Source organism: Heterodontus francisci, unplaced genomic scaffold (genome assembly GCF_036365525.1).
Source record: "Heterodontus francisci isolate sHetFra1 unplaced genomic scaffold, sHetFra1.hap1 HAP1_SCAFFOLD_157, whole genome shotgun sequence".
Lineage (NCBI taxonomy): Eukaryota > Metazoa > Chordata > Chondrichthyes > Heterodontiformes > Heterodontidae > Heterodontus > Heterodontus francisci.
In genome coordinates, this window is record NW_027140118.1 from 407,054 (window position 1) to 479,142 (window position 72,089).

General features: G+C 43.2%; 1 protein-coding gene and 1 long non-coding RNA gene across 2 annotated transcripts; both read left to right on the forward strand.

Annotated features, from left to right (window-relative positions):
* Positions 1–25,084: 25,084 nt before the first annotated feature.
* LOC137358845 (scavenger receptor cysteine-rich type 1 protein M130-like) lies at positions 25,085–46,413 on the forward strand (the record flags this gene model as incomplete). Its single annotated transcript, XM_068025062.1, has 5 exons — positions 25,085–25,385; positions 32,425–32,739; positions 40,354–40,668; positions 42,998–43,312; positions 46,337–46,413. Coding segments are annotated over 5 exons (1,302 nt in total), but the record flags the coding sequence as incomplete, so codon positions are not given.
* Positions 46,414–50,192: 3,779 nt separating this feature from the next.
* LOC137358841 (uncharacterized) lies at positions 50,193–51,153 on the forward strand. The gene is made up of 3 exons (XR_010971338.1): positions 50,193–50,485; positions 50,632–50,673; positions 51,070–51,153. It is a non-coding gene; the product is annotated as an uncharacterized lncRNA (long non-coding RNA).
* Positions 51,154–72,089: the final 20,936 nt, after the last annotated feature.

A 72,089-nucleotide genomic window follows, 5' to 3' on the forward strand; every position in this document is an offset into this window, starting at 1 on the left:
ATATTTCGAGCGCTGAAAACAGTGGAGGCCATAGAGGAGAATAGAAACAGAGAAAATAGGAGCAGGAGTCGGCTATTCTGCCCCTCGAGCCTGTAGAATGTGTAGGGGGGGGGATGGGGGGTACTGAAAACATGTAATTAAGAGAGCGAAGATGGGACATAAAAAACACTGGTGGGCAAGATAAAGGAAAGCCCCAAGGCGTTTTATAAGTATATTAAGGGCGAGAGGATAACTGGGGAAAGAGTAGGGCCAATTGAGACCATAGTGTCAATCTGTGTGGAGAGCCGGAGGACATAGGCATGGTATTAAATGATTACTTTTCATCTGCTTTGAGTTTGGAGAAGGAGGATGCAGGCATAGAGATCAGGGAGGGGGATTGTGATATACTTGTACAAATTAGCATTGAAACGGAGGAAGTATTAGCTGTTTTTGTGGGATTTAACGTGGATAAATCCCCAGGCCAAGACAAGATGCATCCCAGGCTGTTATATAAGCCAAGGGAGGAGATAGCAGGGGCCCTGACTCAAATTTTAAAATTCTCTCTGGAAACAGGAGAGTTACCAGAGGACTGGAGGCCACTGAATGTGGTACCATTATTCAAGAAGGTGAGCAGGGATCTAACAGATAATTACATCAGTGGTATGGAAACTATTGGGAAAAAAATTCTGAGGGGCAGGACTAATCTTCACTTGGAGAGGCAGTGACTAATCAGCGATAATCGGCATGGCTTTGTCAGGGGAAGATCCTGTCTAACAAACTTCATTGACATTTTTCGAGGAGGTGACTAGATGTGTAGATGAGGGAAAAGTGGATTATGTAGTCTACATGAACTTCAGTAAGGCTTTTGCTAAGGCCCCGCATGGGAGATTGGTTAAGAACGTAAGAGCAAATGGGATCCAGGGTAATTTGGTAAATTGGATCCAAATTTGGCTTAGTGCCAGGAGGTAAAAGCTGATGGCCGAGGGTTGTTTTTGGGAGTGCAGACGTGTGACCAGTGTTTTGACGCAGGGATCGGTGCTGGGACCCTTGCTGTTTGTAGTGTGCATTAATGATTCAGACTTGAATATAGGAAGTATGATTAGTCAGCTTGCAAATGGCACTAAATTTGATGATATTGTAAATAGTGAAATAGGAAAGCCTTAGATTACAGGCCGATATAGATGTGCTGGTGAGATGGAGCAGTGGCAAATGGAGTTTAATCCTGAAAAGGTGATGCATAGGATGGCTAACAAGGCATGGAAATATAAAATGGATGGTAGGACCCTAGGAAATAGAGGGTCAGAGGGACCTTGGTGTACTTGTCCATAGATCATTGAAGGCAGCAGCAAAGGTGGTTTAGGAAGGCACATGGGATCCTTGCCCTTTTTAGCCGAAGCATAGATTATAAGAGCAGGGAGGTTATGATGGAGCTGTATAAAATGTAAGTTAGGCCACAGTTAGAGTGCTGTATACCGTTCTAGTCTCCACACGACAGGAAGGATGTGATAGTACTGGAGAGATTGCAGAGGGGATTTCGAGATAAGGAGGCCCAAAAGGATACCGTTCTAGTCTCCACACGACAGGAAGGATGTGATAGTACTGGAGAGATTGCAGAGGGGATTCACCAGTATGTGGCCTGTGCTGGAGCATTTCAGATATGAAGAGAGACTGAAAAGGCTCGGGTTGTTTTCCAAAGAGCAGAGAAGGCTGAGGTGGGACTTGATTGAGGTATACAATATTATGAGAGCATTAATAGGTTAGATAGGAAGAAACTTATTACTTCAGCTGAGGGATCAATAACCAGGGGGCATAGATTTAAAGTAAGGGGCAGGGAGTTTCGAGGGGATTTGAGGAAAGGAATTTGAACCCAGAGGGTCGTTGGAGTCTGGAACGCACTGCCTGAAGATGTGCTAGAGGCAGAAACCCTCACGACATTTAAGAATTATGTAGATGAGCATTTGAAACGCCATAGCATACAATAGTCCGGGCCAAGTAATGGAAAATGGAATTAAAATAGTTAGGTGCTTGATGGCCAGCACTGAAACGTTGGGCCAAAGGGCCTGTTTCTGTGCTGTATTACTCTATGGCTCTCAGATTGACCACCGCACAGTCCCTCTGGAGCCAAAGTCCTGTCTTTACATTTTGGTATACTCACCATTGTGCTGTGTGGCACTGCCACCATGCTAAATGGCATAGATTGCAAACAGATCTAGCAACTCTAAACTGGGTAACCACGAGACGCTTTGAGCCAAAGGCAACAGAAGCAAAAGCAGTATTATATTCAGCCACAATGTGTAACTTCATGGCACGGCATATCCCTCACTCTGTCATTAGCATCAAGCCGTGGGATCAACCCAGGTTCAATGAGAGTGTAGGAAGGCTTCCCAGGAGCAGCACCAAACATACCTAAAAATGAGGTGTCAGCCTGGCGAAGTTACAACACAGGACTACTTGCATACCCAACAGTGGAAGCAACATGTGATAGACAGAGTTAAACAATTCCACAACACACAGATCAGCTCCCAACTTGATGTATTCCCCACCAGCATTGCCAGCCGTCCTGACTCCCAGACCATCTCCAAAAGGCTTGAAAAATTCAGCCTGTTGAATCAGGCAAGGCTTCCAGACACATGACATACCAGATAAAATAACTTGCAGCAAAAACAAGTAAGTCTTTTGGTCGATGAACTCCATTTTCCCACAGTTCATATAAAACTCCTCCTCTCCCGTCCCACAAGCTTTGTGGACTCTCTTAAACTCAGAAGCTCACAGTTGAAAAATCTTTCTTCATACTGTCCCCACTCACTTGCCTGGATGAGTGCAGGTCCAATAACACTGAAACAGATCTGCAGCCTGCCGCATGCAGTCACGAATGGTGGTGGACAAATGATCAACTAACAGGAGGAAGAAGTTGCACAAATATCCACATCCTGACTAATAGTGGAGCCCAGCACATCAGTGCAAAAGACAAGGCTGCAATATTTACATCCATCTTCAGCCAGAAGTGCAGAGTGGATGATCCATCTCGGCCTCCTGCTGAGGTCCCCAGCATCACAGATGTCAGTCTTCAGCCAATCTTATTCATTCCACGAAATATCAAGAAATGGTGAAGGCACCGGATACTGCAAATGCTCTGGGCCCTGACAGTATTCCGGCAATTGTACTGATAACTTGTGTTCCAGAGCTAACCATACGCTGAGCCAGGCTGCTCCAGTACGGCTAGAACATTGGCATCTACCTGGAAATGTGTGATACTGCACAGGTATGGCCTGTCCACAAAGAACAGGACAAATCCAACTTGGCCAATTACTGCCTTATCAGTCTACTGTCGATCATCAGCAACGTGATGGGAGGGATGATCAACCCTGCTTTCAAGCAGCTCTTGTTCAGCAATAACCTGCTCACTGGCACTCAGCTCTTGACCTCATGACAGCTTTGGTCCAAACATGGGCATAAGAGCACAACGCTGGAGGGAAAGGAAGCGTGACTACTCTTGACATCATGGCAACATTTGACTGAGCATGGCATTAAGAGGCCCGAGAAAAACTGGAATCAAAGGGCATCAGAGGGAAAGCTCTCCACTTGTTAGAGTAGTAACTAGCACAAAGGAAGTTGGTTGTGGTTGTTGGAGGTCAATTATCTCAGCCATAGAACATCAAGGCAATGTGCTCGTCACAACCATATTCAGCTGCTTCATCAATAACCTTCACTCCATTATAAGGTCGGAAGTGGGATGCGCGCTGCTGATTGCACAATGTTCAACACCATTTGTGAATCAGAATATACTAAAGCAGCCTGTGTTCATTTGCAGCAAGACATGCAGAACATCAAGCCTTGTGCGAATACGTTGCAAGTAACATTCACACCAGACAAGTGCCAGTCAGTGACCATCTTAAACAAGAGGTAATCTAACCATCTCCCCTTGACGTTCACTGGTATTAGAATTGTTGAATCCCCCACTATCATTATCCAGTGGGTGATCGTTGACCAGAAACTGAACTGGACCAGCCAGGTAAACACTGTCTACAAGCGCAGGTCAGATGTTAGGAATTCTGCCTCTAGTAACACATACCCTGTCTCCCCAGTGCCTGTCCATCATCTACAAGGCACATGTCAGGAGTATGATGGAATACTCTGCACTTACCTGGATGGGTGCTGTTCCAGCAAAACACACAAGAAGCTCGACACCATCCAGGAAAGCAGCCCGTTTGATTGGCACCCCATTCATAACCTTTAACATTCACTCCCTTTACCACCGACGCACAATGGAAGCAGCGTGTATCAAGAACAAGGTACACTGCGGCAACACACCAAGCACATACCGAAGACGCTACCCCTACGACCTAGAAGAACAATGGCAGCAGATTCAGATGAACACCAGCACCTTAAAATTCCCCTCCAAGCCACTCACCATCCTGACTAAGAACAATACCGTCGTTCCTTCATTGTCGCTGGATTGAAATTCTGGCACACAAATCCTGACAGCACTATTGGTGTACCTACACCCCATGCCCTGCAGCAGTTAAAGAAGGTAGCTCACACCATCTCAAATACAATCAACGACAGTCAATAAATGCTGGTGTAACCAGGGACGCCCACTCCCCATAAATGAATAATAATAAAAAAATCTCATTTGCCCTCTGTTCGATCACACATAATAATTGTATTTCCTCTTGCCGCCTTCTTTCCACTTTGAAAAAAAACTATTACATTTTTAACCTTTTCCACTTCTAACAAAAGGTCACAGACCGGAACTGCTAACTCTGTCTCCACAGATGCTGTCAGATCTGCTGAGCATTTCCAGCACTTTCTGATTTAAGGTCAGTGTTTATTGGGCTGCCTGAGTGTTACATTATTAACAGGGATCCCAGAAAATGACATTGTTGGCACAGAGATCCTCACATTTCTGCTTTCATACTGCATTCTCTTAAGTATTTGAGAAATTCTGAGGAGATCTTGCATGTGTAACATAATTTATATAGGTTCTTTGCTGAGTATCAGTGCTGACTGCAATTTCCTTGGTTAGTGTGACCATTTTCAGCATGTTAATGTGCAAGTGCCACTGTATGCAGGATTGATCAGCTCCTCACAGATACAAGAGATTGACCCAAATATCTTCAATCTCCATCATTCTGTGCGTTTGCTTCAGGTTTCTCTGACAGCCGGTTGCTGTCAACATCCATGTCTCATTCTGAAATTGTCAGTCTGTGATCTCTGTAAAACGCACCTCAGGGGGACAAGTCTATCAGATTGGGAAAGACTGGATACAGCTGCAGAAACCGAAGAGTGTGTGGCAGTGTGATGGGGCGCATTACCTGGTTTCAAATCATTTCTGTCTGGATTGATAATACAGTTTGTGGAATTCTTTTATTCAATGTCCATTTCGGGAGAGTCTTTGTTTCATTCTTTGTGCAATCCAGGGAATTAATCATTTGAAGGTTTTCTACCTGTTATAACTTTACAGTGGCAGCTCAGCTGCGTTCATTTATTGATCTGTTTTCGTTCTTCAGACTTTTTTCATTGCCCAGATCTACTTTCACTCCCAGAGAAATCAGGCTGGCATTACATTTTATTTATTGGGGTGCAGTGGACAGTTTATTTTGAAGCAACTTTCAATCTTCAGATCCCCTCTTTGAATTGAATCACAGCAAATTAACTACTGACATTGACACAGGCTGCATTTCCAGTGATCGGATCACAGAGAGTTAACGCTTTACATTAAAACAGGCTCAATCCTCCTGATTGTATTTGATTATTAACAGTAGTCCTGCTTCATTAACCTATACAGGAAACAGCCTTAACATCTCATGGCATCTTCTATTTTAAATTAAAACCACAGCGAGAATTGATGCGTTGGTGTATCTGACTTTACTGATTGAATTGGACTCAGAGTGATTTATCGTGACCTGTTGATATTGTGTGTTATTCATTCGGAAATTGTACACAGATTAAAGCAATTATGTACTCTTTGTGATAAGAGATACGTTTATTTGCAGACACTCAGCTGTCAAATATTTCCAGTGAATTAATGATATTGCCCAGACATCCCCCGATACATTGTCCTTCTGGATTTTAGCAACGTAAGTTCAAATTCCAAGCTGAAACATCCTGCTGCAGTATTGATATTACAGAGCAGCAGGCAAGAAAAACAGAAGCACTGAAATCACCACAACGCCAGGTGCTTCCTCTCAGTAGAACTGAAAAACACACAGTGACTGTTCTGAGGCTCTGCAGACTGTGAGCTGCTTTTCACATATTTCGGTATTGGAAAGCCTTTCTTGACTCCAAGTGACCACCTTCCAGAAAACAGACTCCTTTTTTGAGGGAACACATCACATCCCTCCCTGTATAGTTCAACGATGGTGAAAATTCACAACTTATGATGACCAGTCAGTGTCTCTGTGTGATCTGCGTTTTTCACAGTCTTAATGAGTGAACACATTTCCTCAAATATTTGGCAGGTTTCCCGATAAAGCTGCACAGTCCTTATATGGAGTGCAGCAGTTTTGAGAGGAATGGCTCAGATACACTCTGCTGTTCTGCAGTGGGCAAATACAGCAAGAGTGATTGTTGTATTGCTGGTAAGAGTGGTAATAGTAATCGAGGTGACTGCCCTCGGTATCAAGGCAATATTGGACCAAGAGTGTGCCTAAGGAGATTACTTTCCTGATCCTATCATATTCTCTTTTCTCAGCCTCTCCAAAGTTATTGATCTATTGTGTGTATGTTTTTACATTCAATTGCAACCTCACCCCATTTCCCCATGATATCATCTTCCTTAAAAAGTCAAAATACTGAGGATGCTGAAAATCTAAAATATGAACAGAAGATGTTGGAAATACTTAGTCGGCATTTTGAGAAAGGGACCGAGACTTAACCTTCCCCGCTGGAGAATTTTCTTCAGAACTGGAAAATGTTGTGCTGCAACAGTGTTTCAGTGAGCACAGAGACTGGGAAAAGGGGAATGGAGGAAGGAGATAAAGAGAGAAACTGTGATGGGGTGGAAGGCATCAGTGATTAAATGAAGAGCTGAATCATTCCCAGAACCTGCTGTCAAAAATAAATGGGGGCAGTAGTTCCCACGTGATTTTATTTTTGAAGTTGATGCTGAGTCAGGAAAATTGAAACAGTGTAGGAGGCTGAGTACAGAGGGGCCAGCTGGGAGTGGGACAGGGAATTATAATGGCAAGTGAACGGAAGCTAAGGGACTTAATGACTGCTCAGCAAAGCCATTGCAGAATGTATGCTTCATCACCACGGTTTCGAGGACAATTGTTAAGAATTAATACATTGATGAAATAAAGTAAAGTACAAGTAAATCGCTGTTTGTGGGCCTGACGGTTGAAAGAGAGGAGGTGAAAGGGCAGGTAATGCATCTCCAACATTTGCATGGGAAGGTGACATTGGAAGAGTAGTGGGTGTTTCGAGTGATGGAAGAGTGAGTCAAGCTGTACCTTCAGAATGCTGAAAATGGAGAGGAGGATGCCTGGTGGTAGCATTGTGGTGAAGTTGGCAGAAGTGATGGAGGATATTTCATTGAATGTGGAATTGGTGGAGTGAAAGTTGAGGGTAAGGGCAACTTCATTGTGGTTCAAGAAGGATGGAAGGAATGATAGTGTAACTGGAATGGAAAGGTTCAAAGGCCCTTTCAGCCACGGTGGCAAGGAGCTAAAACACATTTCTAAATGGAGAAGAATAATTCTGTTTGCTTTATAATGCCCGATACATTTCAAGTAAGATGTCCTTCTGATACAGGCCTGGGCTGATATTTGGTCAGTCACATTCGCACCACACACATGCCAGTCAATTACCTTGTTCAACAGGACAGATTCCAACCACCTCTTCTCGAAATAAAACGACGTTACCATCGTCGAATACCACAACATGATCATCCTGGGGTTTACAATTGACCAGACACTTGACAAGACCAGGTATTTAAATACTGTGGCTACAGGAGTAGGTCAAATGCTCGGACCACTACAGACAACAACTCATCTACTGGCTCCATATACACCATATACAAAGCACAAGTCAGGAGCTGGTAGAATACTTCCCACTTGCCTGCAGAGTGCAGCTTCAACTATTTATAACAATTAGTTGCAGTTCCATGGAAAACATGCGGTGACTGCACTGCTCTCGGTCCGCTCACTAATATCAAGCTGCACCTTTCAGTCTCACCAGAAACAGATAGAATTCTGCTCATCGAATATCAATTCCAGTATTTATGAGGAATGAAGGACTATTTCATTGTTACATATAGTTACCACAATCGTTTATATTTTAAATAAACTGCTGTTCTAATGTGTGAACTGACATGTTGCCACTCCAGATCTATCCAAATGCAATTGTCCATCCAGCTGAGGCGTAGCTGGAATAGATCACTAGAGGGATGGGGACGGACTCGCATCAGGAATCGACTGTCTGGAGTGGTTATGGATCTCACATTCTCCTTTCTGCCTCGGAGAAGTCAATTTAAAATGTAAGCGTCGCTCCACGATGAACCATTACTGGGAAAGGCGTTAACTGGGATTAACTGCAGGCAATGGGAGTCAGAGGGAAAAATCTCCACTTGTGGGAATCATACCTCGCACAAAGGAAGAGGGTTGTGGGTGTTGGAGGTCAATCATCTCAGTCTCAAGGCATCTGTTCAGGGGTTCCTCAGGGTAGTGTCGTTGGCTCAACCATCTTTAGCTGTTTCATCAATGACCTTCCCTCCATAAGGTCAGAAGTCGGTATGTTTGCAACAGAAAAACTATATATTGGGGGATTCGACACGTGAATCATCTATTCACTAATCCATTCAGAAAATGAGGTGTTAAATAGTTTAGTGTTTATTATACACCCCCAAAAGTGAGCACTAGATTATGGAGTTATTCTGTCAGGGAAGTTAAGAAAAACATAAAAATGGTTACACCTTCAATTACAATAATATAGTCTGGGACAGACCATAGTAATGGAGAAGGTGTAAAACAAGATCTACAATTTCTTCTTTATGTAGTGCCCTTACATAGTTAAAATATCCAAGTCATATTATCAAACACAATCTGATAGCGAGCAGCATTGACAGATATGATGGCAGATGACCAAATGACTGGTCAAGGTGGTAAGTTTAAAGCAGCGTCTTAAAGAAGGAAAAAGATATAGTGAGGCAGAGGTTTATGGAGGGAATTCCAGAATTTAGGATCTTGGTAGATGAAAACAAGAACACCAGCGGTGGAGCGTTCACATTTGGGAATGCTCAAGATTCCGGAATTCAAGGAGCACAAATATCTCATAGGGCTGAAAGAGATTACAGAGATAGGGTGGGAAGAGGTCATGGTGAGATTAGAAAATAAGCGTGAGAATTTCAATATTGTTCAGGTGAATAACCAGAAGCTAATGGGAGTGCAACGGTGATGGGTGAACGGGACCTGGAGTGAGTTGTGCGTTAGCCGCAGAGGTTTGGATGTCCTCAGGTTAACTGAGGATGCAAAGATGGAGGCTGGCCAGGACGAGCATTGGAATAGTCAAGTCAAGAGGTGAAGATGGGGAATTAAATGCTGCACTCTCTGGATGAAAAATGAATTGTCACTTAAGGGAAAAGAGAAAGAAGAAATTCATTACAAATTCCATTTCAAGAATATAATCTAAAACCAGATAGAAAGCATAGTGTACAGGGAGAATTGGAAAAGAATACAAGAAGGACAAAGGGAGAGCATAGAAAAGATTAGCAGCTACAAATCTTGTAAAACATGTAAAAGTAAAAGGCATAGTAAAAGGAACGGTGGGGCGGATTATGGAGAAACAAGTAAATATTCCTGTCGAGGCAGAGGGCATGACTGTGGTACTGAATAAGTAATTTGCAACTGCCTTCACAAAAGTAGAGGCTGAAATTAATGTCGCAATCGAGTAGAGGGAAGCAGAGATATTGCATAGGATAAAATAGATGGGAAGGCGTTGCTAAACAGTTTATCACTAAATGTCGACAGCAGCCCTGTTCCAGATGGGAAGCATCCTAGGTGGATAAAGGAAGCTGGGTTAGAGATAAGATCAGCTCTGACCACAATATTTCAATCCTCCTTGTTTATCGCACTGGGGCCAGAGGACTTGAATTTGGTAAATAATAGACTCCTTTTCAAAACGAGAGGAGAGGGTAAGCCTTGTGACTACAAGCTGATCTATCTGACGATAGTGAAGGTTGAGAGATCGACTAGAGGCCCCCATCAAGGACAAAATTAATTCTCACTTGCAGAAGCATGGGGTAAGATGAGAAAACCATCTCGGATTTGTTGAAGGCCAATTGCGTGCAACTAACCTGAATGAGTTGTTTTATCAAATAAGAGACTGAAGTGGGCCTTGTGTATGTGGGCATTCAATGTTGACGAAGTACCTCATAACAGACTTATTCAGACAATAGAAATGCATATTATTAAAGGGACGATGTCAGCTCGAGCAGTCGATTGGCGAAGAGATAGGAGGCAGAGAACAGTGGTGAATGGATGCTCTTCTGACAGCCGAGCGTGGCGGTTGCTCGGGGGTTGGTTTTAAGACTACTGTTTTTTCTTTCGACATGCAAATTACTTAGACTTGGGGTTAGAATGAATAATTTTGACATTTGTGGATGGTGAAAAACATGGCTCTGTAGTAAATCGTGAATATTATAATAGCATACTTCAGAGTAGACAGTCTGCTGAAATGGGCAAATCAACGGTAGATGCAACTTATTGTGGTCAAGTCAGAAGTGAAGTTCATTGGGAAAATATCATGTCAGTATAGTATAAATGGTACCATTTTCAGGGGATGCTGGAACAGAGGGACCCGGGAAATGCAAGTCCATACATCTTTGAGGATTGCAGGGCAAGTGGAGAAGCTGATTCAGAAAGTGTATGGGATACTTGATTTGAAAATGGGGTAATTGAATTCAAACATAAAGGGCATCAAACTAATCCTTTACTAATCAATTGTTATGACTCAGCTGGCGTCCTGTGTGCAATTCTGGGCACGAATATCTTGGATGAATTTCAAGGCCCTGGAAAGGGTACAGAGGAGGATTAGCAAGAAGTAACCACTGGTGAGGGAATTCATTTACATGGATAGAATGCAGGAGTTTGTTTTTTTCTTATTGGCGCAGAGAAAGTTCAGTGGGATAGAAACATGGAAAATAGGAGCAGCAGTAGCCCATTCGGCCCTTCGAAACTGCTGTACCATTCATTCTGATCATGGCTGATCATTCAACTCAGTAACCTGCTGTCGCTTTCACCCCATATCCTTTGATCCCTTTAGACCCAAGAGCTGTATCTAACTCCTTCTTGAAAACATGCAATGTTTTGGCCTCAACTGCTTTCTGTGGTCTCGAATTTCACAGGCTCACCACTTTCTGGGTGAAGATATTTCTCCCTATCTCGGTCCAGAAAGGTTTATCCTGTATCCTTAGAGAATGACCCCTGATTCTGGACTCCCCCACCATCGGGACCATCCTTCCTGCATCTACCCTGTCAAGTCCTGTTTGAATTTAGTAGGCTTCTATGAGAACGCCCACCCCCCCGGCTCACTCTTCCGAACTCCAGAAAATATAGTCCTAACCGACTCAATCTCTCCTCATACGTCAATCCCGCCATTCCAGATCTAACAGAACTCAAAATAATGAGGAGTTATGATGGAGGAAGCATGTGGAAATTATTTCCTCTCATGAATACGTTTGTCATCAGAGATCATGGCCAGGATTTTACTGGCCCCCAGAGGCATGATTGGAAGCCAGGAGGGGTGGGGAGGGGACAAGGAGAAAAGTGGCGGCTGGCAGGGGATATGGCAGGATGGAGATCCCAACGCATCCCCCCCGTCCAGTGATCCTGGGGGCAGGATAGACCGACAACAGCCTTCTCGCCCAGTGGCACATTGACGATCCTAAGTGGCCTATTATGGGATAATTATGGGATCATTCCACCGCCGCTGGGATCTTACCAGCAGCGAGGTCCTCCACCACATGGAGAGGACACCTTGTAAAACGAAGCACTCACCCTGTGGCCTTGCGGGTGGGGTGGGGCGCTGCCTCATTCCTGGGTATTTTGTTGCCCACAGAGCACCTCCACCAGGAACCAGTTCATTCCCGGGACCTCCCTCCACCTGCACCACCAGAATACCGCCTTAATCTCTCACCGGGGCCTAACGGACTGTAACTGGTGACCCCGCTTCACCTACCTCTTCTCTGGGCTTCCAGCGCTGCGCCTGGGGGCCGAGGAGTTCGATAGAACCGGCAGAATAACTGGAGGGGGAATGAAGAGACAGTATTTTACACAGAGGCTTGTTAAGATCTGGAAAGCACGACCTGAAAGAGTGATGAAATCAGATTCCTGAGGAATTTTTAAAGACAATTAAACAAGTGCTTGCAGTGGAATAATTTGCATGGTTACCAGAAAATGCTACATATGTGACAATAAATTAGACAGCTCTTTAAAAACGACTCTGACTAAAGTAGGCGAATGGCCTTTCCTGTGCATCTTTGATTCGATGATCTGGGCGCCAGATCAGTGATTCATTTACTTTTCACACTGTCACATGTCATTATCCTCGCAGGATAGGCTGGTAGTTGGAACCTGGGTTCATTTTATCCATTAATGGTCACATTTCATCTCATTGGTGTATTTTACCAGACTGTAATTCACGGTTCACACAAGTCAAAATCTATTGGGTATTTGGAAGGAAACATCGGTTTCTGTAGAAACTTCTGTCAAAGAAATAATTTCCACAACAGTCAGAGTTTCAGAAGTTGCTGGAAGGAGCTCTTAGTCTTTGAGAATGGCGTTCGGTTAATGTTCTGTTCACATCGCTGTACCCGGCACCAGAGCGATGCTGTGGTCCTTCTTCACCCTGTCTCTACTGCAGCTTTTGAACTGTGAGTTACGGATTATTGAATGCATTATGTTATTTACTGATACACTGATTATTATTACAAGATATGTATTATTAATCTAATTATCATCTTTAATAGAGAACACATTCAGGAGATGTAGAAAGTAAATAATGCTTTATGCATTTTTATATTCTTGTGTAGAGTGCAATGAAATATCGGAACTTGGTTATTGCCTTCTACCTGCCGCTCGTACAGACAGAGCAGACTGGAGTTGAAAATCTAATGGTTCTATTTAAGCAGGGTCTGTTGGAAAAAGAGCCACTTCGCTGTTACAATAGAATCTGTCAGTATCTGGGATCAGTTTACAGAAAACACATCTATTTTATTTACAGTTGTCATTCATTGGGATGATATGAAATGGATACTGAAAGGTTTATACAATTTGTCGAAGTTTCATTTGACACACATTTGGGATTGATTGTTTCCATTTTAAGTTCTATCAACAGCAAATAGGAATGAACCTCCATATATATAAAAATGACTTGCGTTTATGTAGCGCATTTCACGACGTCAGGACGTCCCAAAGAGGTTTACTGTCAATTAAGTACTGTTTTGTAGTGTTGTTCATACTGTAATATAGGAAACGTGGCTGCTAATTTACACACAGCAAGCTCCGACAAACATCAATGTGATAATGGCCAGAATACTTTTTTTGTGTGTGTGATGTTGATTGAGGGATCAACATTCCTCAGAGCACGAGGGATAATTCCCCTGCCCTTTCTCCAAATACTGCATCTGAAAGAGCTGACGGGGCCTCAGTTTGACTTCTCCTCCGATGGAAAGCATCTTGGACAGTGCAGCACACCCTCAGTACTGCACTGGAGTGGCAGCCCACATTTTGTGCTCAAGTCTCTGGAATTAGACTTGCACCCAACATCTCCTGACTCAGAGGCGAGAGTGCTAACAATTGAGTTATTGCTGACAGTAATATTATATTGGTGACAGTAAACGAGTTTGGAATATTCTACATCTCATTAACGGGTATTTTAAATTCCCATTTGAATTTGTGTTGGGCACAAAGACCAAGGCAGTTTGTTTTATTACCCGCCCCCCCACTCCCCCCGCCGTCCCGCCCTGCGTTTTTTACACTGGCACAGCCAGCTGGAATTGAAATTCTAATCTGATTATTTAAAGCGAGACTGTTAGAAGTAGAGCGCCGTCTTTGTTTGAATAGACTGTATATGAGTCTGTGTGTAAGTTATCTCACTGAGTGTCGAACACCAGTCAAAACTGCTTTTACGGCTGACATGAACCGCCACAGACATTTCTGTCACAGATATTTTTCAATACAAATGTTGTCTACTCTTCTAGTGATACTGTTCATGAGACTAAATATTTTAAAATAGTTTGTTCAGTTTTGAAGTGTAATATTCAATCCATAATTCCTCTCAAATGTGGATGGAACCAAAATTTGTCAATTTGTTTTCATTGTTAGTATAATTATCAATTGCACTCTGCAAAAAATGGTGTTACTGAAAGTTCCTGAATCGTTGGGGAATTTGCTCTGTATTATTGATCAGTTAGTGATGATCTTCAAAATTAGTATCTTTTATATTAAATTCATTATTCTATATCCTCCATTTGTATGTACAGTACCGAAAGATAGTTCAGTTTTCCCAATCACATATTTTTACACAGTGTCATGTAGTGTGTAATGAATTCGTGATAATGTTCTTTATTATTGCTCCAACGGCTCATGCATGTTGCATATTTGTTGTTTTATTCCATTGATGATTCAATTCTGTTTCTCACTATTTACCGTGTGTGTTTCTTTACATTCATTAATCTCTGTCTATTGACACTTTATTGGTTTACTGACAGGAGAACTTAGTCCCAGTGCTATCCAATACTTTATGTATTTCGCGAATTATATTTCCATGAATATTAAATAATTGGAGAGTAAAATCCTGTTTTGTGGATTATTTTTTTAACAATTATTCAAGTCACTGAAAAGATAAAAAATGAAGTGCACATGACTCCCTGTATCCTTTTCTCCAATCGCTAGTTGCTCCGAATGATTTTTAAAAAGCAGGCATGCTTTATGACAAATAAGACAATGTTTCATTGCTGTCATATGAAGCGAATATTGAAATAGTTAATATCATTTGTGGAATTCGCATTGAATACGGATCTTGGGCAGTTGGCTTGATTTTACATTCCATCAATATTAAATACAGAACAATTATCCATTCTTTCTCTATCAGAAATCATTGTTTTTATAATATCTTACATCTGATTAACACGTCTTCTCAATTCCCTGGTGGGATATGTGTGAAACTTTCATTTAAATCCAAAATTGAAAACAAATAACGTGGCAATTAATTTTATGTGGTCCTCTGCGGCTGTTGTACCGACACGACTGACTGGAGCTGAAATTCTCAGCAGATTATACAAACACAGCAATCGAGCAGCAGAATGTGATCAGAGTGAGAGTAGAAGGTCTCGGGGTTTGGGGTCTGGGGTCTATGGTAACACAGGGATTATAGAACAGCAGTCAAAGCGAAATCTACTGCTGACTGAACCCACACGGGCATTTCTGTCCCAGGTATTTCACAGTAGAAGTGCTGTCTGACACTATATGATACACTGAGTGGAACTGAAATAATTTAAATAAGTTTGTTCCACGTTAGAGTGTTGTACATGATCTATAAATATTGTATAATATATTAACTGGAGACAGGACCAATATTATTTCAATTAACATCAGTTATTACTGTAATTGTGAAGTGCCTCTCCAAAAGATAATGTTACTGAATATTCCAAAATCTGAGGAAGATTTTCCATTTATTATTGTTTACTTAATGATGACCTTGAAACTTTCGAACGTTGTATTGTAAATTCTCAACTTATTTCACATATATGTATGTACAGTGTCAAGTACTAATTAATGTGACAAAGTCTCCTTCCACATGCTCCTTTTCTGTAAAGCATCGTGAAGTGTTTAATGAGATATCATGAATAGTCTCCTTCCACCTGCTCGATATTTTTGCAGAGTTTTTCGGTCGATGATTCGATTCAGTTTCTCACTGTTTCCAGAGCGGGTTTGGTTACATTTGTTAATGTCTATCGACAACAAATGCAAGTTCATGACAGGGAAACACTCCCTAAATGTTATTACATACTTCCGTGATGAATTTTCTTTTGGTTTTGTAAAAGGGATTGTGTTGTAAAATCCTGATCTTGAAAGTAATTTAAGAATATTTTCTGCAAGCCACAGAACAGAAAGAAAGTATGAAATGCAGCTGACTCCCTGAATTTTTGTTTTTAGCAATCGGCCCCAGATCAAAATCAATTTATAGGAAAGTGCATATTTATTTTAATTTGTCATTTATTGAGATCGTATAAAGTGAATATTGAAACAGTTTCCTTAATTTATAAATTTGTCATTAAATACATTTTGTCCTGTTTGATTTCAAATAGGGAAATGTTATCCATTTTTGTCGCTGACAGCAAAAAGGATCTAATATTTGTCATCTGTTTAACATTTAATTGCATTTCCAGAGGAGATTTGAGTTAAATTTAGCTTTAGTACCAAAATTGAATATAAACACCGTAAGAGTCGGTTTTATGTTGTTTCCTAAGACTCTAGTACAGACGCAGCAGACTGGAGTTAAAGTTCTAATCAGGCGTTTAAAACGGAGACTCCTGGAAGTAAAAAGTAGTCAGTGTTACAATCGAGTTTATGGGAGTCAGAACTGCAGAATACCGGGATCTCCATCCAGTCGACTCATCCCACATTGAGATTTCTGTCCACGGAATTTCTCAGTGAAGTGCCGTGTCATACAGAGAATTAGATTAAATATTGTGTACAGCATTTGGAATATTCAGAATGGACAATAAATATTTTATACTATATTAACTGGAGGTGGAATCCAATATTGGTTCATTTGTACTGATTATTAATAGAGTTATCAATTACACCCTCCAGAAATGATGCTACTGGTTTCAGGGGGATTCGGTGTGTGAACTGTTTTATTTGGTCACCGACAATCTTCAAAACTATCATTTTTTATAATAAATCATGCTTTCTGTTTCATACATTTATGTGCTCGGTGTTGTGTAATAATTAGTATTTCTCAATCTATTTCTACATGATTCATACATTTGATGCAGTTTTCAACATCCAGACGTGTTTCGGCATCTCTTTCCACATGTCCCATTCTTTTTGTATCGTGCGATGCGGTGCTTAATGAAAGATCTGGAGTTTTTTCCCAATCTCTGGGGAAAGGTGGGAAAGTGGAGATGGGGCAATAGATCAGCCATGATCTTATTGAACGGCGGAGTCGTCTGGGTAGGCAGTATGGCCTAACCCTACTCCTATTAAATTCTTTAATGTCCTTCCACAAGTCCCATACTCTGGTAAACTTGTGGAACAAATCCTGAATTATTTTCCATATTTAAAATTAACAGACAGTGCCCAGAACAATTTGTCTCAGTTCTGTAAATGTTTGATGCGTGTTTGGTTATTTATAACAATGGTATCGTTTCTTCAGGCACTAGCTCATGTGCTTTGGAGATAGATTGTTAAAAATTACTGATAATGCTATTGACGCACTGAATCCGGATTGTTTGATATGATTTCCTTCTGTCCGGTGCTTTGCTTGTGGTTGTAAGCTACAATAACTGTAATTATCTCAATTCATTTGCTTCTGAAATCTAAAAGAGCTCACTTAATTGCGGAAGTTGTTCAAGTTGGACCTAAAAAAGTTTGATATAATCATTTTGATTCTTGACCCACCGAGTAACCTGCCGTGAGGAATATGCACTTATAAACTCTCTGTATTGACTGTATTTTGTAACCCCTAAACCACATCTATCCTTGGTTTTTTAACTCATTCAAGAGTTTCAATTCTGGGCTTTGAATATCCCACGTTTGTCCCGTTTCAGTTCACCTCCTTTGAATTTATTGTTATTTCCAATTAATATTTATCTATTACTCTTTGTGGTAACATGGTGCAATAGCAAGTTAACATAAGTATAACATGTATAAATAACTTAACAGTTTTGCACCAAAACCATTAGTCTAAATATCAGGAAGTTAACCGTGCGACCACTGAAATTTGAGGTGCTGGGAAGTGGGAGTCGCTGTAGGTCAGTAAGAGCAGGGGAAATGGGTGACCGGGTAAGTCCGCACCAGGATAACAGCAGCAGCAGAGTTTCAGATCTGTTGAAGTTTACGTAGGGTCGGAGACCGAACAGAAGAGTGTGGGAATATTGGGTATATTCTCTGTATATAGAGGTGATTTGGATAACGGTGCACAAAGAAATGCATTCAAACTCCTTCGAGTACAACAATGAGAACAGTTAGAAACTGTGAGGAAGGATATAAGAGCAAAATGGAGGAATCAGCAGATATGAGTAGTGGAGATAAATGGGAAAATAGTAATGATTGAGAAAGGGGTATGACTGAACATTTCTCTGAGACAGTAAGAGATAAACTTGTCGCATAGGCAAGAATGGGAGTCCCGGTTACAGGTTGTTTAGATTCATTTTCGGGATATGAGTTCGCTGGCCAGGCGGAATTTACCGAGCATCCCTTCTTTGCCGGAAGGGATGGCGGGGTGTTTTCTTGAACCGCTGTCGTCATGCTGGCGATATTGGTCTGCACCCATTTATTGTCCATCCCTTGTTTCCCTCGTGGGCTTGCTCCTTGAACCACTGGATTATCTGGAAAAAAAATCTGGCGTGACATGGATGGTTACAGGCTGAAATGATAAATGCATGAAGAGCAGGAGAAATGAATGAGTGGATTGAAGAAGATTCACGGACTCTACAGAAACACTGAGGTTGGAACAGTTTTTCAGGAAATTCTGAAAGATTATTCCCCCTCGCCTCTCATTGGGTCACTGGAAAAGGGGAATTTGCGGGAACTGACTATTATCAGGTAAAGTTAGTAGGAATGCTAAGGCTCCAGGACTGGGAGGAAGTCACATACTATTTACATTATAGAATTAGGAGGATAAAGAGACCAGTGAGATTATAGTTGGGAAAATGTATCTCATGAAAGATACTCGGTAAGCACAGCTGAGGACAGGAATCGGTATCCCGTTGCTCAGATCACCAGGGTATACAAAGAGACAACAATACATGGGAGATATATTATCACCAGCGAGCTGGGGCGCAGGTCAACACACCATCTATAGTGTATAATGTTGAGAACAGAAAAACACCTGGAGATCTGAGATCTGAGAGAGAGAGAGAACAGCGGGAGCAGAGCTTTGAAAAGCGCGCCAAGAAATAGGAAGCCACAGAGAGAGAGAGATTGCAGCGGGAGCAGAGCTTTGAAAAGCGCGCCAAGAAATCGTAAGCCACAGAGAGAGAGAGAGAACAGCGGGAGCAGAGCTTTGAAAAGCGCGCCAAGAAATCGGAAGGCACAGAGAGAGAGAGAGAACAGCAGGAGCAGAGCTTTGAAAAGCGCGCCAAGAAATAGGAAGCCACAGAGAGAGAGAGAGAACAGCGGGAGCAGAGCATTTCTCCTATATAGGCGGAGCGCACGCGGGACTGCTGGGTAAGTGAGGTTACATATTTGGATGAACTTCGGATCATTCGGGAGGTGGAGGGGGTTATTGAGAGGAGTTATAGGGATGTAGTTACACCTCAGGTAAAAGAAGTAGGTAGATGGGTTACCGTCAGGGGAAGGAGAGGAAACCAGCAGGCAGTGCAGGGATCCCCTGTGACCGTTTCCCTCAACAACAGGTATACCGTTTTGGATACTGTTGGGGGGACGACGACTTACCAGGGGTAAACAATGGGGTACAGGTCTCTGGCGCAGAGTCTGTCCCTGTTGCTCAGAAGGGCAGGGGGAAGATGTTGTGGCCATTTCGGAGACATGGGAAAAGCAGGGACAGGAATGGATGTTGCAGGTTCCGGGATTTAGATGTTTCAGTCAGAACAGAGAAGATGGTAAAAGAGGGTGGGGGTGGCATTGTTAATCAAGGAGAGTATTACAGCGGCAGAAAGTACGTTTGAGAACTCGTCCACTGAGGTAGTATGGGCCGAGGTTAGAAACAGGAGAGGAGAGGTCACCCTGTTGGGAGTTTTCTATAGACCTCCGAATAGTTCCAGAGATGTAGAGGAAAGGATAGCGAAGATGATTCTCGACAGGAGCGAGAGTAACAGGGTAGTTGTTATGGGGGACTTTAACTTTCCAAATATTGACTGGAAATACTATAGTTCGAGTACTTTAGATGGATCAGTTTTTGTCCAGTGTGTGCAGGAGGGTTTTCTGACACAGTATGTAGACAGGCCAACCAGGGGCGATGCCACATTGGACTTGGTACTGGGTAATGAACCCGGCCAGGTGTTAGATTTAGATGTAGGTGAGCACTTTGGTGATAGTGATCACAATTCGGTTAGGTTTACCTTAGCGATGGGCAGGGACAGGTATATACCGCAGGGCAAGAATTATAGCTGGGGGAGAGGAAAATATGACGCGATTAGGCAAGATTTAGGATGCGTACGTTGGGGAAGGAAACTGCAGGGGATGGGCGCAATCGAAATGTGGAGCTTATTCAAGGAGCAGCTACTGCGTGCCCTTGATAAGTATGTACCTGTCAGGCAGGGAGGAAGTTGTCTAGCGAGGGAGCCGTGGTTTACTAAAGAAGTTGAAGCGCTTGTCAAGAGGAAGAAGAAGGCTTATGTTAGGATGAGACGTGAAGGCTCAGTTAGGGCGCTTGAGAGTTACAAGCGAGCCAGGAAGGACCTAAAGGGAGAGCTAAGAAGAGCAAGGAGAGGTCACGAGAAGTCATTGGCGGATAGGATCAAGGAAAACCCAAGGCTTTCATTAGGTATATCAGGAATAAAAGAATGACTAGAGTTAGATTAGGGCCAATCAAGGATAGTAGTGGGAAGTTGTGTGTGGAATCAGAGGAGATAGGGGAAGCATTAAATGAATATTTTTGTCAGTATTTACAGTAGAGAAAGAAAATGTTGTCGAGGAGCATACTGAGATTCAGACTACTAGGCTAGATGGGATTGAGGTTCACAAGGAGGAAGTGATAGCAATTTTGGAAAGTGTGAAAATAGATAAGTCCCCTGGGCCTGATGGGATTTATCCCAGGATTCTCTGGGAAGCCAGGGAGGAGATTGCAGAGTCTTTGTCCTTGATCTTTTTGTCGTCATTGTCGACAGGAATCGTGCCGGAAGACTGGAGGATAGCAAATGTTGTCCACTTGTTCAAGAAGGGGAGTAGGGACAGCTCTGGTAATTATAGACCTGTGAGCCATACTTCGGTTGTGGGGAAAATGTTGGAGAAGGTTATAAGAGATAGGATTTATAATCATCTTGAAAAGAATAAGTTCATTAGCGATAGTCAGCACGGTTTTGTGAAGGGTAGGTCGTGCCTCACAAACCTTATTGAGTTTTTTGAGAAGGTGATGGAACAGGTGGATGAGGGTAAAGGCGTGGATGTGGTGTATGTGGATTTCAGTAAGGCGTTTGATAAGGTTCCCCACGGTAGGCTATTGCAGAAAATACGGAAGTATGGGATTGAAGGTGATTTAGTGCTTTGGATCAGAAATTGGCGAGCTGAAAGAAGACAGAGGGTGGTGTTGATGGCAAATGTTCATCCTGGAGTTTAGTTACTAGTGGTGTACCGCAAGGATCTGTTTTGGGACCATTGCTGTTTGTCATTTTTATAAATGACCTGGATGAGGGTGTAGAATGGTGTGTTAGTAAATTTGCGGATGACACGAAGGTCGGTGGAGTTGTGGATAGTGCCGAAGGATGTTGCAGGTTACAGAGGGACATAGACAGGCTGGAGAGCTGGGCTGAGAGATGGCAAATGGAGTTTAATGTGGAAAAGTGTGAGGTGATTCACTTTGGAAGGAGTAACAGGAATGCAGAGTACTGGGCTAATGGGAAGATTCTTGGCAGTGCAGATGAACAGAGAGATCTTGGTATCCAGGTACATAAATCCCTGAAAGTTGCGACACAGGTTAATAGGGCTGTTAAGAAGGCATATGGTGTGTTAGCTTTTATTAGTAGGGGGATCGAGTTTCGGAGCCACGAGGTCATGCTGCAGCTGTACAAAACTCTGGTGAGACCGCACCTGGAGTATTGCGTGCAGTTCTGGTCACCACATTATAGGAAGGATGTGGAAGCTTTGGAAAGGGTGCAGAGGAGATTTACTAGGATGTTTTTGTTTTTGTTTTTGTTTACTAGGATGTTGCCTGGTATGGAGGGAAGGTCTTACGAGGAAAGGCTGAGGGACTTTTGGTTGATTTCGTTAGAGAGAAGGAGGAGGAGAGGTGACTTAATAGAGACATATAAGATAATCAGAGGGTTAGATATGGTGGATAGTGAGAGTCTTTTTCCTCGGATGGTGATTGCAAACACGCGGGGACACAGCTTTAAGTTGAGGGGTGAGAGAAATAGGACAGATGTCAGAGGTAGTTTCTTCACTCAGAGAGTAGTAGGGGCGTGGAACGCCCTGCCTGCAACAGTAGTAGACTCGCCAACTTTAAGGGCATTTAAGTGGTCATTGGATAGACATATGGATGAAAATGGAATAGTTTAGGTTAGATGGTTTCACAGGTCGGCGCAACATCGAGGGCCGAAGGGCCTGTACTGCGCTGTAATGTTCTATTTTCTATGTTCTATACATTGTGCTCAGGGAGATTGGGAGCAGATCAACACACTTTCTGTAGTATGTAATGTAGAGAATAGAAAACCACCGGGAGATCTGTGAGACACATTGTCATCATGGAGATTGGGTATAGGTCAACGCACCGTCTGCAGTATATAATGTTGTGAACAGTAAAAATACCTGGAGATCTGTGAGACACATTGTCATCAGGGAGATTGGGTACAGGTCAACACACCGTCCATAGTATATAATGTTGTGCATAGTAAAACACCTGGAGATCTGTGAGACACATTGTGATCAGGGGGATTGGGTGCAGGTCAACACACCGTCTGCAGTATATAAGGTTGTGAATAGTAAAAATACGTGGATATCTGTGAGACACATTGTGATCAGGGGGATTGGGTACAGGTCAACACACCGTCTATAGTATATAATGCTGTGAATAGTAAAAACACCTGGAGATCTGTGAGACATATTGTGATCAGGGGGATTGGGTACAGGTCAACACACCGTCTTTTGTATCTAACGCTGTGAATAGTAAAAATACCTGGAGATCTGTGAGACACATTGTGATCATGGGGATTGGGTACAGGTCAACACAACGTCTATAGTATATAATGCTGTGAATAGTAAAAACACCTGGAGATCTGTGAGACACATTGTGATCTTGGAGATTGGGTGCATGTCAACCGACTGACTGCATTTTTCAAAAGCAGGAACTTTTACCCAGTAAACGGGAGGACCATTGATCGAACATCATTAACGGGTAAAAGAATAAAGCACGTCGGCGAGGGCAGCTTACAAGAGAATCAGAGCAGCAGCAACTTAGTAAGAAACAGTCAGCACGGAGTTGGAGGCTGACAGACCCTTCATGTTGTTTTGTTTTGGTTGAGGAAGCTATATATTTTATGGAAAAACAGAAAGGGCCAATTACACCTTTATAGAAACTTTGAAAGTTCCCAGTGGAAGATTATGCAGTAAATTAAAAGGCATTGAAATTTACCACAGGATCAGAAAATCTTTAATTGAATTTAAATGTTCCCATTCCTTCTCGAGCTTTGGATCGGAATGCTGAATTCACTGAGAGTGCCATCACCAGTGGGTTTAAAGGCGGTTACATCACCACCCTCTTCTCAGGGTACCTACACACGGGTCAGAGCACCATCAGCACAAATTTACAGGGCGACGGGGAAAGGCAGTGGGACTAACTAGACAGCTCTTACAAAGAGACAGCATAGGCACCATGGGCCGAATGGCGTCCATCTGTGCTGTTTCATTGTAAGATTCTATAAGGGAGAGGACCATCAACACCGCCTTCTCAGAGCACCTTCACACTGGTAATACATGGAGACCACCCACCGTCACCACAAGGAGACAGTGTATCCAGGTGTCAGTGTGTGTATATGTGAAAACATTTCTGGCTACATTTTGGCCCATTACCAATATTAATTTGTTGCAGAAATTTTATTTTGGGTGTTAAGAAATGAAATCACAGATCCCGGTATAACTTCTTCTGCAAAGCAAAAGGAATAATGACCCTGCAGTTAGTTGTATTTGTGTCTTTTCTTTCTGACATTGTCATTCCTTTCTTGTCCCAGTGAACTCTAATTGTTAACTTCTTATTTCAGGCAGACCTGGGAACAGTCAGGCTGACCCGTCAGGTAATCGCCCATTATTTTCACACGACCTGTTATCTCTTTGCTCTAATTCATCCCATTAAATATTAAGCTTGGACGACAATCTCTGTACTATTTTTGATCACGGAATAACCCGCTGCCCGGTTGCGAGCCAGAAAGGGAGTGTGTCCCTCATAATGTTAGCAAAGGTCTTTAATTCTAGCTGAGAGATGACTGCTGCCTTCATGTGGAGGGACAATAACTGAGGGTGTCTGAAGAGCAGAGTGTGAAGGATCAGCTCCACTCACACTGTTACCTAGCTGAGAGATGACTGCTTTCTTCATGTCGAGGGGCAATAACTGAGGGTGTCTGAAGAGCAGAGTGTGAATTATCAGCTCCACTGATACTGTTGCCAGTCCAAAGGTCCACCTCACCAATCTGCTCTGATCTCCAGATCACATCACCATCCAGCCCTGTCTTTATTGGCTATGGTGGGTGAGGGTGCAATTTCCTCTGCTCTTTCCAGGTGCTGGGATCTCACTGTGTTCGTCCATTCAGTGCTGAGCACGTAAACATGTGATCATACCAACTACGCCCATCTCCCCACTTCTGCAGGTTAAATATATTCTGAGCCTGTCCCCATCCGGATCCCATTGGAGCCTCTGTGTTGGTGGGAATATCTCGCTGCCGCCCGGTTCCCAGCTGGTTTGCACTGTTTATTAGTGTTTCCCTTTCCTTTTTCTTCATGTGCAATATTTACTCCGGGTTTTATTAGGGTTCAGGGTGCAGACTAATGTTCTTATCAATTCATGCCTAGTGTATAGGGAGGGTCCGTTCGCTGGGAACGTGTGGGTTTAACACACTATAACCTCTTGGTGATATTTCTGATATTTTACCGAGACGGTGAAGCTGAGACTGGTGAATGGGGAGGGTCCGTGCGCTGGGAACCTGTGGGTTTAACACACTATAACCTCTTGGTGATATTTCTGATATTTTACAGAGACGGTGGAGCTGAGACTGGTGAATGGGGGCAGTCGGTGCGCTGGGAGAGTGGAGATTCACTACAGGGGACAGTGGGGGACTGTGTTGGATTCTGACTGGGACCTGCCGGACGCCGCTGTTGTGTGTCGGGAGCTGGGCTGCGGGACCGCGGTCTCTGCACCGGGCTGGGCTCACTTTGGGGAAGGGACCGGACCCGTTGTGACGGCTGATGTAGAGTGCATTGGAACTGAGTCCGCTCTGCGGGACTGCGAATCGTATCAATGGGATCAGTATTTCACGTCACACTCCGATGATGCCGGCGTCATCTGCTCAGGTATAAATCTTTCTCAGTTTCTCATCTGCCGCCGCAGCTGATAGAATCTGTGAAGAAGCGAAAATAAAACAATCCGGGTCAGTCCGTACCTGGAAAATCAGATGATAATAATTCCAGTAATCTCTGGTTAAAATTATCGTTTCTATTAGGATCACTGTTTAAACTTATATCATTAGTAATATATTTCATAAACATTCTCCACCGGGAGCAGTAAATACCTGATACGGAGCACATTTGCAATACAGACAAAGCAGTTTCCATTGAGATTTTCCCTAAAGCTGCAGTGAATGAGCTGAACCGCAGGAAATTTCACAATCTTAATCCAACTCTCCATTCATCAACCCAACAACCGCTGCCAGGCATGTACTGTCAGCCTAGCTGTCCACCTGCAATGATCGCTTGGCCTCAGATCTGATATATTACACAGATTGTGAAGCTGAGACTGGGGAGCAGGGGAGGAAGGGAGGCAGGTTTCTCAGCCTTGGGGAGCCGAAGTAATGGGTCCACAGTTTTTGGGAGTATCACAAAGAGGAAACAGCTCTGTAAGATCCCACCGCTGCGTGCGCATTGCCATTTACATTTTGGCAAACGTGAAGAAAGTGAAATGCACAGAATATTAAACAAAAGAGCTAAGATAGTTCAGGAAGCAGTTGCAACGATTAAACTCAGCACCGTAGAACTATTGGAAGAAAAGCGCCGAGTTTTCCTGAAATCCTGACCAGTTACTGTAAGGAGGATAGTGATAGAATTCAAGAGGACAAAGAGATGCTGGTGAAATGGGCGGACAGGTGGCAAATGCAATTTCATGCAGAGAAGTGTGAACTGATACAATCTGGTTGGAACAAGGAGGAGAGGCGATATCACAGAATCACTGAACTGTTAAAGTGCGGAAGGGGGTTATTCGGCCCATCATGTCTGTATGGGCTCTTTGAAAGAGACATACACTCAGTTCCATTCCCCTCTCTCCATACAATCTTCCTTTTCATAGAACTGTCTAATTCTCTTTTGAATGCTTCAACTGAACATGTCTCCGCCACGTTCTCAGGTAAATATTGCAGATCTGAAACACTCGCTGCATGAAACATATTTCCCTCATGTCACTTTTACTTCTTTTACCAAATGCTTTGTATCGGTGCCCTCTCCTTCTCGATCCTTTCACCAGTAGAAACAGTTCCCACCCTGTAAGTGGGATCTTACAGGGCATTTTCCTCTTGTGATACCCATAATTACTGCGGACCCATTACTACGGCTCCACGAGGCTGAGAAACCTCCCTCCCTCCCCTGCTCCGCAGTCTCACCTTCACAATCTGTGTACTATATCCGATCTGATGACAAGCGATCATTGCAGATGGACAGCCGGGCTGACAGTACATGCCCGGTAGCGGCTGCTGGTTTGACGAATGGAGAGTTGGCTTGAGATTGTGACATTTCCATATAGTAGATAGAGAACCCTCATGATTTGGAATACCTCGATCAAATCAACTCTCCGCCTTCTCTTCTCCAAGGAAAACAGACATAACTTCTCCAATCTATCTTCATAACTGAAATTCCTCAATCCCTGGAACCATCCTCATGAAACGTCTCCATACTCTCTCCAATGCCCTCACATCTTTCCTCAAGTGCGGCCCCCAGATCTGAACCCAATACTCCAGCTGAGGCCGAACTAGTGTCTCATATAAGTTCTACATATCTTCCTTACTATTGTACTCCACGCACCTATTAATAAAGTCCAGGACACTGAACGCCTTATTAAACGCTCGCTCAACCTAGCCTGCCACCGTCAATGACTTAGCACTATTCAACCATGGCCCCTCTGCTCCTGCAACCCCTTTAGAATTGAGCCCTTCATTTTATAATTTATCTCCATGTTCTTCCTACCAAAATGAATCACTTCATATTTCTCTGCATTGAACTTCATCAGCCACCTGCCTGCCCATTCCACTAACTTGTCAATGTCCTTTTGAAGATCCGCACTATCCTCCTCACAGTTCGCAATGCTTCCAAAATTTGTGTCATCTGCAAACTTTGAAATTGTGTCCTGTACACTATATAGATTGGGACCCGAATATTGAAGGATACATGGCATTTAGGAAGGACAGGAAGCTAGGAATAAGCAGAGGGGTCGCTCTGTTAAATAATGATGGTATTAGCACAATAGTGAGGGATGACCTAAGTTCAGCAGACCAGGATGTGGAAGTCGTTGGGGTAGAGATGAAAATTCATAAAGGCAATAGGTCACTTGTCAGAAGTGGTGCACAGGCCACCTAACCTTAAACACACTGTGGGACGGAGTATAAAGGAATAAATAATGGAAGCTTGTCCGAAAGGTACACCGATAATTATAGGGAGATTTTCACCTACATGTAGCTCGAAAAATCAGATGGCCGAAGTCGCCGAGATAAGGCGTACATAGAGTATTTTCGGGATAATTTCTTGGAATAATACGCTGCGGTGCCAACCAGACAGCAGGCAATCCTGGACCTGGTATTGTGCCACGAGATACCAATAATTAATGACCTCATAGTTAAGGCGCCCTTAGGATGCAGCGATCATGATATGATTGAATTTTACATTCAGTTTGAGGGAGAGAAGAGTGGGTCCATGACTAGTACTTTAAATAAGGGCAATTATGAGGGCATGAACGCAGAGCTAGCTAATGTGAACTGGCAAATCAGGTTAAGGGATAATAGAGATGCAGTGGGAGATATTTAGGGGAATATTTCAGAATATACAGAGTAGATACAATTCAATGAGAAAGAAACATTCCAAGAGTGGGACCGCAATCTGTGGTTAAGTAAAACAGTTGAAGTTCGTATCAAACTTAAAGAAAAAGCCTATAATTGCACAAAAATGGGAGGCAGGTCAGATGATTGGGCAGAATATATACAAAAAAGCAAATAACGACTAAAAGATTGATAAGGAAGGTAACATTAGAGTACGAGAGAAAGCTAGATAGAAATATAATGACAGATAGTAAGGGTTTATATAGATATGGTTCAAAAAAGAAAAGAGTTAACCAAGTGAGCGTTGATCCTGTAAAAAATAAGTCTGGGGAATTAATTATGGGTAATAAGGAGATGGCAGGTGAATTGAACAGATATTTTGCATTGGTCTTCAATATTGAGGGTAAAGGTAACATCCCAGTATTAGCTGTAAGTCAGGAAATGGAAGGGAGGAAAGAACTCAAAAAAGTTACAATCACCAGGGAAATGGTACTGAGCAAATTGTTGGAACTGCGAGCTGACGGGTCCCCGGGTCCTGATGGACTTCATCCTGAGGTGTTAAAAGAAGTAGCTAGTGAGATAGTTGATGCGTTAATTTTAATTTTCCAACATTCCCTGGATTCGGGGTAGGTTCTTTTAGTTTGGAAAATAGCAAATGCAAAGCCTTTATTCAGAAAGGAAGGGATTTATAAAGCAGGAAACTACAGGCAACTTACTTGAACATTTGTCTTGGGAAAATGTTACAAACTATTATTAAAGATGTTACAGCAGGGCATTGAGATGAATTCAAGGTCATCAGGCAGAGTCAACATATTTTTGTGAAAGGGAAATCACGTTTAAGCAAGTGATTGGAGTTCTTTGAGGGAGTTGCAAGTGCTGTGGATAAAGGGAAACCGCTCGATATATTGTACTTAGATTTCCAGAAGGCATTGATAAGTTGCCATATCAAAGGTTATTGCAGAAAATAAAATCTCATGGTGTAGGGGGTGACATATTGGCATGGATAGAAGATTGGGTAGCTAACAGGAAGCAGAGAGTAGGCATAAATAGCTCATTGTCTGGTTGGCAAGATGTAATGAGTGGTGTGCCACAGGGATCTGTGCTGGGACATCACATTTTCACAATTTATATCAATGACTTGGAGGAAGGGACCGAAGGTATGGTTGCTTAATTTGCTAATGACACAAAGATAGGTAAGAATGTAACTTGTGAAGAGGACATAAGGAGTCTGCAAACGGATATAGATAGGTTATGTGAGTGGGCAAAGACCTGTCAAATGGAGTTTCATGTGGGAAAGTGGGAAATTGTCCATCGTGGCAGCAAGAATAGAAGAGAAGCATATTATATAAATGGTGAGAGATTGCAGAGCTCTGAGATGCAGAGGGATCTGCGTGTCCCAGTGTATGAATCTCAAAACATTTGTATGCAGGTACAGAACGTAATTAAGAAAGCTAGTAGAATGTGATCATTTATCGTGAGTGGAATTGAATACAAAAGTAGGGAGGCTATGCTTCAGCTATACAGATTATTGCTGAGACCACATCTGGAGTATTGTGTACAGTACTGGTCTCCTTATTTAAGGAATGATGTATATGCCTTGGAGGCAGTACAGTGAAGGTTTACTAGACTAATATCTGGAATGGGTGACCTGTTGTACGAGGAAAGATTTGACAGACTAGGCTGGTATCCGCTGGAATTTAGAAGAGTAAGAGGCGACTTGATTGAAACATATAAAGTCCTGAGGGGTCTTGACAGGGTGGATGTGGAAAAGATGTTTCCCCTGGTGGCAGAATCTCGAACTAGGGGTCACAGTTGAAAAATAAGGGGTCGCCCATTTAAGACAGCGATGAGGAGAATTTCTATCTCTCAGAGAGTCGTGAGTCTTTGTAATTCTCTTCTTCAAAAGGCAGTGGAAGCAGAGTCTTTGATTTTTTTAAAAACAGAGGTAGATAGATTCTTGATAACCAAGGGGGTGGAAGGTTATCGTGGGTAGGTGGAAATGTGGAGAAATCAGTACAGCCGTGAACTTATTGAATGGTGAAGCAGGTTCGAGGGATCGAGTGGCCTACTCCTGGTCCTAACTCGTATGTTCATCCGTATGTTCGTATATAACAGGGTATATCTAAAACATCCTCTTTATTAATGTTAAACCCCTCTCGTATGTGAATTACCAGCTCTTTTACCATTGCCTGAGGTGTATCTTCTTCCTTGGTAAAGAAAGATGCAAAGAGTTCAGTTAATAGCTCAGCGATATTAAATCCCCTTTCTGGTCCCTGATCGGCCCCACTCCTCCTTTTACCAACTTTTTGCTAGTTATCTGTCTATAAAAAATATTGGAACTTCTTTTAATGCTAGTTGCCAGTCTCTTTTAAAGGGTACAGTTCTAAAGTGACTGCAGGACGAGAGTGATCTGGGAGTATTTGGGATCAAATAGTTGAATGTAGCAGGGCAGGTTGAGAAAGTGGTTAATAGGGATGTTGGTCTTTTTAAATAGAGGCATGGAGTACAAAAGTAAGGAAGTTATTATGAACCTTTGTGAAACACTGGCTTCACCTCAACTGATCGATTGTGTACAATTCTGAATATGGCACTTTAGTAGAATGTGAATGCTTAAGAGTGTGTGCAGAAAGGATTTACAAGGAATGTTCAAGGGATGAAAGACTTCAGTTATAATGATAGATTGGAGAAGCTGTGGTTGCTCTCCTTCAAACAGAGAAGGCTGCGAGGAAATTTGATTGAGGTTATTCAAAATCACGAGTGTCCAGACAGAGTAGATAGAGAGGAACTTTTCCTCTTGGCAGAAAGGTCAATAACCTGAGGCCACTGTTATAAGGTGGATGGGAAAAGAACCAACCGTGACATGAGGAAAGACTTATTAACGTAGTGAGTGGTTAGGATCTGGAATGTTCTGCCTGCGAGTCTGATGGAGACAGATTCAATTGTAGCTTTCAATATGGAATTGGACAAGCACCTGAAGAGAAAATCTTTGCATGTCTATGTAGAAAGGGCAGAAGCATAGGACTAGTGAGGTGCTCTTACAGATATCCAGCATGGACACAACGGGCTGAATGGCCTCCTTCTGTGTTGTAAACATTCTATGATTATATGCTGACTGCTGCAGCTTGTTAGTCGCAAACTGTCTGTCCAGTTTTTAAACTTAAAACTGTGAATGTGGTTGCAGGGTAATTAATTGCATACGAAGGGCTTTGAAGGGTGATCAAGACAGACTGTAGCAAACTGGCTACAAAACAGTCAACAAATTGTGGGTTAAAGGTAGTTATTCAGACTGACAAAAGTTGAGAAGTATTGTGTGACAATTCATGTCAATGGGTTAGCGCTGTGCAAATGCGTTCTATTGTTTGGTCCATTCCGAAGATTACGGCACACAACATTAAGAAGCGGCTGAGCACGCAGCACAAAGCAAAAGTTAAAGGCCTGATAACACTCCAGCTGTAGTGCTGAAGATCAGTGCTCTAAAACTAGCGACAACTCTAGCCAAGCTGATCCAGTACAGTTACAGCAGTTACAGCACTAGGATTCAACTGATATGGTGTGAAGTTGCTCAGTTGCACACTGCCTAGAAAAGTAGGGAAACACTGACTGGTTAGTACCCAATCAACCTCCTCCCAATCAACACCAAATCTTTCCTTGTGCTGGGTGTGACTCCCCTTTCAACGTATCTCTCTTTAATAAAACTCATTTTTTTTTTGTATTTTCCAGAGCTTTGTTAACCTGTATTGCTATTTTATTGATTTTTATATCTGCACCCCTGAGTCCCATTGCTCCGCGACACAATTTAGATTATCATTGTCCAAGGAGTATGGGTTCTCAGTCTTCCTACCCAAATGTGTAAGTGCACATTTATCTGCATGAAAATTCATTTACAATTTCGTTAACATGAAGTATTTTTCTCACAATCTGCCTTTGTATTAACTATTGCTCCAAGTCAATGTCATTAGTGAATATTACAATTGTACATCCTTTTTCTGCGTCGAAATCATTTATGTTAAATATGAACAACAGTACTCCCAGCACCAGTTCTTGTCACACAATACTTCTTGCCCAGTTCTAACTGCTGATGCAGTGACGGCGACTGGGTAAGTTATAAATAAATAAAGGCACATTTTAAAGATTATAGTCCTGTCACATTATAAGCAGTAGTGATACAGGAAACCCAGCATCATCAGTTTTGAACAGAATCTGAGAACGGCTCGTGCCAGATCTGTGATTAATCAGATGCGTATTGAAATAAAAATCTATGTATTATTGTGATTATTAACGTATTATGCTAATTATGATATAATATGCTTATTAAGATCACAGATATCCTCGACTAACATCCGGAGACTCCCCATGCTCAGGCAGACTGGAGATCCAGTACGGTGAAAACTGGGGAACAGTGTGTGACCTTGACTGGGATTTGAAAGACGCCAATGTGGTCTGTAATCTGCTTCAGTGTGGAGTCGCCGTGTCGGTGCCAAGATATGCTCATTTTGGAGAGGGCATTGGGCTCGTACGGTCTGATATCTTTGACTGCACTGGAAATGAGACCAGTTTATTGGACTGCCGTCTTTTTCAAGGAAATCAGCAGGAGTGCAGCCACAGGAACGATGCCAGTGTGATCTGTTCCGGTGAGTACAGACTTACTGAAAAGCAGACAACTCCCTGCTTAATATGTGGAAAACTGAGGAAGGTGGCATTCCCATGTTTCTGTCTGAAAGGTTCATATCTAAACTAGTCATTATAGTTTATTATTACTGCTAAAGGTCTGGTGTAACGTGGTACAAAATACCCACAATTACTGGTAAACAAGATGGTTCTGAATCTTAACATTTATTTTGCAAGAAGCAGAATTTTCACAAGTTTGTTTACCACTGCACCGAATGTATATTTAGAATTGAATATTGGCTGCAACAGTTGGGAGTTGACTAAATGAATATGCACTGGCCTATTTCGATACTTTAATTTGAACACCACGAATGATCCGACATTACAATAGCCTTCTGATCCTCCCTGCCCACGTTAGTATTCTTATCATACAGTACTGAAGCAGGCCCTTCGGCCCACCGACTGTCTGTCGACCAACAACCACCCATTTCTACTGATCCTACATTACCTACCACTCTCCTTGCACCTACCCACAGTCGGGTTAATTTACAATGGTCAATTTACTTTCGACCTGCAAGTCTTTCACTGTGAGATGAAACCAGAGCACGCGGCAGAACCCCACGCATTCACAGGGAGAACATGCAAACTCCACACAGACAGCACCCAGAACTGAACCCAGGTCACTGGAGCTGTGATGCAAACCACTGCTCCACTGTGCCCACGTTAACACTAACTGAACGGCAGGGTATAAAAGCACGGCTGTACTCCAGCACTGCTCAGTGCAATCAGGCCAGAATTGAAAGATTACAAAGTTATTTTATAGAAAGTGTGTATTTTACCCGCTAAATATGACAGGATCGGACACATATCCACCTTATCAGTACAGAGCTTTCAGTTGCACTAGCCTGTTCGATCATTCAGTTAGATCATACCTGATATGTTCTTCAAGTCTCTTTACCTGGCTTTGACCCAGATTCCTTGATACACCGAGCTTAAAAAAATCTATCAATATTAGTCTTGAAAATTTAGATTAGATGTAACATCCACAACTCTTTACTTTGGACGTTGTGAGGGAAAGTTCCAGATTGCCGCTGTTTTTATCGAAAAATGTGTTTCCTAATTGTTCTTTGAGGCCCAACTATCTTCTGGTGCTTCGTCAGTTACCTTCCCACCATCAAAATGTCAGAAGTTGGGCTTTTTGCTGAGAATTGCATGGTCTTTAGTTCCATTCACAATTCCTTGGATTAAGAAACAGTTCATGCCCAATTACATCAAGAATCCGGACATTATTTAGACTTGGGCTGATAGGTAGAAAGTAACACACTCACCACCTCCGTGTCAGTTAATGACTATTTCCAACAAGAGAGACAATATCATCTCCCCTAGCTATTATAATCAGTGAATTCAGTACCACCATCAAATCCTACTGGGTGTTGTCATTGACAAGAAACTGAACTAGACCATTCACAATAATGTAGTGGCGAGTGGAGCAGGTCAGATGATCGGCATTCTGTGGCAAGTAGCTCACCTGCAGAATTCCCAAAGGCTTTCCAGCAGCTGGAAGACATAGGCTGGGAATGTGAAAGGACATGACTCTTATAAATTTCAGGGAACCCAGCCACAGTTTGTGTAATCCTTCTTCATAATGAGGGGAGGCAATGGTGTGGTGCTAATGTCACTGGACTAGCAATCCAGAGTCCCAGGCTAATTCTGGGGACGCTGGTTCAATTCCCACCATCGCAGCTCGTGGAATTTAAATTCAGTTAATAAATCTGGAATTCAAAACTAGTCTCAGTAATGGTAACCATAAAACCATTGTCGATTGTTATTTAAAAAAATCTTGTTTCGTCATATCCTTAGGGGATGAAATCTGCCATTGTTACCTGGTCTGGCCGACATGTGACCAGAGACCTACAGCAATGCTGTTGACTCTTAACTGTCCTCTTACATAGCCTAACAAGTCACCCAGTTGTGAAAGGTAACGATGCATGAGCAATGAATGCTGGCCTTGCCGGCGACACCCACATCAAATGAATGAATAAAAAACAGAAACATTTGAAGCCAAGGAATCATTCTCGCATCCTTTATGCTGCACACTCTCCTTGGTCAACATATCCTTCCCAAAGCATATTGCCCATAGCTTAACATTACACCAGATGGGGCCTGACCAGTTTTTTTTTAGCTGCAGCATCATTTCTTCACCCTTGTATTCCATTCCTCTAGACATAAATCCCAGTATTCCATTGGCTGCTTTGATTTTCGTTCCTGTACTTTCCCATGACCCTGAAGTCTATTTTCCCTGTGCTGCATCCGGCTTTTCACCATGTAGAAAATACTGTAATCTTTTTAAGTCCAAATTGGACACCTCACGCTCACCAATATTGAAATAGTTTTACACAGTCACGGAATCTTTTTTTTTGTAAAGTTATGCTTAAAATATGCATGATTACAATATGGCTGATATTTTATTTCAATGGCAATATTGAGTATGTCAATTATATGTGGTTTTCTATCCAGTCATCTAAATCATTAATAAATATGGTGAATAGTTGAGGTTCCTGTGGGACGGCGCCATCACATCCTGCCAGTTAGATGATCTGCCCATTATCCCTGCTGTCTATCTCCTGCCACTAAACAAACGTCCGAAGCAGGTCAATAATTTCCCTAAATTCTATGAGCTTCAAGTTTAGCCAACAATCAGTTACAAGAGATTTTGCTGAGTGCTTTCCGGAAGTTCATCTGAATAACATCCATTCAGGTTCCCCTGTTCTCTAATTTAGTTACCTCCACAAAATATTTGATCAGGTTCATCAAGCATGATCTACCTTTTACAAATCCACGCTGGCTCTCTCTGATTGGCTGTCACTTTTCAAGGTGATCAGACACTCCATCTTCAAATGTACACTCTAGTAATTTCCTGACAACTGCTGTTAGGCTAACCAATCTATAATTGCCTTGGTTCTCTCGCTAACCTTTCTTTAAATAGCAGTGTGACAATTGCAATTTTCTAATTACTGATCCAGCAGTTTGCTCTCAATCATTAACAAAGGGACGGAAGGTGTTGTTTACAGCGCTATCAAGCAGTACTTACCAATAAACTACTCACTGATGCTCAGTTTGGGTTTGTCGGACCCCTCAGCTTCAGACCACATCACACCCTTTGTACAAACATGTATGATAAAGCTGCATTCCAGATGACAGTGACTGCCCTCAATGTCAGGGCAGCATTTGTCCGACTGCGGCAACAAAGAACCTTAATAAAAGTTGTGTCCATGTAAATACTGATGCAACGAAATTATGCATAATTCCTGCCATTTCCTTATTTTCATTTATAATATCACAACTATCATTGTAATGAGACCACATTGCTTTTAATGACAATATATTTCTGAAGTTATTGTAAAAGTTTTGTAGCTCTTGCGAACTGTTTTGTCATCCTTTGCTATTCTTTGTATCTCTGCCATTCACGAAGATCTGTGCATTTTTCTTTTTGTATTTTTGCATGTTTTTGGTCTCTTTTATACTTATGATGTTCTTGTGTCGTGCACGCCAGTCCATAATAGATGAGGTTGAGTTTGGAATTGGACCATTCAATGCGGTGGTCATTGAGTTGAGCTTCCTTGATGGCAGGCTTGTGCCGTTCACTGCGTCAAGGAAGCTATGGAGACCGATAAACACAAGACCTTCCCCCTAACAGTGACCTGTTCCTCGGTGAATATCAGGGTTTCCCTCCTCGAGAAACGCACAAGCACCTGCTGTGCAGCCAACAAACCACGACCAGAACAGTAGCATGGATTGACTTGCCACGATGCACAATAACTGACGAATCAGCAGCAAGAATAATGGCATATACTGACCTCTCATGGAATATAATTAACTGACCAAGAAAAAACAGAACAAGAACATGTAATAACCTATCAGTAGTAAGATCCTGCCCACATTCCCGTTCTGCACTGCATATAAACAGACTGCTTCCACCAATTACAATTATTTCTCCAGACAATGGGCAGAGTACATGGCCCAAAACGTCGTGGTCTGTCAGTATTTCTAACAACTGCTTTTTCAAGAAAGCAACTGCTGTTCTCAGCGCAAAGGCACGTGATGTAAAACCGTAAAATGGTCTGACTCAAATGTTGAATATTTTAGTTTTCTATTTCCCTGTAGCACCTAGATATGCTACATTTACAACTGTGCTCTACCCCCTCACCCCGCCCCCCACCAGCCTCCCCTCACCCATTTACTAGTTTAAGGTTCCTGTAACAACCCTATTTATCCTTTATTCTGGGACCCTGATCCCAACCCGATTCAGGTGCTTCACATTCCAACAGAATAGTTCTTTAATATCCCAGTACAGGTGCCAGGGTCCTTTGAAAGGTAACACCTCTTTCCAACATCATAACCTTCAAGCACGTGTTCATCTCCCTGATCGTTTATTTTTCCTATGCCAATGTGCAAGCGGCTTGTATAATAATCCAGATATTATAATCCTTGAGATCTTCTTTTATATTTCAGCTCCTGGTACTCTCCGAAAAGAACCTCTTGCCTACTCTTTGCAATGTTGTTTATGCCTAATTGGTCCACAACGACTGGATATTTCCACCCCAATCTTGCATTCTGATTTGAGATAACCCTCACTTCGCACAAGTTGGGAAAATACTGTGTGGGACTGTTAATGCCCTAATTATTGAATCACTTAAAAGTATCACATTATGCACCACTCCTCCTCCTTTTGAACAGCTTCCTATTCGAAGGTATCACGGTCAACATTGTGGCTGTCCTTCTAACAGTCTTCATCCTGATCTTCACAAATATACAGTACTTTGTTCCTGTTCACTTCTGTATATCCTCGTTCTCCATTACATCTGGATTTCAAATCTGTACACTATAAGCTGCAACAACCTCATTCTGATCCTGCAGCTCTCGACAAGGTGTGACTGAAATCTGCAGCAAACTGTCAAATACTCTTCTTGCTATCATATGTGTTGGTGTTTTTCCAATTCCCACAACAGCTCTATGATCCTGAGCCAGAGAGGTTCCAGGTTGAGATATCTACTACAGACAAGTTCCCTCGGTTCAGTTCCATTCTCTACAAATTCCAATATCCAGAAAAAAACCTGCTCTGCCAGAACTTAGTCTGTCTTTATTTTAGAGGTAAAATTATTTGTTGATGCATTTTAGCTTTAACACTATTTTACTGGTTAGCTAACGCCGAAACACTAAGCACTCATCAATTAACATAGTCCGTATTTACAACTTACCCACGCCCTCTCACACTCTGACCTGACAATTGCTTCACTGAGTGAGTTTGTCCATCTATTTGCCAGGTGTCTGTCTCTCAGCCCCTTCCAATAGGCTGTGCTACTGCTGGCTGCGGCGCTCTTTTAAACCGGTTGCTCTAGTCACTGACTCCAGTTTAACAGACAAAACAGAACACCTCCATCCGAACGCTCACCCTCTACTACCTAGAAGGACGAGGACAGCAGATGCATGGGAACACCATCTGCATGTTCTCCTCCGAAGCACACACCATCCTAATTTGGAACTATATAACCGGTCCTTCACTGTCGCTGGGTCAAATCCTGGAAGTCCCTTGCTAAATGTACTGAGAGAGTACTGAAAGCGCATGCACTGCAGTGGTACAAGAAGGCGGCTCACCACCATCTTTGCAAGGGCAGTTCGGGATTGGTAATAAATGCTGTCCGAGCCCGAAATTCCCACCCCCTGTGAAAGAATAAAAAATACCTCCTTTTACCCCTCTGCACCGAATTCTTACTCTGAGCAAACTCTAACTTCCCACTATGTTCATAATGTATTCAGTTAACATTGCAATCTTTGTTTACACTCTGCCTTACCAGAAGTCTAAATATAGAATCATAGAAAATAGGAGTAGGCGTAGGCCAGACAGCCCTTTGGAGCCTGCTCCGCCATTCAAAAAAAGTAATGGCCTATCATCTAATTCAGTACTCTGTTCCCGTTTTTCCCCATATCACTTGATTCCTTTTGTATTAAGAAAGATATCTATCTCCTTCTTGAATATATTTAGAGATCTGTCATCCACTGCCTTCTGTGGTAGAGAATTCCACAGGTTCACCACCTTCTGAGTGAAGACATTTCTCCTCATCTCGGTTCTAAATAGCATACTCCATATCCGGAGACTGTGACCCGTGGTTTTGGACTCTCCAGCCATCGGGAACATCCTCCCTGCATGTAGCCTGTCTAGTACTGTTCGAGTTTTATAGGTTTCTCTGAGATCCTCTCTCATTCTTCTAAACTCTAGTGAATATAGTCCGAGTCGATCCGATCTCTCTTCATACGTGAATCCTGCCATCCCAGGAATTAGCCTTGTAAATCTACTTTGCACACTCTTAATGGCAAGGGCATCCTTCCTCAGATAAGGAGACCAAAACTGCACACAATGCTCTAGGTGTGGTCTCACCAAAGCCCTGTATAGGTGCAGTAACATCTTGCTCCTTTACTCAAATCATCTTGCAATGACGTCCAATATTATATGCTTTTTGAGGCACATTCGAGATACAACAGTCCAGACAGTTTCCAGCTGACAGTAATTACCCGAGTTCGCACAATCACAGCTGATTGACAGCTTACTGCTAACCTGACTTACCCTGTTAACTGCGAACAATGAACTGCCTTGCAGTTTGGTTTTTAATTACAAGCGAATTGCTAAATGTTACGGCTAGATTTAAGTCTTAGCCACTAATTACCAAATTCCAAACTTCCCACTCTGCTGACAACACATGCAGCTAAAGGTACAGTCTATGCTTGCACACTTTGCCTTAACTCTACCTTACTGCATTGCAGAAGAACATTCCCCATGCAGGCAATTGCAGTTCAAGAGGACGGTCCTGACACCGGTTTCAAGGGCAAATAGAGTTGAGCAATAACTGCCACCTCTGCCAGAGATGTCCACATCCGCATAAAGAAAAGCAGCTCCGAAATGGGCTTGTTTTGTATTTGTTCTCCAGATCTTCTATAGCTCATCTATCAAACCCCTTAACCATTTTAAACACATCAACTAGATAAGCTGTAATCCTTCTAAACTAAATCTATTACAAACAAAGTTTATGCAACTTATCTTCATAATGTACCGTTTAAAGCATTGTTGCCATTCTAGTGACACTGTCCTGAACAACCTCCACAGCCAATGGTTTTGTGAAGTGCCGTGCCCAAACGTGACAACAGATACAACTGAATCATCACATCCTTCATCGTTTACATTCCAAAATCCAAGAGATAAAGACCAACAATCGATTAGCGTTTGCAAGAAGAGCTGTTAATTTTTGAGTGTTCAGCCAACTTCTTAAAGAGGTCCTGTAGTAATTATTGTGATGAAAGTACACAGACCTGAAACATAACTCTCTTGCTCTCTCCACAGATGCTGCTAGCCCTGCTCAGTATTTCCAATATTTTCTGTTTTATTTCAGGTTTCCAACATCTGCAGTATTTTGCTTTTGTGTTGCTGTGGTAATTCTAATTGTTTTTTGATAGATAATTTGTGTAAAGTATGGATAGATAATCGTGTACATAAGATTCAACTTTTATACCCATTTTCTATTTTGCTGTTTCTATGCAGAGGATGATTTATAAATTATTTGGATTTGGATTCGTTTCCAATACAGGGAAACATGGACCTCGATTGGTTGATGGGACGAACAGATGCTCTGGCCGGGTGGAGGTGCTGCATGGAGACCAGTGGGGGACGCTGAGTGACATGTACTTTGATCTGGAAGACGCCAACGTGGTCTGTGAGCACTTGCAGTGTGGGACAGTAACCTCAATCCCGGGAGGAGCTCACTTTGGGAAGGGAGCCGGTCCAGTGTGGAAGGAAAGTTACAGGTGTCGGGGGAATGAGACGCGATTGTGGGAGTGTCCTGTTTCATCCTGGGATCAGTTTAGCTGCTCCCATGAAAATGACGCCAGTGTCATCTGTACGGGTGAGTCATCTCAGTCAATTGAACTGAAATACACCAACTGTTCTGCTGTCAAGCATCATTAACTATTTCCACAGGTCGCTGATTCACTAGTTTTGCTGATCCCATGCTTCCTTCGACACTAAGATTCTGAGATGTGTTTGTCGGTTTATTGGTCTGAATTAAATTACAAATGAATCAAAGAGCTTCACTCCAGTAAACATTGAATACATACAATGTCTCGTGATTAGTACTTATCGCTCATAAAATATCTCTTTTGTGGTAAATCTAGGGCATTATTCAAGGGCTATAGAATCAGCAATTTGCTCCCAGGACCACTGCCATAGAATGGAAATTTTGCTCGAGCATTGAAACTGTTCTCAATGTTGGCCGTTCAAATATGAATTATCATGGAATTCTCTGCAAAGATCAGCTGTGCAATAGAAAAAACTGTGAACTTGTTTCCAACTAAATAGCATGAGATAAATTTTAATTTCCATTACATTAAGGGCAATAAAATGATAGTGAGTGAAGTAACTCGTTATTTCACCAATATGCCATGTCTTTGATTATTTCACAAACTTGATGTAAATTACAATTCTCCCAGTTATCCCTCAACCAGCTCCCTCTTATAACAGATTATCTGCTCAGTTAACTGATCGCTGTCCGTTTGACATTGCTCAACGCAAATTGCTCCCACGTTTCACAATTTAAAATATAGGTAATAAAAACAGTAAGTGCTGAAAATACTCAGAGGTTCTGGCAGCATCTGCGGTGCAAGAAACAGAATCAACCTTACAGTTTGCAGATCTTTCATCAGAACTTAGAGATTTAACAGTTTTTAAAGAAAGGGGAAAGCAAGGAAAGAACGAAAGGAACAATCTGTGATATGGTGGAAGGCAGGAAGAATTAAATGGTAAATGGGACAATGCAAGGCAGAAAGAGATAGGAATGGGCCAAGTGAAAAACACATTTCGAGAGGAGCTGCAAATTGGAAGGCAAGACATCGTCCAAAAAAGGGGAGGGAATCTTTCCTGAAATTGCTGAATTCAGTGTTCATTCCAAAAGCCTGTAAAGAGTCTAGTGGAAAGAGGAAGTGCTGTTTCTCAAACTTATGTTAATCTTCATTGGAACTGTGTCGGAGAAAGAGGAGAGAGATGCCAGAGTGGGAGCAGAATAAATAATGAAAAGGACAGGCAACTGGAAGCTAAAGGTAAAGCTTGCAGACTGAACAAAGGTGTTGTGCAAAGTAAGCACTCAATTATGTTTGGTGTCCCAATGTAAAGCAGACGGTATCATGATCAGTCAATACAGTGAATACAGTATACTAAAGAGAAGGCAGTACAAGAAAATCGCTGTTTCACTTGGAAGCAGTATTTGGCGGCTTGGATGGTGAGAAAGGTGGAGGTAACAGGGCAGTGGCTGCACCTCCTGCGCATTCATGGGAAGGTCCTGGGGGAAGGGGTGCTGAGAATGATTGAAGAGTGAATCAGAGTGCCACAGAGCGAATGGTCCCTTCAGAATGTTAAACGTGGAGGGAAGGGGAAGATGTGCTTTGTCGTGGCACCACATTAAAGGTGGTGGAAATGGTGGAAGATGATCTGTTGAATATGGAAGCTGATGGAGTGGAAGATGAGGAGAATCAGAATCCTATCATTATTCCGGGAGGGGGAAAGGGTGAAAGCAGACGTTTGGGGAATGGAATGGACGTGCTTGAGGGCCCTGTCAACCATGGTGGGTGGATGAGGAGGTGAGGAGAGTCCTCGGTTGAGGAAAAAGGAATACATATCTGGAACCACTGGTATGGAAGTTTGCATCACCAGACATTGCAGATGGAGCAAGTGAAAAAATGTGATAGAGTAATTCGAAGAATTGGGGTGTGAGGAAGCATAGACAAGGTAACTGTGAGAGTCACTGGGTTTACTCTTTATATTAGTTAATAACCTATCCCCAGAAGCAGAGACAGAGATGTTGAGGAAGAGAATGGAAGAGTTGAAGATGGACCATGTGAATATAAGGAGGTTAAACTGGAAGAAAAGTTGATGATATTTTCAAGTACAGGGCGAGAGCTGGAATATCAGTGCATGTGGACAGGAGGACGGCCTTCAGTCCCTCGGCTATCACCTACAGTTCATTTTACCCTCTGTCCCCAGTTCAGCAACCGTAAGCTACTCGGTACGTCTCTAAAATGTATTTACAGAGAAAAGGTAATGGTGAAAATGATCTTTCAACAAGCCTTCTGAACAATGATGACAGGAATAGTAACCATTAATATTAATGACTTTTCGGGTGGCAGTAAATTCTGAGATATTTTGCTTCAGTTTCACCATTCTCAATCTGTTTCATGTTGTAGATGAAAATTGGTCACTAATTCTGACTAACGGGGGAAGCTGGTGTGATGGGAGAGTGGAGATTTACTACAATGGCAGCTGGGGGAGATTGCAGGATAGACACTGGACCCTGAATGATGCCAATGTAGTCTGTACACAGCTGGGTTGTGGTGAAGCGACAGCCGCTTATAACTATTCAAAGGACGGAGAGAGTGAAGGACCCATCTGGGTGAATGATGTCCAGTGTGAAGGAAACGAATTGCAGCTCCAGAACTGCATCTTATTCACATTGAATTCGTCTCTCACTGACAGTATGGATGTAGGGGTCCTGTGTTCAGGTAAGCAAATTCTTCACTGCTTTTACAAAAACATAAAAGTGAAATGTCTAATCTGCTGAGAAAAGTGATAATATCGGTTACTTGTTCCTGGGTTTCTCAAAGCAGTAATTTCACTCGAGGAGAGTCGGAGAGGATGGTGGGCGGTCGGGGAGCTGGGGTGGTGTACAGAGAGAGAGGACACGGACACAATTAAACAGCAAGAACGTTTGTATTACAGAAATTTCAATTAACACATACATCACAAGGGGTTTAACAGGAATGTAAACGGAGAGAAAACTGACACAGAGCCAAACAAAGAGATGTTAGAGTGGGTGACGAAATGTTTAGTCAGATGAAAGCAAAATACTGCGGATTCTGGAATTCTGAAACAAAAACAAGAAATGCTGGATTCACTCAGCAGGTCTGGCAGCATCTGTGGCAAGAGAAGCAGAGTTAACGTTTTGGGTCAGTGACCAGAAACGTTAACTCTGCTTCTCCTTTCCACAGATGCCGACAGACCTGCTGAGTGATTCCAGCATTTCTTGTTATTGTTCTTAGTCAGATGGTTGGATTTGAAGAGCCGGAGACACGGAAATATTTCTGGTGGAAATTCAGATCTGGGGGTTAGATGGTTAAAGGCAAAACTGAAAGTTGTGGGCAATTGAAGTGGGTGAAGTGCAACAAGCTGTATTCAGAAAAAAGCAGAGCTCCTGAAATGATTCAGGCTGGAGATGGTTATACTGATGCAGGGGGAGAGCATGAAGGTGTCTGAACATGAAGATCATATTTGGAAACTCTGGGTATTGATCGCAGGGAAACCAGTAGATCGTCGAGTGCCATGGCGTTCCTGAGAGGAGCTTCATGTAGGGAAGGCAACAAAACTTTGGATGAGCTGATGTTTCTGGAGGATGCAAGATGGGTGATCGCCCAGGAGAACATTGAAATATTCGATTCTGCAGGCAACAAAGCATGGGTGAGCATTTCAGCAGCAGATGGGCTGAGGCAGGAAGGGAGGTGAATGATGATAGAGGTGAAAGATAACGGCCTTATGAGAAAGAGAATACGGAATTGGATTCTCAGCTGTGGTATCAAATCCGGCGCCAAGCTTGCAATCAGTTCGACTGTATAGTATATAAGTGGAGGTAGCTGTGTGGGAGTTGGTCTGGTGCTAGTTTCATTAGATTGTGTATAAAAGTAGACAGATGTTTTGGACTAGACACTTTAAAGTTTCATTGTGTGGCATGTTAATGCATGCATGTGTTCTGGGGATGTTGCATTATGCAGAGTGTAGTTTAGTTTTGTTTAGTTTAGAGATACAACACTGAAACAGGCCCTTCGGCCCACCGAGACTGTGCCGACCATCAACCACCCATTTATAATAATCCTGCACTAATCCCATATTCCTACCACATCCCCATCTGTGCCTATATTTCCCTACCACGGCTAGGGGCAATTTATAATGGTCAATTTACCTGCCAACCTGCAAGTCCTTTGGCTTGAGTGTGGGCAGATGTTTTCGGGTTGTTCCAATGAACATTTATTTGCATACGACATGTGGAACTTACAACATATGAGATAGTTAATGATTCAGATTTGATACCGATTGGTTACAGTAAGCATTTTCTTCGGACACTGCGGAAATCAATACATTCCAGCGTTTCACGTCAGAAGTTTACAGTGCTGAATGGTTATTACACACTCAGTCACTGGACAGAGTCGAGTATGTCATCTTGTTCTTCAGTTAGGTAGATGTTAAGCTCCACCCAACATTTATGCCCACCTACAGAAGCCATGTGTCTTCTCCTTGTCTTCTACTTCTGTATCTGATGGGTCACATTGCTGATGTTTATTCTCCAAAGTGCCTGACGCAATTAGTCCAATCATTTTTGTCCAGTCCAGATTAAATACTGGTTTCTGTTCAGCCGGGAGGTCTGCACATCGACAGTTCAATTGCCCGTAGGCGCTTCCTGATCCTGTCCAACATTTTGCAGAGAGATCCTGTTTTCTGCCCTCTTTGGTCCGGTCCAACAGTCATATATTGATAGAATTAGTCGTTTAGTTCATTGATTTTTTACAGACAATCGCAATTGCTAATGTACCTCACATGTTTCGTTTGCTCATTTAACATAATTGCAGCAGTCTGTCTGGACAGACAGGTCTGTATCTTCTCTGTTCAGACATGCGGTTTATGTATCTAAAATTACTCAAATATATTCCTTGTCAAAGACAGAGTCCCATCCTTTCAAAGGTAAGTGATTCTCTTATGCAATTAATATTAAATTGATTTATGATAATGTTAATAATGTTATAATCAACACAACCCTAGAACGTAGTTCCACACGAAGATACTGCACATTGCAAGGCTGATGTTTAAGGGTAGGACTTGTGGACCTTACATTCTCCAATATGAAGTGGAGTAATAAAGTAATCATGAAGTAATAAATAGCATGGATTAAACTGCTGGTCTTGCCAGTGACACCAACATTCCCTGAAATAATTGAAAAACAGAAAGGCACGGTGACATGTGGGGAACTATCTGGTAATATAATCCTGAATGTATCAGTCGCATAAAGCATCATTGGGTCCTCTTCATCTTCACTAAATCCTCCTGTTTGACAAAGATTATCCAGGAAGCCAAAGAAAACGCACAGCAAATATTCTCCATCATAAATCTTCCTCCTGAACCACTCCCCTGCCTCATCCACCTGAACTCCAAAAATAATTGAGAGGAGCTCATAGACTTTTTGTCACAAAGTTCAAAAACATCCGTTCAGTCACCTCCCTTTCTTCCCCAACCCATCAGGCCTAACTTCCTATCAGTTCCCACCCCCATCCCATACGATCACCCTGAATTCACATTTCTTGTTTCTCTCCTAGAATCCTTCACTCTCTCTCTGAACCTGTGCTGTTGATGGTATCCACATTTTGCTGTCTACACCTTATTTCTATTAAACTACTGAACACAAACATTCCCTTCCTGGGTTCCATATTAGCTGGCAATATTAACGATTCTCTTTCTCTCTCTCTCTCTCTCTACATTTTCAGGCTCCTCTCCATCAAATCAGCAGTCATCACACCTCTCCTCAGAAAGGAACCATTGACCACCTGTCCATGCAGGTTACTGCCCAGCTCCAACTGATCGTACCTCGCCAAAGTCCTTGAATGTGTTGTCGCCTCCCAAATCCATGCTCATCTTATATGAAGCTGCATGTTTCAATTACGCAAATCAATTTTCTATCCACACCACAGGCCGAAAACAAATGACATCCGAAGTGATTGTGACAAATATAAACGATTCCACCTCCTCTTTCTTGACTTGTCTCAAATTTTTATATGATTGATCATGAAATACTTGTCCAATTCCTCCCCATTAACACACGGCTGGGTGGGACTGCACTCAGCTGGTTCTAGTATTATCTGTACAGTCATGGTCAGAAAGTTGCCAGCAATGGTTTCTCTTCCTGCTTCTGCAAAGTCACCTATAGTGTCACCAGAGGATCGATCCTTTGACACTTCATTACTCATTTACATGCTGCCTTTCAGCGATATCCGCAAACAAAGCCTCAGTTTCCACATGTATCTCACTGTATCCAACTCTACCTCACATTCAACACTCTTGAGCCCTCCAATGCCTGTACACTGTGAGAATTCCAGGCTGACATTCAGTACTGCATCAGCAGAAAATTCCTGCAACTCAGTATTGAAAAGATAGAAAACATCAGTCCCCATCGCATGTTTCCTTGCTGCCAACTCCATTTCTCGCCATGCCAACTGTCTGTCACTCAGCCAGACAGCTTGTAATCTTGGTGTTATATTTGACCCCAGGGTGATCCTCCTATCAAATCTCCATATCCTCATTAACACTGTCTATTTTCACCTCCATGACATCACCCGCATTTGCCCTTATCTCGTCTTGTCGATAGCGTTGTTCCCTCCAGACTCGATGATGCTAATGCAATCCTGGCTGGCTTCACTAGTTACAACCTCTGTAAGCTCCGCTGTCTCGACCATTTGCCACTCAGGCATCTGCCCTCTGCCCACTGACCTACTTTGCCCGGCAACGAGAGGTTTTAAAATTCTCATCCTTGTTTACAAATCCCTTCCTGGCCTCACAGCTCCTGTCTTTGCAATCGGCTCCAGACTGGCAGCTCCCAGTTCTGGCTTCTTGAGCATTCCTGGTTTTAATTGTGCACCATTGGCGGCCGTGCCTTTATTTGCGAAGGTCACATGCTCTAGAATTACTTGCTTAAATATCTCTGCCTGTCAACCAGTCTTTCCTGCTTTAAGACGTTGCATAAAAACTAACTCTTTGACTTAGCTTTTGGTCATCTGACCTAATATATTTTTCTGTGCTCTGTGTTAAAATGTCTTTGATATCACTCCTGTATCGCGCCTTGGGATGTTTAATTACGTTAATGGCGCTAGATAAATGCAAGTCACTTGTAATTGAAGATGAGGGAAATAGGAGATGGCAGTAAATGTCTGACCAAGATAACAAATTAGGGGAACATACATGGACAAGGAACAGATACAGTTATATAACATGAGTATAAATTAACTGTGAATCGTGTGAGTGATTGTCTGTTTGACACCGTACACAGCGTTCAAAACATAAAAGGGGAACTGGAGATCAGAACTTGTCAAAGCCAGATGTAATAGCATATCTGAAACATTGCCGTTCTTTACATTCTATGTAAGAAGTAAGTGTAAACAGATATTCTGTTGTATAGTTTTATTTACCTGTCACAGGTGCTTTTCACGTTCATTTTTTGAGCTGGTGATGGTAAAATCAGTTGTATTGAGTGATGATGTGAATGTCTATTGAAAGTATAATCCTCTTGTACTGTTATCCAACAGACCACGTGCAGTTAAGGCTGTCTGACGGTGGAAGCCCATGTACTGGCCGAGTGGAGATTTATTACAATGGGACTTGGGGCTCAGTTTGTGATGATTCCTGGGATCTGGCGGACGCTGACGTGGTTTGCAAACAGCTGGGTTGTGGAAAGGCATTGGACCTGGCACTTCCTGCATCTTGTGGACCAGGCTCAGGGCCAGTTTGGTTGGATGAACTGACGTGTTCCGGTAACGAATCATTTCTCTGGGAATGTCCCTCAGCATCGTGGGGTCACCACGACTGTTCTCATAAAGAAGATGTGAGGATCATGTGTTCAGGTGAAGGTGCTTCCATGTGCCCATTTTCCGTAGTGTTGTGCACGCGGTTTCACAGGGAAGATATGGCTTCGAATTGCATACAATGGACAGCACGGAATCTGGCCATTCGGACTAACTGGTCAATGTGGTGTTTACGTTGCCCACGAGTATCACCCCACATCATTGCACCTAACCCTCTTTGCATATCCTCCTGCTTCTTTCTGCCTCATGTACCTGTATAGCTTTACCTTAAAGGCATCAGTGCAAATCACCTCAGCAATTGCATGTGTTCGGAATTCAAAATTCAAACCACTCCCTAGGTAAAAAAACAAACAAATTCTCCTGAATTTCTTATTAGATTTATTCGTGATTATCCTATATTTATGATCACTAACTTCGGTCTCTGTCACTTTCGAAGTGATTAGTGCCTCTGTATCCCGAGATCTCTTTGCTGATCGACATCATTTTGACTCTTATTTTGCAAGAAGTACGTGGCCTCTTTATTCTTCCTGTCAACACTGAGCACCTTAGACTTATCTCTATTCAACTTATTTGGCAATTGTATGCCCATTCGGCCCGTTTATTAACGTATTCCCGTATTTTGTCTCTGTCTTTCTTAGTGTTAACTATATCCCCAAATTGCTGTCATCTTAAATTTTGAAATTAAGTCTCCCTTGTCTAAATCCAAATCGCTCATGTAAATGTTGAGCAGCAGTGATCCCAGCCCTGTGGAACACCACTTCCCAACTTCCACCATTCTGGGTTACCACATTGTACCCGGACGGTGTGCTTTGTAGCTGGTTTCCTATCATTCTTCCACTGATCTCTTGACTTCACAGGCTCTGACCTCAGTCATGATCCTTGTCAGAGGCCTTCTGAAAAAAAAACATGCATATTACATCGACTGCATTATCCCTGTTATCTTTCTGTAACTTCTTCAAATAATTCAATAACGTTGTTTGTCTTTTCTGTTGTGAAATCCGTGTTGATTATTCTTTATTACTTTATGGGCTGTCAGTGTTTTTCTATCGCTTTTCTGAAATAATTACTGGAAATCAGTGAACACAACCGGTGCAGCATGTGTTGAGCTGTGCAGTATGAACATACAACGAGTTATCAATCTAACTATCTGGATATTTCTTGTGTCATTGACAGAGCACAAAGAGCTGCGGCTGGTGAATGGGAAGCATCGCTGTGAGGGGAGAGTGGAAGTGTTCTACAATGGCACCTGGGGAACAGTGTGCTCGGATACACTTGTTGAACGTGTTGCAGAAGTGATCTGTAAACAATTACAGTGCGGTCCTCTCAGTTCGATCGATTATTATGCTCAGTCATTCGGAGAAGGATCCGGACCCATTTGGCTCGATGGGATGGAATGTATTTCACACGAATCGTTCCTTTGGCAATGTCAAACAGAACCGTGGGGTAAACACAACTGTGAACACAGGGAGGATGCTGGTGTTGTTTGTTCAGGTAACACAACAAACCTCTAAATGTGCGAGTGTCATTTCAAACATTGGTGTGTGATACAGTCAGCATGTTTCTCTTCTCAACAGAAGCAAAAGTAACTGAGGAGCAGCCCCACAGATCAAAGGACTGCATTCGAGAATATGATTGTAAACGTGGGCTTTCACCAGGTGCTACTTCCTCTTTATTATACCAACTATCTGACATGTACTACTTTCTTATACTACATCAATAATAACCATTGATTCTCTTTGCCAGATTCTGGACATTGGTTGCGCCTGTTTGGAGGTAACACCAACTGCTCCGGGAGAGTTGAGATATTGTGCAATAACAGCTGGGGCACGGTGTGTGATGATTCCTGGGATCTGGCCGATGCCAATGTTGTCTGCAGACAGCTGGATTGTGGTCACGCTCTTTTGGCCCCAGGAGGAGCTACTTTTTCCCAGGGTGACGGTGTTATCTGGCTGGATGAGGTGAAATGCACTGGAAGCGAATCGTCTCTGGCCGACTGTCCTTCTTCATCGCCGGCTCAGTCTGACTGTGATCACAAGGAAGATGCCAGTGCGATTTGTTCCGGTGAGGGTGGCAGGGTTTGGAGAGTGGGGTTAGGGTGCCTTGTTTTGTTAAATTGACTCATTAGTTCGGAAATTAAGAACAATTTTTATCGTTTAAATGGAAAGTGCTGAAATCCTCCTGAACGTTTTGTACAATATATTCCACAGGACTCGATGTGCCTCCGATTGTTTACCCGTCCTCATCTGCAGGTACTTACCATTATTAGTATTCCAGCTAGCGTTCGGGTTTGTATTAGTTGAATTGGTACTTTTGTCATTTCCTCAAGATACTATAAGCATGTGCTCACTGACTGGAAAAAAATTTTCCTCACCGCATATTTCAAATGGTCCGGTTGAAAATCCGCTAATCCCAGTTTCTGACTGTACCTGAACTGTCCTGTACTGATCAGAAACATGGGGGCACTGTCTCTGTAATTTAGATTGGCTCACACTTTCCTCTGGTGCAATGTGCACCACACATACTGGGGAATGTTCAGCCCAACTCATTGCCCGGAAGCAGTGGATCTAATTATTAAATACTTATATAAATATTTTATCATGCAAGACGGACTGTGTCTGTATTAAAGCTTTCTTGTTGTCATCAAGAACAGGGATATAAAACAACTTCCATCCTAATTGCGGTCTGCTTCGGAGTCCTGCTAATCTGTGTGTTCATCTCGCTGATGGTGGTTATACAGAAAAAGTCAATCAGAAGAGGTGAGGCTCATATCTTACCGCGGATCCAACACAAAATCCCAGATATTGTGTCACATACTGCCAAACTTCTCGTTCATTGCAGCTTTCTATGGACCGACAAGTGGCCTTGTTAGAAACACATTGTAATTTTTTTTTCTGGTTTTCTCAATTCAACGTGCTCGCAATTAGTGAAAGGTGACATTTAAACTGGAGAGTAATTTCAAGTGTCCACATTCACTGTGAGAGTTCATCACATAATACATGAAACTCTGGAAGAATGTACTTATTGTAACAATGGATCAGGAAATTTGATTGGAATTTCTGGGCTGTACATTCAGCTATTTATTTGACTGTTAAATCTTCCTTCATCCATTGGGTATCAATTCCAGCCCTTCAGATTCTGGCTCTGGGCATCCAATCTCGAGCTGTCTAACCGGGTCTGCCTGTTATTTTGACAAATGAAATTTGTATAGGACCTTCTGCATTCACCAGCGGTGATTCTACATTCCAAAACAACGCTTCCACTCATATTTCACCCAACTAACACACTCCTGATTTATTATAAGAAATGGGCCTCTTAATAAAAAACACTTTCCATAATAACATAGAGTTCTTATAGAAATAGCTCTCTCTCTTACTCAGAAAGATTTGAAAGCTCGGACAGCTTCGGCCTGTTATCTCTGCCGAGGACCCGACTAGAACAGGCTCTGAAACAAGACAGTCCAAAAGCTGATACGATCAAGCTTTCTAACCTCACTAGACTGGCAGTAGTTTACAAACGAACACAAGCAGCAGATCAGGTCATCGAGTCATAGAGTAATAGAGTTATACAGCACAGAAACTAGCCCTTCAGCCCATTGTGCATGTGCCGGCCATCAAGCACTTATCTATTCTATTCCCATTTTCCAGCACTCGGCCCTTAGCCTTGTATGCTATGGTGTTTCGCGTGCTCATCTAAACACCTTAAATGTTGTGAGGGTTCCTGCCTCCACCATCTCTTCAGGCAGTGTGTTCCAGACTCCACATCCTCTGGGTGAATATTTTTTTCCTCAAATCCCCACTAAACTTCCTGCCCCTTATGTTAAATCCATGTCCCCAGGCAACTGACCCCTCTGCTAAAGGAAAACGTTTCTTCCTATCTATCCTATCAATGCCCTTCGTAATTTAGTAAAGTTCAATCAGGGCTCCCCTCAGCCTTCTCTGCGCTCAAGAATACAACCCTAGCCTATCCAGTCTCTCTACAGAACTGAAATGCTCCAGCCCAGGCAACAGCCTGGTGAATCTCCTCAGCATCCTCTCCCGTGCAATCACATCAATCCAATCGTGTGGTGCCCAGAACTGTACACAGTACTCCAGCTGTGGCCTAACTAGCATTTCATGGAGCTCCATCATAGTCTTCCTGCTCTTATATGCTATGCCTCGGCTAATAAAGGCAAGTATCCCATATGTCCTTCCTCACCACCTTATCTCCCTGTGCTTCTGCCTTCAGTGATCTATGAACAAGTCCACCAAGGTCCCACTGACCTTCTGGACTCCCTAGTGTCCTACCATCCATTGTATATTCCCTTGCCTTGAATGTCCTCCCAAAATGCATCACCTCACACTTCTCAGGATTAAATTCCATTTGCTCGGACCCCATCCATCTTACCAGCACATCTATTTCGTCCTGTAATATAAGGCGTTCCTCCTCACTGTCTACGACATCAGCAATTTTCGTGTTATCTGCAAACTTACTGATCATACCTCCTGTATTTACATCTAAAGGTACAGTGCAAACAGCAAGAGTCTCAGCATCGATTCCTGTAGTACACCACTGGTCACTGGCTTCCACTCGCAAAAACAACTTTTGACCACCACCCTCTGCCTCCTGCCACTAGGCCAATTTTGCATCCACTTTGTCAAATTGCTCTGGATCCCATGGTCTCTTATCTTCAAAAAGGAAACAGTGAGAGCTCAGAGCCAGCATGTTCCCCTAACCTTGAAGAGTAGGACCAACAAGTCCAGGAGACCCTGGATGTCAAGGGATTTAGAGGATTGGATAAGGAACAAAAAGGAGTTTAATGGCAGAATCAGTGAGCTGAAAACAGTGGAGGCCCTAGAGGAGCATAGGAAGTGTAGGGGGTATTTAAAAAAGTAATTAGAAGAGCGAAGAGGGGACATGCAAAAACACTGGGGGAGCAAGATGAAGGACAATCCCAAGTCTTTTTGAAGTATATTCAGGGCAAGAGGATAAGATTACCACCGATTAGTGGCCATCAGTGTGTGGAGTCGGAGGATGTAGGTTAGGCTTTAAATGATTATTTTTCATCTGTATTCACCATGGAGACGACCCATGTAGGTGTAGAGATCAGGGAATGGGATTGTGATATACTTGAACAAATTATCATTGAAAGGTAGGAAGTATTAGCTGTTTTAGTTGGCTTAAAATGGATAAATCCCCAGACCCAGATGAGATGTGACCCAGGCTGCTATGTGAGATAAGGGAGGAGATAGCAGGGGCTTTGCCACACATTTTCAAATCCTCTCTGGTACAGGAGATGTATCAGAGGACTGAAGGACAGTGAATGTGGTACCATTATTCAAGAAGGGTAGCAGGGATAAACCAGGTAATTACAGGCAGATGAATCTAACATCAGTGGTAGGGAAAGTATTGGGAAAAATTCAGAAGAACAGGATTAATCTCCACTTGGAGAGGCAGGCATTAATCGGGGATAGTAGCATGGCTTTGTCAGGGGAGATCGTTTCTGACAAACTTGATTGAACTTTTCCTCAGTGAACACATTTGTCCCCAGTCTGCTGCAGGTGAACATATGAGTATGTAGAAAAATAGACACAAAGACATATACACAAATACGGACAATAAAACTACTCCGCATTCACAATACCTGGCTTTATCTCTTTACTATCACAATCTCTGCCATTTTGGAAGTGTTCGCAGATAATTTACTGTTAAACGCTCATGGGTTGCAACTAAACTTTAATCTCCCCACCATCCACCTGACAGGTTCTGTCACTAGCGGCAAGGGTTCACTGGCTGGTTTGTACCAAGCAATTTATGAAGAGATTGGGAATATTCCACCTGGCAAGGATTCCTATCAGATCCGGCGTTCAGGTCTGTATTTTATATTTCATACCGAATTTTCACTAGACAAATACCCCATTTTAATAGTCAGGTTACTGACTGAACACTGTCAGAAATCTGCTCACTATCACCATGTGAAGGAGCCCTGTCACAGTGCGAGTGTGTCTTTCTGTGTGTATAGTAAGATGAGCAATGGGTTTGGGAAGATTCCCACCCGCCGCTAATGCTGAAAGAACGTGATTTCTATTTGTTTATAACTATCATGTCATTTCATTCCATTTAAACTAGACCATAAATAATCACTGCTCTCAGAAGGAGATAGTCACATTGACTCAGATTTTATTTTTCTAGGTGACTGGAATTCTGGATCAGAAACACTTTCCCATCGGGAATTCCTTACCTGAAATCGGTGGTTTGCACCAAGAAACTTATTCTAACACCTTGTATTCTGAAGTTTAACATGAAATCTACAAATTCTGCTTCATGATACTGGGGCAGCAACACCACCATACCGATATAAGTTCTGTCCTGAACTATATTTGCAGGGCGATTTAACCATTGAGATAAATTACTCAGTTTACAACAAAACACACAAAGACGATTTCCCTGGCAGCTAAGATAACGGAGAATCATAAAAGATTCGAGAAGTATATTAAGAGTATAAGCGTAACTAGGGAGTGAGTCGGTCCCCTTAAGGATCACTGTGGGAATCGATGTGTGGAGACATGGGAAATGGGCGCGGTCTTAAATGAATACTTTAGTTTGTATTTACCGTGCAGAAGGTTATGGAAGCTAGTGAGTTCAAGGGAGAGAACAGATATCCTGGAGCATATCAACATTACAAAGGAGGAGGTGTTGGCGGTTTTGAAGCGCATTAAGGTGGATAAATCTCCAGGGCCTGACCAGGTGTATCCTAGGATGCTATAGGAAGCAAAGGAGGAGATTGCTGGGGCACTGGCAGATATTTTTATGTCATTGTTAGCCACAGGTGAGGTATCGGAAGACTGGAGGATGGCTAACGTTGTGCCGTTATTTAAGAAGGGAAGCAGGGATAAGCCAGCGAACTACAGGCTGGTGAGCCTTACATCATTGGTGGGATTCTGAGAGACAGGATTTACAAGCATTTGGAAAGGCAAGGTTTGATTAGGGATAGTCAGCATGGCTTTGTGCGTGGGAAATCATGTCTCACGTATTTGATTGAGGTTTTTGAGGAGGTGACCAAGAGGATTGACGAGGGCAGGGTGGTGGACGATATCTACATGGACTTTGGCAAGGCCTTTGACAAGGTCCTGCATGGTAGGTTGCTCCTAAAGGTTCAAACACATGGGATCCAGGGAGAGGTAGCCAATTGGATACAATATTGGCATAATGATAGGAGGCAGAGGGTAGTGGTGGAGGGTTGTTTTTCAGATCAGAGGCCGGTTACAACAGGATGTAGATCAACTGGAAAAGTGGGCAAGGGATTGGCAAATTGAATTTAACGCAGACAAGTGCGAAGTGATGCATTTTGGGAAGTTAAACCAGGGCAGGACATATACAGTGAATGGCAGGGCCGTGGGAGTGTTGCTGAGCAGAAAGACCTTGGGGTGCAAGTACATAGTTCCCTGAAAGTGGCAACACAGGTAGACAGGGTGGTGAAGAAGGCATATGGCATGCTTGCCTTCATTGGCCGAGCCATTGAGTACAAGATGTGGGACGTCATGTTTCAGTGGTACATAGCGTTGGTTCGGCCTCACTAGGTGTACTGTGTGCAGTTCTGGTCGCCAGACTACAGGAAAGATGTGATTAAGCTGGAGAGGGTGCAGAAAAGATTCACAAGGATGTTAGCTGGTTTGGAGGACTTGAGTTAGAAAGAGAGATTGGATAGGCTGGGTCTGTTTTCCCTGGACGAAGGAGGCTGAGAAGGGACATGATAGAGGTATGTTAAATTATGAGACGTATAGATAGGATAGTTAGCCAGAGTCTGTTTCCCATTTTAAGGGTGACTAAAACTAGATGGCATAGATTTAAGGTGAGAGGGAGGAGGTTTAAAGGGGATCAAAGGGGTAAATGTTTCACACAAAGAATAGTGGGTATCTGGAATTAGCTGCCTGAGGAGATGGTGGAGACAGGAAAAGTAGCAACATTTAAGAGGCATCTGGACAGGTACTTGAATGAGCAATGCATGTAGGGATATGGAATTAATGCAGGAAGGTGGGATTAGTATAGATATTCGTTATGGTCGACATGGACGCGATGGGCCGAAGGGCCTGTTTCTATGCTGTACGACTCTATGACTTTCAGAACAAATCCGTTATTAGCCTCCTTGCACTCTTTTCTGCCCCATTATCCGGGGTGGGGTTTAGTTTTGGAGCCAACATCGGCCATTTGAGACTCTAAAATGGAAAGAGATGGGGACAGGGTGGAGGGATTCTGTATTAAGAAACTGTGCTAACTGACTATTTTTTCACTGTTGTTTCTGCGCTGATGTCTGAAATCTGAACGACCAGCTGTACTGTGTATTGTTTTAACTGCTCGCTGTGTGAGCCAACATTATTGGTCCATCCCAAGATGCTCCTGAACCACTGCAGTCCCTGTGATGAATGTTCCACAATCGTGTCAGATACAAAGTCCCAGTACATTGTCATCAGATGATGACGGTTTATTGTTATTTGCTCGAACGTCCCACTCAATCTCTCCAATAACCATCCATGTTTGTGTTTAACAGTTACTGATTCCATTCAGTCCCTCAATCAGATTGAATATTACACCAGTCACAGTTTGGGTGACACGGATCCTGGATCAGAAAATTCTGAAGGGAACTCCTCCAGTATTCAGGGTGGGTACATTTTTACTTGTTATCATCAGGCTTTTTAATCCATCACGCTGTCTGCTATCTAAAATTAATAATGAAATATATCAGAACTTACTCGCTGTAAAATGATGCTGCTGAAGACATGGAGATTTGCTGATTGATTTTAGTTTTAAAAAATGTAGAAATAATTTGGATTTCTACAAAATCATCCCGATTGCACCCAGTAGTATAATGGAATTAAACTTTCAGTTCATGATGTTTTCTGGCACTGTTGTCTGGGCAGTGAAATGTGAAATTTGTGTGCATGTTGGATAGGTGATTCAATGGGATACATGTGACTTTAATACGGAGGGCAGAATTTTATTACACATTGGCTGCAGATTGGGAGGGAAATTGCCACTGGATAGCGGTGCAAAGGAAGCTCGACATCTTTACACTGTTAGGTGATATTCCCAGAGTCGGCAGAGCTGGTGGGTGGAGGCTGCACTATAAGGCTCTGGGCAGATAACTGAGCCTATAAAACAGGAAATTCATGGCAATTTTCCGAACTATTCACAAATTAGTGAAAGGCCGGCAACAACAACAGCTTTCAGAGACTCGCCATCTACACGGAGGCGGAAGCTCAGAGGAAGGTCAGTTTTGGCTGTGAAAAGCATTGTGGCACTGGAGGGAGGGCGAGAGATACTGAATCACGTTATTGGCAATCTGGAGGCTGACCGATCTTGGCGATCACAACAGAAGTATTCAGGATGAGCATCCTCTCCGACTTGCAACATATGTATGCAAAGTGAAAAGAGTGGAGGCATTGAGAAATGAGTGCAACAATTTACAATAGATGTCATCCACTCCTGTTTTGAGGTCTCCCATTGTGGAGGAGCATCAGAGATGGAGAGAACTGTAGTCCGCGAGATTTGGGCTGCAGCACCCAGAGAGGGACAAGGATCATGACGCTGGAAGAGAGGGTGGGCGAGCAGGTCTCACAGTAGCACGCAAGCAGCTTCTTGAGTGCAGAAGATGTGACCCATCAGAGAGGGTTTACCATCAGAGTCTCTGCTTCCTGCAAATGTCAGAACAGCAGTGTCACTGAAGATTGTGCCTCTCCAGGGAGGCGGTCACTGAGCTGTGCACTATGATGGAGGAGGATCTGAACCAATGAGTGGGGGCACCCCTTCCCCAAATATATTTTCATCTTTTCTGACATTTGAGGCCGTCAGCTTAATGTTAGGCACTGCACTCACCTTGCCATACTACATCAGGGCATTGATCCTGTTTCTGCACTGAAACCTCTTACATGGGACCACGTCACGGCTGGTTACCTCCTGCTCAATCTCCTGCCATGCCGCCGCCCTCCCCACCTGCCTAGCTGGCCTCCTCCTCCCGTCCCGATGAAAAAGCGCTTCCCTCCTTGCCCTTTCTGTCTGAAGGAACACTTCCATGGAGGCATGCGAAAACCTGGGCGCCACCCTTGCTCTGGCTGCTGCCATCTGCCAAACATGCAGGTTGCCAGTCTCCCAACCAATGTCCTACTTTGCCGTTCCTTTCAGTCGATTGCAGGCTGCATTTTAAACATAGCATGAGCGATGACTTACCTGTCGTGACACGACAAGTTCCCACCATTCGCCAGCCTCTAATCTCACTGTAGTTGAAGATCACAGTCTACCCTGGCCGGCCCGTGTATACTGACGTCTAATAATATAATTCTAAGCATTCAGTGTTACCATTTATTTTCAGTGAAAATCATTATTTCCTCTCAGGTCTGGTTCCCGCTGATTATGATGACGTTGATATTGGAGCCATTGACACTCAGGATGGTCACTTTTTGCTGGGCAGTGGTCCTGATGATCTCTTCACACTGACAAGTGCCGGCGGTGATCTCTCCACTCTTGGTGAGTTAAACTCCCACAGTCACCAGCTGATCCATTTTATCTGCTATCACCCAGCGGTAAAAAAAACAACGCGGTGAATGGAGCTGGAAAACATTCAGAGGCCACCAAATTCCAGTCCCCTCTACGTTATTGACACATATATAGATAACCCGCACTGAACCCGCTTTCAGTCCAGTCATTAATCCATAATCTTTGTCTCCACAGTATACAGCTCTCAAACCCGAACTGATCCCGCTTCCAGTCCAATCATTAATCCATCATCTTTCTCTCTCCAGTATACACCTCTCAGACCCGCACCGTTCCCGCTTTCAGTCCAATCATTAATGCATAATTTTTCCCTCCACAGCATACAGCTCTCAGACCCGCACTGATACCGCTTTGCTGGTTCCCTCCAGTCCTGAAAACAATGAGGATGTTCACTGTGACACGTTCACAATAGCAGACATTCCACTAACAATGGGCAGTGACTGTGTGGTTCAACATCTTACATCTCCATCACACCGGTAAGATGAATGCTTTATTATTTGTTCCATGTATTTGTGCTGACACGGCAGTCCCGGCTGTTTCCGATATTAATATGATAATTAATGGTGTTTTCAATGGTCAGTGATTCCAAAGTATCAGAAGAGAACATTTTCTGTACTTACTAAAGATATAGGAGGCTTATTGAAGCAGAAATATTCTGAGGAGATCAGATACGGTATTTGATGTATTTGTTTGATGGGTAACATTGCTGTAAATCTCTCAAGTCGTTTTTGTTGTCTTTTCAGGTAAAAGTCAGCCTCAAATCCTGTGAATGATGTCTGGAGGCGAATCTGTGTTAAATCTGAGGGAATGGCATGAATTTTTCCAACAGTGTGAACATGATGAATGTGCTTTGCTTTACTATATAAACATCACTTTATTTTAATTAACTATCATTTTACTTTGTGTTGAAATAACTAGATTTGGCTTTTCTCCATATTTTGTTTGAAGGTGTGTGTTTTCTGTTTAATTAAAATACACAACAGAATTGATATCGGATCATTTCTCTGTCTATACAAATAGTGAGATATATTACTCCACATTTAATTACCAGCACTGTTACAGAGATGAAAATCATTGCTGATTAATAAAGAGTTTATGTAATGTTCGTTTTGTAACCGATTCACTTTTCCATAGCCTGTTAAAAAAAGGTTCAGAACACGTCAGGTGACAAATAAATTGTCTGTCTCTTTAATCTGCATTTATTGTATCTGCTTCCTCCATCGCCATCTACTCGATGTGGACAAATTACTGCAGTTTATAATGTAAGTGCTGATGTACAATAGGAATAACCTTAAAAATAATTTTTAAAAGCATTTATTCAATGTTGCAGTTGGAATTTGTGCCTTTGTCAATATCAAAAACTCTTTTATGTTTCAAGTGCTAAATAAACACCAATTCCTAGATACAATACAATGTTCTTTTACTGTGCTACACTCTCCCAGAGGATGGCGTCAGAGTAGGAGAATCTGGTCAGAAATCCATGCGTTTTTGCCGTCAATTTTAAACATTTCAGTGAGTTATCAGCAGAGCGCAATTGTTACTCTGTCGGGAGAGCAGCAACACCAGAAAATTGTGATTTTTCTGACTCGTTGGCTTACTGAAATACCCGTATCCACCAGCAGACGAAGACCATCATTTGAATTGAAAACGAATAATGCTGGAAATACTTAACAGCTAAGATATCATCTGTGGCGAGAGCTTTGAATGTTAATGTGATTTCTTCAGAAATATATATTAGTCAAAATTTATTACTTTTAGCAAATACAGAACCAGGGAAAAAGGGGGACTTGAGAGAGTAAAATAGTGAAGGTTTGTGTTAAGATGGAGGCAATTGTGATGAAATGAATCCTGCCCCACTTTACTCTTTGTTATCAATGTCCCTGTGATCTGCAGCAATTCATTCTCCCCACCCTGACGTTGTCATTAAACCTGCAGACTATGGAATCGCTGTTGATGTTTTCTGAAAAGACCTCTACCTTGGGGAGCCTAAACACGAACTCTCTGACATATCGCTCCACCTCACCCAGACCATGACCACAACACTGTACATCATGTCATCCTTTCCCATACTATCATTGAACTCATTTCCTCTTGAGATCTTCACCCCGTGCCTGTAACCGCGCACAGACCCATCTAAATCCTGCAAACATCCACAAACAAGACTACCTCGATAGACTCAACATTTCAATCTGTTCCTTTCCGATGGAGCTTAACTCTTTCCATTGCACTTTCTCCCCTTGTCTTCTGCTGTCGCCAACCACGATTTTAACTACTCTGGTGTCCTGGCCAGCAATGTTTCCTTTTCGCCATGGACATCCAGTCCAACACTGTAAACAGGACATGTAGACTCCCTCAACTCCATCCCTCCCCAGGCCGTCCAACCACTCTACATTTACATCTCCCACCAAGATGTTCATTCCCTTTAAACTTCTCTTTCTCTCTCCAGAGCATGTAATTCTGCTGAAACTCTATCACTCACCAGGAAGATCAATCCCTTTAAAACCCAATCCATTCAAGAAATTCGGATCCCTACTACTCCATCCCTCATCAGGACGGCCATACCCTCAACACTTCTGTCACTAACCAGGATGTTCAAACCATCGACAAGTTAGCCCATTCAAAATATTCAGTTCTCTACTTTACCATCCCATACCGGGATGTCCAGTCGCTTTACAATCCATCTTCTACCAGGATGTACCTTCCACATACACCAGTATCTCTGACTACGACGTGCAGCCTCTCTGCATCGTTATCACTTGCCCAGCCAACCAGTCCTTTGACACCCTCAACTCCCACCAGCACACGGCATCTTGTTTGGGTGCATTGATGACTATTTCAGTGTAGTTTCCTGACCTCATTCTCAACTGAAAGGAATGAACTTTGAACAAAGAACAAAGGAAATTACACACAGGAACAGGCCCTTCGGCCCTCCAAGCCTGCGCCGATCCAGATCCTCTATCATGAACATGTCACCTATTTTCTAAGGGTCTGTATCTCTTTGCTTCCTGCCCATTCATGTATCTGTCTAGATACATCTTAAAAGACGCTGTCGTCCTCGCGTCTATCACCTCCGCTGGCAATACGTTCCAGGCACCCACCACCCTCTGCGGAAAGACATTTCCATGCATATGCCCCCTAAACGTTTCCCCTTTCACTTTGAACTCGGGACCCCTTGTAATTGAATCCCGCAATCTGTGAAAAAGCTCCTTGCTATCCAACCTGTCTATACCTCTCATGATATTGTACACCTCAATCAGGTCCCCCCTCAACCTCCATCTTTCTAATGAAAATAATCCTAATCTACTCAACATATCTTCATAGCTAGCGCCCTCCACACCAGGCAACATCCTGGTGAACCTCCTCTGCACCCTCTCCAAAGCATCCACATCCTTTTGGTAATGTGGCGACCAGAACTGCACGCAGTGTTCCAAATGTGGCCGAACCAAAGTCTTATACAACTGTAACATGTCCTGCCAACTCTTGTACTCAATACCCCGTCCGATGAAGGAAAGCATGCCGTATGCCTTCTTGGCCACTCTATTGACCTGCGTTGCCACCTTCAGGGAACAATGGACCTGAACACCCAAATCTCTCTGTACAACAATTTTTCCTAGGACTTTTCCATTGACTGGATAGTTCACTCTTGAATTGGATCTTCCAAAATGCATCATCTCGCATTTGCCCTGATTGAACTCCATCTGCCATTCCTCTGCCCAACTCTCCAATCTATGTATATTCTGCTGTATTCTCTGACAGTCCCATTCACGATCTGCTACTCCACCAATCTCAGTGTCGTCTGCAAACTTGCTAATCAGACCACCTATACTTTCCGACAAATCATTTATGTATATCACAAACAACAGTGGTCCCAGCACGGATCCCTGTGCAACACCACTGGTCACACGTCTCCATTTTCAGAAACTCCCTTCCACTGCTACTCTCTGTCTCCTGTTGCCCAGCCAGTTCTTTATCCATATAGCTAGTACACCTTGGACCCCATGCGCCTTCACTTTCTCCATCAGCCTACCATGGGGAACCTTATCAAACGCCTAACTGAAGTTCATGTATATGACATCTACAGCCCTTCCGGCATCAATCAAATTTGTCACTTCCTCAAAGAATTTTATTAAGTTGGTAAGACATGACCTTCTCGGCACATAAACATGCTGCCTATCACTGATAAGCCCATTTTCTTCCAAATGGGAATAGATCCTATCCCTCCGTATCTTCTCCAGCAGCTTCCCTACCACTGACGTCAGGCTCACCGGTCTATAATTACCTGGATCATCCCTGCTACCCTTCTTAAACAAGGGGACAACATTAGCAATTCTCCAGTCCTCTGGGACCTCACCCGTGTTTAAGGATGCTGCAAAGATATCTGTGAAGGCCCCAGCTATTTCCTCCCTCGCTTCCCTCTGTAACCTGGGATAGATCCCATCCAGACCTGGGGACTTGTCCACCTTAATGCCGTTTAGAATACCCAACACTTCCTCTCTCCTTATGCCGACTTGACCTAGAGTAATCAAACATCTGTCCCTATCCCCAACATCCGTCATGTCCCTCTCCTCGGTGAATACCGATGCAAAGTACTCATTTAGGAGCTCACCCATTTTCTCTGACACCACGCATAACTTTCCTCCTTTGTCCTTGAGTGGGCCAATCCTTTCTCAGGTTACCCTCTTGCTCCTTTTATGTGAATAAAAGGCTTTGGGATTTTCCTTAACCCTGTTTGCTAAAGATATTTCATGACCCCTTTTAGCCCTCTTAATTCCTCGTTTCAGATTGATCCAACATTCCCGATATTCCTTCAAAGCTTCGTCTTTCTTCAGCCGCCTAGACCTTATGTATGCTTCCTTTTTCCACTTAGCTGGTCTCACAATTTCACCTGTCATCCATGGTTCCGTAATCTTGCCATTTCTATCCCTCATTTTCACAGGAACATGTCTCTCCTGCACGCTAATCAACCCTTCTTTAAAAGCCTCCCACATATCACATGTGGGTTTACCTTCAAACAGCTGCTCCCAATCTACATTCCCCAGCTCCTGCCGAATTTTGGTATAGTTGGCCTTCCCCCAAATTAGCACTCTTCGTTTAGGACCACTCTCATCTTTGTCCATGAGTATTTTAAAACTTACGGAATTGTGATCACTATTCCCAAAGTAGTCCCCTAGTGAAACTTCAACCACCTGGCCGGGCTCATTCCCAACCACCAGGTCCAGTATGGCCCCTTCCCGAGTTGGACTATTTACATACTGCTCTAGAAAACCCTCCTGGATGCTCCTTACAAATTCTGCTTCATCTAGACCTCGAACACAAAGTGAATCCCAGTCAATGTTGGGAAAATTAAAATCTCCTATCACCACCACCCTGTTGCTCCTACATCTTTCCATAATCTGTTTCCATGTTTGTACCTCTATCTCACGCTCCCTGTTGGGAGGCCTGTAGTACAGCCCCTACTTTGTTAGCGCACCCTTCCTATTTCTGAGTTCTGCCCATTTTGCCTCACTGCTCGAGTCCTCCATAGTGACCTCCTTCAGCACAGCTGTGATATTCTCTTTGACAAGTGATGCAACTCCACCACCCTTTTACCTCCCTCTCTATCCCGCCTGAAGCATCGATATACTGGGATATTTAGTTGCCAATCATGCCCTTCCCTCAACCAAGTCTCAGTAATAGCAATAACATCATACTCCCAGGTACTGATCCAAGCCCGAGGTTCATATGCCTTACCTACTACACCTCTTGCATTAAAAAAATGCACCTCAGACCACCAGTCCCTTTGCGTTCATCATCTGCTCCCTGCCTGCTTAGTCACACTGACTTCATTGTTCGGGAGCAGAGCGTGCGAGCGAGTGAGCAGCTGGGAAGGTCAGTTTCAAAGCAAACTTAATTTCCTTTTGTTTTCGGCGGAGACTAGGGGGCTGCTGGGTAAGTAAAAACCTATATATTTGGGCTGTTTAAAATAACGTACCTTTCATTGCAGCAGCTTATTCGGGAAGCAGAGAGTGCGAGCGAGTGAGCAGCTGGGAAGGTCAGTTTCAAAGTAAACTTAATTTCCTTTTGTTTTCGGCTGACAGCAGGGGGCTGCTGGGTAAGTTAAAACCTATATATTCGGGCTGTTTAGAATAACTTACCTTTCTTTGCAGCAGCTTATTCGGGAGCAGAGAGTGCGAGGGAGTGAGCAGCTGGGAAGGTCAGTTTCAAATTAAACTTAATTTCCTTTTGTTTTCGGCGGACCTCCAGGGGGCTGCTGTGTAAGTAAAAACCTATACATTTGGGCTGTTTAAAATAACTTACCTTTCATTGCAGAAGCTTATTCGGGAGCAGAGAGTGTGAGTGAGTGAGCAGCTGGGAAGGTCAGTTTCAAAGCAAACTTAATTTCCTTTTGTTTTCGGCCGAGACCAGGGGGCTGCTGGGTAAGTAAAACCCTATATATTTGGGCAGCGTCTGAACCCGAGACACTACACTGTAGTGTCTCCCAACTGCCCTCCTCCTCGTACCAAAAAAAAGGAATCGGTGGTGTGTAGATAAGGAAAGGCATTTTCGATTTTTTTTTTAACGTGTGATTGGTACAAACTTTTCGTTCCTTTTTTATTTAACTAAGTTAAGCTTAAGATTAGCAATGGCAGGAGATCTCAGACCCGTGTCATGCTCCTCTTGCTCAATGTGGGAGCTCAGGGACACGGCTGATGTCCCTGACTCCTTCACGTGCAGGAAGTGTGTCCAGCTGCAGCACTTGTTAAACAGCATGACGGCTCTAGAGCTGGGGGCGGACTCACTTTGGAGCATCCGCGATGCTGAGGTGGTCGTGGATAGCACGTTTAGCGAATTGGTCACACCGCAGATTAGGATTGCTGAGGGAGAAAGGGAATGGGTGACCAAAAGGCAGAGAAAGAGCAGGAAGGCAGTGCAGGAGTCCACTGCGGTCATCTCCCTCCAAAACAGGTATACCGTTTTGGATACTGTTGAGGGAGATGGCTCACCAGGGGAAGGCAGCACTAGCCAGGTTCATGGCACCGTGGCTGGCTCTGCTGATCGGAAGGGCGGGAAGACGAGTGGAAGGGCTATCGTCATAGGGGATTCGATTGTTAGGGGAGTAGATAGGCGATTCTGTGGTCGAAAACGAGACTCCCGAATGGTATGTTGCCTCCCAGGTGCACGGGTCAGGGATGTCTCAGATCAGCTGCAGAACATTCTGAAGAGAGAGGGCGAGCAGCCAGTTGTCATTGTGCACATAGGCACTAACGATATAGGTAAAAACGGGATGAGGTCCTACAAGCAGAATTTAGGGAGTTAGGAGCCAAGTTAAAAAGTAGGACCTCAGAGGTAGTAATCCCAGGATTGCTACCAGTGCCAAATGATAGTCAGAGTAGAAATGAAAGAATAGTCAGGATAAATGCGTGGCTTTGGAGATGATGCAGGAAGGAGGGGTTCAGATTTTTGCGACATTGGGACCGGTTCTGGGGGAGGCGGGACTATTACAAATTGGACGGTCTACACCTGGTCCGGACTGGAACCAATGTCCTTGGGGGTGCTTTTGCTAATGCTGTTGGGGAGGGTTTAAACTCATGTGGCAGGGGGATGGGAACCAAATGAGGAGGTCAGTGTCCGGTAAGGAGGTAGTAACTAAAGCCTGTAAGGAAATAGATAGAACAAAGAACAAAGAAAATTACAGCACATGAACAGGCCCTTCGGCCCTCCAAGACTGCGCCGATCCAGATCCTCTATCTAAACATGTCGCCTATTTTCTAAGGGTCTGTATCTCTTTACTTCCTGCCCATTCATGTATCTGTCTAGACACAGCTTAAAAGACGCTATCGTGCCCACGTCTCCCACCTCCGCTGGCAACGCATTCCAGGCACCCACCACCCTCTGTGCAAAGAACATTCCACGCACATCACCCCTAAACTTTTCCCCTTTCACTTTGAACTCGTGAACCCTAGTAATTGAATAGCCCACTCTGGGAAAAAGCTCCTTGCTATCCACCCTGTCTATACCTCTCATGATTTTGTACACCTCAATCTGGTCCCCCTTCAACCTCCGGCTTTCTAATGAAGATAATCGTAATCTACACAACCTCTCTTCATAGCTCGCGCCCTCCATACCAGGCAACATCCTGGTGAACCTCCTCTGCACCCTCTCCAAAGCATCCACATCCTTTTGGCGTACTGTCTCGTGTTCAGAAACGGCCCAAATATATAGCTTTTAACTTACCCAGCAGCCCGCTGGTGGTCCACCGAAAACAAAAGGAAATTAAGTTTACTTTGAAACTGACATTCCCAGCTGCTCTCGCTCGCACTCTCTGCTCCCGAATAAGCTGCTGCAATGAAAGGTACGTTATTTTAAACATCCCAAATATATTGGGTTTTACTTCCCCAGCAGTTCCCTGGTCTCCACCGAAAACAAAAGGAAATTAAGTTTACTTTGAAACTGAGAATCAAAGCTTTTCACTCGCTCGCACTCTCTGCGCCCGAATAAGCTGCTGCAATGAACGGTAAGTAATTTTCAACAGCCCAAATATATAGGTTTTTACTTACCCAGCAGCCCACTGGTCTCCGCTGAAAACAAAAGGAATTTAAGTTTACTTTGAAACTGACCTTCCCAACAGCTCACTCGCTCGCAGTCTCTGCTCCCGAATAAGCTGCTGCATTGAAAAGGCAGCTTCTAGCTGCAATGCCGACCTTATCTTTACACAACCCATACCAAATTCAAATCCTCGAATTACTATCTTCATAACTGAGGATAGGCAGGTAGGTCACAATGTCTATCATTCGCCACCAACTCAGAGAACTACCTTGATTATGCACCCCGACTTCCTCCATCATGCTTTGTGTCAGGTCTCTATTGCCTTTTCCAGGTATGTCCGTCTCTGTGACAGCAGTTCCAACGACGCCATCTTCCACATCATCATTTCCGAATTGGCTTCTGTCTTTGCTCGGCTGAAGACTCCCCTTCTTCGGGCACATGACCTGCAATTCCGCCCTCATCCCTTCTCGTCGCCACCAGAGCCATGATCCAGTTCGCCTTGTCCTCACTTTCCACAGCAACACTTACATATTCTACAATTTTCTACAATTTCTGCGACTTCCTGTGCCATGTGACCACAAAAGGTATCAGTCCCCCCTCTCCTTTAAACAATCCAAAGGCTCTATTCCCTTTGTGAAACCCTAGTTTAGTGTTCTATCTATCCCAGAATCAATCCTCTTCCCACAAAAACATCTCATGCAAGTGTCGGATGATGCGACACCTGTTCTTTCCCCTCCTCCCTTTTCACAGAGAGTGTGCCGAACATTCTTTCTGAATGAACCAAGCATCTAATTGTACTTTTTCCAACTGAGTTCATGCTATTCATTACTCCCAATGGAGTATATTCTGCAGAGACCCAACGGCGATTGGATGAGGCTTCAGTGAACACATCAACTTTCCATTGGCACTTTTCAGCCTTAAAAGCGCTCCTGTATTTTTGAATAGCGGGTATTGGTAATGAACAAACAAGTTGAATTGGAGGAAGTGTGGGTTCGTGCTCGGTGTGGGGATCCCCTATTGACTCACAACAGTAGCAGTTACCCTGGGATCAACCTTCCTCTTTCCTATCTCATTGGCAGATATGTGGTCCTCTTTGACAGATATTTCATATTTCCCTCCCACTGCCCTGTGTCAGCAGCCAGACCTGGAGCCCACACTGAGAGATGGCTCTGCCGTGCCAGTCACTGCACTGTCATTGTGCAGCAGAATTGGAGACCACACCGAAAGCTGACCATGTGGTGCCTGGCATTGCACGTTGAAGCAGCGAGTGACATATGAAGTCTGAGAACAAGTGACTAAATATCGGTTGTATTGAAATGCTACTCACACCCCTTCCTCCCACCCCTGCACCAAGTGATTCACGAAGTTGATTCTTCCCCTACATTTTGCTCAAATCTCCACTGCACCAGGACAGAGAAAATCCCTGCAGGAGGCATTCACATGCCCACATACTGTGAAGGCCCTATATTATTAACAAAACATTTTGCACAAATTGACATGGATAAATGTTTGACTAATACTACGTTAATGAATTGCACTCAAATTAATATTCATTCATGTGCCACCTAATACTGTTTCCTTGAAGGCTAGTATTTTATAATTATGGAGCTGCCCCTTTTAGTTCAGCGTGGTGGACGCTTGCTGCAGTCGTAAAAATGGCACTGCAGATATTTACAACCGGCATTTTCGGCTGTGCGACCGAGAATGGGACTGGCTTCAGGTTGGTGCATCTAGACTAACTTGCTGGTGCCTGCATGGGCATGGGACTAGGGTCTGTCAAGGGCACAGATGCACTTCCCTCTTGAAAGAGGACACTATCTGCAGCTGCTGTAGCGCCGGTCTGAACCCATGGGGCTGCACATCATCAACCAACTGATCTGCATGAGAGAAAACTAAAGGACATCAGTAATCCGACCAAAGCTCCTCTAGAAATCAAACCACTAAATCTGTCAACGCTGCTTCTCTACTTTTCGAGGCTGGAAGATAATGTAGAAACCACAGCCTCAATAGCAGCAGTTTGGGCTTCAATCAAAGCTGGCCTTGGTGGTTACCAGGGCTCTTGAATTGTAAGCCTAATTGCAGCTTCCGTAGAGGACAGCACATTCTCCATAACAGAACACAGGCAACTCGTCCCATGAACAGGAACGTCCAGGTGCCAGTCATAGACTGTTGGCTCCTCCATAGTCTCATCCATGATGTGGACACTCTTTAACAGGTTTCCCACGCAACCGTTCTCTGCTGGTAGTATTCCAATTTCCTTTGCGTGAAGACTCAGGCATTGAATTGGTATTCCCCATACTAGTTTGTGTCAGGGCTCACTCACCACCCTCCTCTCTCCTCTGCTGCACCTTGCAACACTGCCAGTGCTACTCACTTATAATGTGAACTTCACCCTGTACAGACTGTGCTATCTCACCATCAGTCCCATGCATTTTGCTAAATGCCGAACTGGTGCGTGCTGAAGTATGAGGGGTGACTGTTCAGATTGGAATTGCTGGCTTGGTTCTCCTGCTTCTGAAGGGCCTCGCCGTGCAGAGGATTCTGTCAGCGGAGACAGTAAAAGTGAAATATGAGAACTAGGCAGACTAAGCAACCACATAGCTGTGAGAGTGGAGAGGCACCTACAATTTTCCGCAACTCCCTTAAAGTGATGCACATTTAGGACAAGAAACGAAGAGAACCCATCACAAAACAAATCGATGTCGATGGCTATGTATTTTGTTGCGATGTGTCAGCTTTAGAGACCTGTTCAGTTAATGAGTCACGCAGCATTTTATGAATAGTTTAGATGTATGGTTGGGGTCAGTTTATATGAACTTGGTCAGTTTGTCCGTTGTAGGTCAATGAAAATATGGGCGGCACAGTGGTGCAGTAGTTAGCACCGCAGCTTCACAGCTCCAGCGACCCGGGTTCAATTCTGGGTACTGCCTGTGTGGAGTTTGCAAGATCTCCCTGTGTCTGCGTGGGTTTTCTCCGGGTGCTCCGGTTTCATCCCACATGCCAAAAGACTTGCAGAGTGATCGGTAAATTGGCCATTATTAATTGCCCCTGGTATAGGTAGTTGGTAAAGAAATATAGGGACAGGTGGGGATGTGGTAGGACTATGGAATTAGTGTCAGATTAGTATAAATTGTGGTTGATGGTCGGCACAGACCCGGTGGGCCGAAGGGCCTGTTTCAGTGCTGTATCTCTAACTAACTACTGACTGTTTATGGTTAGTCACCAGTTGATGTTCTGTGTGCCATTCAATAGATGCCGTGTACATTTATTTTCTTGACCTTGAAACAGTTAAGAAATACTGTATGAATTTAGGGTGTCTCGTGTGAAAACACATATTGCATCAGTTGGAGCCATTAGTGCAGTTTATGGAGGAGGATCTACCAGTGGCGGTAAGCATCATGATATTAAACATAATGTCAAGAAAACCTGCTGTAAAAAGGGGATTTAAAAAAAAAATTCATGGATAGGAAACCTACTTTAAACGTTTAATGAAACAGAAGAAGCTGGAATTCGACAGTTAACTTGTTTAGAACGCTGGCAGACAAGATGGTCACCACAATTTGTATTTGAACACCTTGCACATTCCAAGGCCTCAAAGAGGAGACACATGTCTGATGGGCCTGTACACAAAATAATGACTTGCTCTACTGAGTTAATCACAGGAGATTCCTTTCATTAGAAGGCTGCACAGAGCCAGCCTACAACATTAACCTTGAAAGAGCCAATCCTCCAGGTGTAAACGTTAACATCCTGAGGCCTGAGGGACTGAAATTACTAAACTTGAATCCCATTACAATGTTCCAGGCAATACACTGAGGCAGTCATGTGACCGTCGGTCCATCTCTGTGAAAGCTGGGAGTTACCTCTTGGAAAAAGCACACAAGCCATGTGCAGAAGCCATGACGGGTGTCTCTTTCCCTCGCTCCAGAAGACCTCGTGTGGGGCAAGTAAAGCTGTTTGCTGGATGCAAGATAGACTGTGTTCTGGACTCTAATCCAAACACCAATCAACTTATTATCACGCTGTAATTTAGGTGTGTGTTTGCGTGCCTCTGTTTGTTTGTGTGCCTGTGTGCGTGTGTGAATGTGTGGTGTAATTTTTTTCTTAGATCGGATTATTAAGTATAATAAACTCACCTCTTCCTTGTTTAACCTCAAGAAAACCTGTCCAATTGTTTATTTTACGATCACAACAAAGGAAAAATGTAAAACACTCACTGAAGTGATAAATACATCCAGTGTTTAGAAAGGAATAAACCCTGCTGCGGTTAAATAAGAGGAAGGACAAGTGTGGAGTCGTGTGACCCTCATCACCTGACCGTAACAATAACCAATGCACTAATCCGTATTCCAAAGAGACGAGGATATCACTGTGCAAATGTAGCCAGTGCACTGTTTAGTCTTCCCCACCAGAGGGAGAAACTGGTATTCACCAAATGAGGTAGATATTATTATATCAATGTAGTCTTTGCGCTCATCGTTGATATATAACTATAATACTGCACTGTCATACCGACAAAAGAATGGAGGTATTACTGTATGAACGCAACAATTGTACTATGCAGTATTCACCAGCAGAGGGAGGCAGTACTTGTTAAATGCACGCATGGCACTGA